Raw genomic sequence first — 72,089 nt, 5'->3', positions numbered from 1 at the left:
TACAAAAGTGAAACCTTGCAAAATAGGTCTTCTGCTTAACTGAAGTACAACAAAATTGTTTTCAGCGTCATAACTTTGCTCAATTCCATTTTACAAGGCTTTAAAGATATGCAAATATATTTCCTAAATTTTGACAAAAAACAACATTGATTTGGCTCAAAATTCTATTCAAATAACAGGAATTGCATTTTCAGAACTAAAGGCAGAGAAAACCCAACTAGTAACTGAATATTAATGTAAAATGTTGTAATGTCAAAATTTCAATAGGTATATACCTGTCATTTAGGCAAATTTTAGGGCCCTCTTGAGGGAGGAGTAGAGGTAGGTACTTCAAAATACCTTCCCAGGACATACTTTAGCCTATAGACCCATCCCTGAAAGTTTCATTTTCCTAACCTAAATCCTTTCCAAGATAGCAAGAAGTCAATTAACTATAATTCTACCGTAAATGTTATTGTATTCTTATCTATTCAAGTTTATTCTAAATAAAAAGAGAGGATAGATTAATTCCTCCCCTTATATCCCTTCCTATATTTATCTGAACGCAAATGTAGATTTAGACTAATTGGGAATTCAAATGTAATTTTCTCAGGCTTCTGGAATCCCCCAAACCAACATAGTGAGGGATATCACCCCTCCTTCCTAATAGTTGATGAGCAATAACACAAATTTTCAATTTATTTTTTACGTTTGACTCTTTCTCTCAACTCTGCTTTTTAAAACAGTACAAAACTTTAGCGTAATGAGCGGGGCGTTGATGAGGAACCAGCCCTTTTCATATACGAAGTAATTTCTGTTCGTTTTAAGTTTTAATGTCGCTCCTTATTTTAGCTAAAAAAAAACTTGTTTGTTTTTATTTAATTTCTGAACGTTTTTGAACCAATGTATGTTTTGATTTTGGCTCTCCGCAGAGGAATAATTAACACGAAATTTGCAAGTTTTTTTTTTTTTTGGCTGAATGGCTTTCTCATAGTTTTGATCGAACGATTTTGAGAAAAAAAGGAATGGGGGAGGAAGCCTAGTTGCCCAGCGATTTTTTGGTTACTTAAAAAGGCAACTAAAACTTTCAATTTTTTACGAATATTTTTATTAGTAAAAGATAAACGTAACTTATAAATTAGCTTACGTAACGAACTTTTGTAATGTCATGTTTTTATTACATATATGAGGGGTTCACATCTTCCTCATTACCTCGCTCTTTACACTAAAAATTAAATTTTGTCCCAATTCATTAAGAATGACCCCCGAATCACAAAAGCCGTAGAATAAATAGTTGAAATCACTAAAAATACTTTAGCGGAAATAGCGAGGTATTAGGAGGAGGTGAGCCCCTCATTTGCGTAGTAATTTCTGTTCGTTTTAAGTTTTAATGCTACTCCTTACTTCCAGTTGAAAAAACTTTTCATATTTATTTTTTCATTTTTTTTTATTAATAATGCTAGAAAATCCTGCGCTCCCTTCATGAAAATTTGTATCCCCAATGACAAGTTCCTTGATGGAAAGTTCCCCCAACATCTCCCTCTTGTCAACCTTTCCCCCAACTCAAAATCCCCCTCAAAAAGTCTGTACACTTGCCAATAACCATTACTATGGGGGACTGTGGGAGAGTAAGCCGTCCCCAAAGACATAGTTATAAGATTTTTCGACTACGCTAAATAAAATGGCTATCTCATAATTTTGATCTGTTGACTTTTGGAAAATAATTAGCGTGGGAGGGGGCCTAGGTGCCCTCCAATTTGTTTCGTCACTTAAAAGGGCACTAGAACTTTTCATTTCCGTTAGAATGAGCCCTCTCTCAACATACTAGGACAGCTGGGTCGATACAATCACCCCTGGGAAAAAAAATAAAAAAATAAACACTTATCCGTGATCTGCCTTCTGGCCAAAAATACAAAATTCCACATTTTTGTAGATAGGAGCTTGAAACTTCTACAATAGGGTTTTCTTAAACGCTGAATCTGATGGTTTGATTTTCGTTAAGATTCTATGACCTCTAAGGGGAGAAAATAGGGGGTTTCCCCCTATTTTCCAAAATCAGGCAAATTTTCTACGGCTCGTAACTTTTGATGAGTAAGCCTAAACTTGATGAAACTTATATATTTAAAATCAGCATTAAAATGTGCTTCTTTTGATGTAGCTATTGGTATCAATATTCCATTTTTAGGAGTATATATATATATATATATATATATATATATATATATATATATATATATATATATATATATATATATATATATATATATATATATATATATATATATATATATATATATATATATATTATATATATATATATATATATATATATATATATATATATATATATATATATATATATGCATACGTATACTATAGTACTTAGTATAGTACTATATACTATAGTGCTTAGAAATGCTAATTCTAGGAGTGCATCCATTTCTGTTTGACCCTCCTCCTCCGTGGGGCGGTAAAGTTGGCTTTCTTACAGGTAGCTACATATGGAACGAAGTGTATTAGTTCATGAGCCCAGCAGGCAGCGAGCCGAGGTCTGTATTCTATATTTATTTAATCAACCTTTTTTGGTTTTATCACTTTGTTGAATAAATATTGAATACAGACCTCACCCCGCAGCCCCTAGGAATCAAGGACTAATACACTTCGGTCTATAGGTAATGTTACCTGTAAGTAAGCCCACTTTACACATTTTTGTCTCGTTGGAGGGGGATTTTTGAAAGCTAAAAAGTGGATGCGCTTCTCCAATCAAACAGTTCGTGGTAATGAACTGTAGTAAGAAGCGACCTGGCTCAATAGTAACAAAATCTCTCAAAAATGGAATTTTGATACCAATAGCTACATCAAAAGAAGCACGTTTTAATGCTGATTTTAAATATATAAGTTTCATCAAGTTTAGGCTTACCCATCAAAAGTTACTAGCCGTAGAAAATTTGCCTGATTTTGGAAAATAGGGGAAAACACCCCTTAGAGGTAATAGAATCTTAACGAAAATCACACCATCAGATTCAGCGTTTAAGAAAACCCTATTGTAGAAGTTTCAAGCTCCTATCTACAAAAATGTGGAATTTTGTATTTTTGGCCAGAAGGCAGATCACGGATGAGTGTTTATTTGTTTTTTTTTCCATGGGTGATTGTATCGACCCAGCTGTCCTAGAATGTTGAGAGAGGGCTCATTCTAACGGAAATGAAAAGTTCTAGTGCCCTTTTAAGTGACGAAACAAATTGGAGGGCTCCTAGGCCCCCTCCCACGCTAATTATTTTCCAAAAGTCAACAGATCAAAATTATGAGATAGCCATTTTATTTAGCGTACTCGAAAAATCTTATAAGTATGTCTTTGGGGACGGCTTACTCTCCCACAGTCCCCCACAGTAATGGTTATTGGGAAGTGTACAGACGTTTTAAGGGGGATTTTTAGTTGGGGGAGGGGTTGACAAGAGGGAGATGTTGGGGGAACTTTCCATCAGGGAATTTGTCATGGGGGACGAAAATTTCCATGAAGGGAGCGCAGGATTTTCTAGCATTATTAAAAAAAAACAATGAAAAAATAAATATGAAAAGTTTTTTCAACTGGAAGTAAGGAGTAGCATTAAAACTTAAAACGAACAGAAATTACTACGCATATGAGGGGCTCACCTCTTCCTAATACCTCGCTCTTTACGCTAAAGTATTTTTAGTGATTTCAACTATTTATTCTACGGCTTTCGTGATTCAGGGGTCATTCTTAATGAATTGGGACAAAATTTAATCTCTAGTGTAAAGAGCGAGGTAATGAGGAAGGGGTGAACCCCTCTTATATGTAATAAAAACATGAGATTACAAAAGTTCGTTACGTAAACTAATTTATAAGTTACGTTTATCTTTTACTAATAAAAACATTCGTAAAAAATTGAAAGTCTTAGTTGCCTTTTTAAGTAACCAAAAAATCGCAGGTCAACTAGGCTTCCTCCCCCGTTCCTTTTTTTCTCAAAATCATTCGATCAAAACTATGAAAAAGCCATTTAGCCAAAAAAAAAATATAAACTTACAAATTTCGTGTTAATTATTCCTCTGCGGAGAGCCAAAATCAAAACATACATTGGTTCAAAAACGTTCAGAAATTAAATAAAAACAAACAAGTTTTTTTAGCTGAAAATAAGGAGCGACATTAAAACTTAAAACGAACAGAAATTACTTCGTATATGAAAAGGGCTGGTTCCTCGTCAACGCCCCGCTCATTATGCTAAAGTTTTGTGCTGTTTTAAAAAGCAGAGTTGAAAGAAAGAGTCAAACGTAAATAAATAAATTGAAAATTTTTATTATTGCTCATCAACTATTAGGAAGGAGGGGTGATATCCCTCACTGTGTTGGTTTGGGGGATTCCAAAAGCCTGAGAAAATAACATTTCAATTCCCAATTAGTCTAAATCTACATGGGCGTTCAGATAAATATAGGAAGGGATATAAGGGGAGGAATTAATCTATCCTCTCTTTTTATTTAGAATAAACTTGAATAAATAAGAATACAATAACATTTATGGTAGAATCATAGTTAATTGACTTCTTGCTATCTTGAAAAGGGTTTAGGTTAGGAAAATGAAACTTTCAGGGATGGGTCTATAGGCTAAAGTATGTCCTGGGAAGGTATTTTGAAGTACCTACCTCTATTCCTTCTCCCTCAAGAGGGCCCTGAAATTTGCCTAAATGACAGGTATATACCTATTGAAATTTTGACATTACAACATTTTACATTAATATTCAGTTACTAATTGGGTTTTCTCTGCCTTTAGTTCTGAAAATGCAATTCCTGTTATTTGAATACAATTTTGAGCCAAATCAATGTTGCTTTTTTTCAAAATTTAGGAAATATATTTGCATATCTTTAAAGCCTTGTAAAATGGAATTGAGCAAAGTTATGAAGCTGAAAACAATTTTGTTGTACTTCAATTAAGCAGAAGACCTATTTTGCAAGGTTTCACTTTTGTAACACACATATTTTTAAAGGTCATTAAAGGTCAAGCCCCTCTAGAGGGAGAAGGAGTGAAGGTAGTTGCTTCAAAATACCTTCCCGGGACATACTTTAGTCTGTAGATTCATCCCTGAAAGTTTCATTTTCCTAACCTAAACCCTTTCTGAGATAGCAAGAAGTCAATTAACTGAAATTTTACCGAGGTGGGTACTTTGAAATATCTTCCCAGGATATACTTTAGCCTGTAGACCCATCCCTGAAAGTTTAATTTTCCTAACCTAAACCCTTTTTGTGATAGCAAGAGGTCAATTAACCAGAATTTTACCTCCATTTCTACCTTATTTTGATGCATTAGAAGAAACTTAACAAATCATCAGCTCAAAAATGCTTTTTGGGCTACGCCTCCCTCCTCCCATTAACTGAAAACACAAGTCTTCTCAGAAGTATGCCTAATTGTCTTATGTAACTAACAGACACTTACAAGAACTTTTAGTAATGCAATATTCCGGACTCCGAACAGTATACAAATTAAAAAATATAAGTCTTATAAAATATGTTGCTTCTCTGAGTTCTATTTTAGAACAAATCTCATTTCAACCTTGTTTTGTTTTCCAACGTTTACAAGTCGTGATTTCAACCCAGTGACAAGACAAATAAAACTTCTGTTTCCAACAGTTCTCCCTAGAGATTTCAACACCCACAATCACCCAAATAAGACATTGACATCTTGGAACAAGGCCTAATTGCAGGAATGCTACTAAAAACAAAGGAAATTTGGCAAATCAAGTAAAATGGCTGTTTTCCTTGAAAGCGAAGAAGGGTGAACCAGTGGCTGGTGTTTACCCCGCTCCCTCACACAGAAAATATCCTTTGCAATTACCCTCCTTTAGAAAATAGTCCCCGTTGAAACTACCCCTAGGAATATTGACCCCCACAGAATATGCTCTCCCTAAAAATACCCCCCTAGAAAATAACTCCGTGGAAAATTCTCCCTCACCGGTGGAAAACACCCCCTCCCGGAATATACCCTAGGTAAGTACCCCCCCCCCCCCCCGGGAAAATAAGGTTTTCGAAATTTGAAATTTTATTTGACTTATTCTTTTGTTTCCCAAGGGGAATGCATTTTGGTACTTGTGTCTTATATTACCACTCACTCAAGTTTACGCTGTGTAAAACTTGTAATTTTTCAAACTATAATTTTTCGTAGATTTATCAAACTATAAAACTTTTAAATCGTAAACTTGATTGAGTGGCGTATAGGGCACAAGTACCGTTAACGATGTGTAAAACTCAACAACAGATGGTTTCTTCGTTAGTTTTTTTCGTTACTTAAGAAACAATTTGGGCTATATATTTGCACATTCGGTGGAGAGGGTAAAGTATAGCGGATTTGCGTGTAAAATGGGTTTGGTACAATTATTTTGCACATTATGAAGTAAGAGTTGTTTTTTTATTCGAACTGTCCAAATACTTTACCCCAACCTCCTTATTTGCAAATGTATAGCCCAAATTATATATATTTCCTATCTATTCTATCACTTGTCTTTGTCTTGTCTCACGTAAAGCTAAAAGAAATGAACTAAGAAACCGGTATGTTCGCTCGATTTTTACATAGCGTAATTTTGAGTGAGTGGCTTATAAGTTTCATGAAGATCCGATGACTCCTTCGTAAGTTAAAAATACATCATTTTTTCTTATTTTTCAGAATTAACCACCCCCCCCCCCAATAGCTCGGATCCGTTCCAATTATGTAAATCACATATGTAAGACTTCTGCTGATTTTTCCCTCCAAGTTTCATCCTGATCCTTCCAATCTAAGCGTTTTCCATGATTTTAGGTTCCCCCACCCCAAACTTCCCCCAACATCACCAGATCCAGTGAGGATTTGAAATAAGAGCTTGGAGACATGATATCCTTCTAAATATCAAATTTCATTGAGATCCGATGACCCGTTCGTAAGTTACAAATACCTCATTTTTTCTAATTTTTCAGAATTAACCCCTCCCCCAACTACCCCAAAGAGAGCGGATCCGTTCCGGTTATGTCAATCATGTATCCAGGACTCGTGATTATTTTTTCCACCAAGTTTCATCCCAATCCCTCCACTCTAAGTTTTTTTCAAGTTTTAGGTGTCCCCGTCCCAACTCCTCCCCCCCCCAATGTCACCAGATCTGGTTGGGTTTAAAATAAGAGCTCTGAGCCACGATATCTTTCTAAACATCAAATTTCATTGAGATCCGATCACCTGTTCGTAAGTTAGAAATACCTCATTTTTTCTAATTTTTCAGAATTACCCCCCCCCCAACTACCCCAAAGAGAGCGGATCTGTTCCGATTATGTCAATCATGTATCTGGGACTTGTGCTTATTTTTCCCATCCAGTTTTATCCCGATCCCTCCACTCTAAGTGTTTTCCAAGATTTTAGGTTCCCCTCCCCCTCCAACCCCCCCCCTAATGTCATCAGATCCGGTCAGGATTTAAAATAAGAGCTCTGGGACACAAAATCATTCCAAACATCGAATTTCATTAAGATCCCATCACCCATTCATAAGTTAAAAATACTTCATTTTTTCTATTTTTTACGAATTAACCCCCCCCCCCAGATGGTCAAATTGGAAAAAAGACTATTTTTAATTTAAGCTGGTCCTGTCCCTGATACGGCCGCCAAATTCCATCGTCGTAGCTTACCTGGAAGTGCCTAAAGTAGGAAAACCGGGACCGACCGACAGACAGACAGACAGACCGACAGAATTGGCGATTGCTATATGTCACTTGGTTAATACCAAGCGCCATAAAAACCATCTTATACCAATAAACTTTTCCACTGAAAAATTTGGATGAACTTTTGTCCTGTTCATATTTGATATGGTAAATGAGTGAATCTTCTGCCCTCACTCTCTTTTACCTTATAATTCTAAAAAGTTTGTTTCAAAAGAATTGGTTATTCAAGTAAGAGAGCCATACTTTTATCGTTAAAGAGACGGGCAGTCTCATTTTACTTTTTAATAAAGTAGAATTGAGAGAAAGAGTCAAACTTTAGCGTAAAGAGCGGGGTGTTGAGAAGGGAACAGCCCCTTATATACACGGAATAATTTCTGTTCTTTTTAAGTTTTAATGTCGCTCCTTACTTTCAGTTAAAAACACTAGTTTTTTTTTATTTAATTGTATGATAAGATTGTCAAATAAAGCTGTTTCTATTTCAGTCAAATTTAGAGGGGTTGCGGGGTGAGGTCTGTATTCTATATTTATTCAAGTGATAAAACCAAAAAAAAGGTTGATTAAATAAATATAGAATACAGACCTCGGCTCACTGCCTGCAGGGCTCATGAACTAATACGCTTCGTTCATGAACTAATACTAATGACCTTTAAAAATATGTGTAAAGTATAGCGGATCTGCGTGTAAAATGGGTTTGGTACAATTATTTTGCATATTATGAAGTAAGAGTTGTTTTTTTTCTTCGAACTGTCCAAATACTTTACCCCAACCTCCTTATTTGCAAATGTATAGCCCAAATTATATATATTTCCTATCTATTCTATCACTTGTCTTTGTCTTGTCTCACGTAAAGCTAAAAGAAATGAACTAAGAAACCGGTATGTTTGCTCGATTTTTACATAGCGTAAATTTTGAGTGAGTGGCTTATAAGTTTCATGAAGATCCGATGACTCCTTCGTAATTTAAAAATACGCCATTTTTTCTTATTTTTCAGAATTAACCCCCCCCCCCCAATAGTTCAGATCCGTTCCAATTATGTAAATCACGTATGTAAGACTTCTGCTGATTTTTCCCTCCAAGTTTCATCCTGATCCTTCCAATCTAAGCGTTTTCCATGATTTTAGGTTCCCCCACCCCAAACTTCCCCCAACATCACCAGATCCAGTCAGGATTTGAAATAAGAGCTTGGAGACATGATATCCTTCTAAATATCAAATTTCATTGAGATCCGATGACCCGTTCGTAAGTTACAAATACCTCATTTTTTCTAATTTTTCAGAATTAACACCTCCCCCAACTACCCCAAAGAGAGTGGATCCGTTCCGGTTATGTCAATCATGTATCCAGGACTCGTGATTATTTTTTCAACCCAATTTCATCCCAATCCCTCCACTCTAAGTGTTTTTCAAGTTTTAGGTGTCCCCCTCCCAACTCCTCCCCCCAATGTCACCAGATCTGGTCGGGTTTAAAATAAGAGCTCTGAGCCACGATATCTTTCTAAATATCAAATTTCATTGAGATCTGATCACCTGTTCGTAAGTTAGAAATACCTCATTTTTTCTAATTTTTCAGAATTACCCCCCCCCCAACTACCCCAAAGAGAGCGGATCTGTTCCGATTATGTCAATCATGTATCTGGGACTTGTGCTTATTTTTCCCATCCAGTTTTATCCCGATCCCTCCACTCTAAGAGAGCCATACTTTTATCGTTAAAGAGACGGGCAGTCTCATTTTACTTTTTAATAAAGTAGAATTGAGAGAAAGAGTCAAACTTTAGCGTAAAGAGCGGGGTGTTGAGAAGGGAACAGCCCCTTATATACACGGAATAATTTCTGTTCGTTTTAAGTTTTAATGTCGCTCCTTACTTTCAGTTAAAAACACTAGTTTTTTTTTATTTAATTGTATGATAAGATTGTCAAATAAAGCTGTTTCTATTTCAGTCAAATTTAGAGGGTTTGCAGGGTGAGGTCTGTATTCTATATTTATTCAAGTGATAAAACCAAAAAAAGGTTGATTAAATAAATATAGAATACACACCTCGGCTCGCTGCCTGCAGGGCTCATGAACTAATACGCTTCGTTCCATATGTAGTTACCTGTAAGCAAGCCAACTTTACGCATTTTTAGTTCGCCCCACGGAGGAGGAGGGTCAAACAGAAATGAATGCACTCCTAGAATTAGCATTTCTAAGCACTATAGTATATAGTACTATACTAAGAACTATAGTATACGTATATGTATATATATATATATATATATATATATATATATATATATATATATATATATATATATATATATATCTTGTTCTTTTTCAAAAATTTTAGTTTAAAACATGTATTTTTTTCAAAAAAAGGCATTTGCCACCTCCCCCCTCCCAATTGATGCTCCAGTGAAGTCTTCCCTCTCTCCTTAGAGGATTCTTGAAAACACAGTCTAAAATTGTGGAAATGTTTGATTGTTTGGTCAAAGAGTTTCAAAGAGAAAGCTTGTAAGCAGATACAACAATTGTTTAATCGTCGCAAAAAAGTTATCCTAATGTAAGGCTTATAACTTTTCGAAGCACTTAATTATAAAAAAAAAAAGAGTTTTTATAAACGTATTTGTGCTTGCTCGACGGTTTGAAATTCTAAAACTTTATACGAAAATTCTTTACAAATATTTAGTTAAAGACTAAATTCGGTTTCAAGATTTTCATGCATATTCAATAGATGGTGAACCCTTAATTTTACAAAAGTACAATTTTTAAATAATTTCTAGATTCAAGGACTAGATTGTATTAGATACTTGCTATGGAAGGTATTTCGTAGGGGTGGGGGGAATGTAGCCAAACTCATAAATAACGCAAAACAAGCATTTTAACTTATGTCGGAAAATTTGGCTCTTTCTAAATGGAAAATTTCCTCATCCCAAGAAAAATCCCTCCATGGAAACTTCCTCAAATGTAGAATACCCCTCGCCAACGCCCAAGGAAAATTCTCCCCAGGTAATTTCTTTCAGACGAGTGGCTGAAAATTCTTCTTAGGACACTTTCATCAGAAAAAAGACTTCAGATTCTTGCACAATTCGTGCCATAAAACCTCCCCCCTCCGCAGGAAAAGTTTACCAGAAATCCCCCACCCTAGTGGAAAGCTCCACCAGCTGAAAACTTATTCATGGAGAATTCCTTCTGTGGGAAATCCCCCCCCCACACACAAAAAGATCCTTTGGGTTATTATTACCAGGTAAAAATTTCAGCCGGACAATTTATCATGACATCTCCATATGTAAAATTCGCCGGTAGAGAGGAAGTAAGACAGCCAAAAAGAATTTGGTATAGGAATTCAGGCAAATTCCCCCGGTATAAAATTCCTCCTGGAAGGTTCAGCCCCAGAAAATTCCCTCCCCTTGAAAAATTTTCCCTGTGAAAAAACTACATTAGAAAATGCACCCCCCCCCCCCTAAAAAATGTATACTTCCCAATGACAAATACCAGGCTGAGCATGCACCAAATCAATGGCAGTAATTCCTGTGACATCAACTGAAGTAGAGCTAATTGTGAAGGCCTTGAAAGGCACATCAGCATCTAGATTTGACCGGATACACACGAAAGCCCTGAAAGCAGTCCTCCCTTCTATCTTAGAGCCATTAACTTATTTGATAAACCTGTCTCTAAGAAGTGGTGTTTTTCCTTCGATACTAAAAAAATCAAGAATAATCCTTCTGCATAAAGGTGGCCCTCATGACGATCCATCAAACTTCCGACCCATATCTATATTATCTGTTTCTTCAAAAGTTTTTGAAAAACCCTTACAAAGACTACTTTACCAGTTTCTCGAAAAAAAAGGATTTTTTAATAGTCGTCAGTTCGGCTTCAGACCTGGTCATTCAACCGAAGATGCTCTGGCATCCTTAAGCTTATTCATCAACAGAGCACTTGAATCAGGTCTTCTGCCAGCTGCTATATTGATTGACGTCAAGAAAGCATTTGACAGCATGGATCATACAATCTTACAGGGAAAGCTGTCCTCCCTTCTATCCTAGAGCCATTAACTTATTTGATAAACCTGTCTCTATGAAGTGGTGTTTTTCCTTCGATACTAAAAAAAGCAAGAATAATCCCTCTGCATAAAGGTGGTCCTTGTGACGATCCATCAAACTTCCGACCCATATCCATATTATCTATTTTTTCAAAAGTTTTTGAAAAACCCTTACAAAGACTACTTTACCAGTTTCTCGAAAAAAAAAAGATTTTTTAATAGTCTTCAGTTCGGCTTCAGACCTGGTCATTCAACCGAAGATGCTCTGGCATCCTTAAGTTTATTCATCAACAGAGCACTTGACTCAGGTCTTCTGCCAGCTGCTATATTGATTGACATCAAGAAAGCATTTGACAGCATGGATCATACAATCTTACTGGGAAAGCTGCAACATATTGGAGCGAGAGGGATAGCCCTTCAGTGGTTTGAAGCTTACCTTCAAAATAGGTGCATCTACATTGGTGATGACCCAAGAAACGACACTACTGTTAAATTTGGTGTGTCCCAAGGATCAATCCTCGGTCCTCTTTTGTTTTTAGTCCATGTAAATGACCTAACTCGTATTCTTAATCCGAATCATGACGACCAAAAATGCTGTAACCTATGCTTTGATCAAACATCTGAGGACATTACTAACGAGCAAGATGAACTTATAGCATTCGCTGACGACACTACAATTACCTGCTGCGGACTTGATATGCCTTCACTCCAGCGGAAGCTTGAAAACATCATAGAAGAGACCTATCTGTGGATGGATGCAAACAAACTTGTCATCACTGTAGAAAAATCTTGCATCCTACTATTTTCTAGGGTAGGAACCCTTCACCCAGAAATAACAGGAATTGTGACGTCTCGTGGAAAGATTCAACGACCAGTAAATGGATGTGCAAAATATTTAGGAGTAATAGTAGATGAAAACCTTTCTTTCCTTCCTCACATCCAGGCTGTAGAATTAAAGCTTTCAAGGAATCTGGGTATCATGAAGAAACTGAAGCAAACATTCCCGCGTAAAACCCTTACCCTTCTCTACAATGCACTCATTAGACCCCACTTACAGTATTGCGCAATGGTATGGCAATCAACATTCAAATCCCATCTGAAAAAACTGGATTCCATCCGCAAGAATGCCTTGAAGATCATCAAACACACAGAAGATTATCTCTCGCTGGAATCGCTGTTTGTGCTTTCCTCCTGTGCAAACTGGATTCCATCCACAAGAATGTCTTGAAGATCATCAAACACACCGAATATTATCTCTCGCTGAAATCGCTGTTTGTGCTTTACTGCTTGGTTTTTACTTTCAGATTCCTCTCCGGCTTACTTCCACCACCTTTTAGGAATCTATTCCGTTTGGTATCCGAACAGCGTCTTCCAATTACAAGACTATCTGCACAGATCCATATTCGAAATACGCCACCAGTGAGGTCGGATTTTTCGCCTGACATTGTCTGTGCTAAGGCTTACAATACCCTACCACTTGAACTGAGAGGTAGGAGCTCCCTTGGTTCTTTCAAAAAAAGATTAAAAAATTATCTTGTTTTGAATTAGTTTAATTTGAATAAAGAATCTAATTAGAAAAGTGATTTTAGCTATTATTGAGTTTTTTTGTGGGGGTTGGAGTGATTTGCTCCTGGATGAAGAGGTGGGGACTTGTAAGGATGTTTTTTTTGGTAGGGACCATGGTTGTATCGGGAAGTGGAGGGAGAGCCATAGTGCGTATTTATTTTTGAGGTGATATGGGACTCAGCATGCAGTTTTTGCATAGAGATGAGAGATTAAGTATGTTATGACTGTTATAATTTTTTTTAATATACCCGAATGAACTGAACTGAACTGAACGGTATCGATCATTGAGCGTCATCAGTAGGGTTTTAAGCCATAATAACCTTCCTTTTAATTAAAATCTCATAATATTTCAATAACGCAGTTTTTTTCAGTTGAAAGTAAAGAGTGATATTAACATTTGAAAGATAAAGTAATCACTCTTAATATAAGAACTGCCGTGTCTCTCAATTCCTATATCCTTATGCAAAAGTAGAACTACCAACATATAGAAAAAAAGTGTAATTTTCATATCTATGCTTCGAAAACGAGTGCCCTTTGTTAACAAAAATTGCTGCAATAACCGGGTTTTAAAGTGAGGTCAAAAATACTTACCAACTGGTGATTTTTGTTGCATCATAAAGTTTTCAGAAAAGTTCAATTTGAACTTTAAAGTGAAGAGTAGAATGGGGAGGATGACCTCCCCATTCATAAAATTTTTGCAGCCCTTCTCACTGTTCTGATCACTCTTCCAAGAGCAAGAATGCAAGACCTCTCAACTCTTGCATTCATGAAACTGGGTGGTTTACTTGAACATCCTTCGCTGTTTCACCACCCTCCTTTGAACCAAGTCCTGGTATGTTCTGTTCGAAGAATTCGCAGTAGTAATTTGCATGGACAACTGGTTTAATACGCACAAGATTCTATATCTTTTATCTTTTCTTCTGGCAATCTCACGACCAAAATGATCGGCTTCGGAACCTTGAGATTCTAAACTACCCTTACTTCTTAGACGACTTTTCCCTTCACTCCCTGGAATGTTCTTTGGTGCAGCTTAGACAACTTTGCAATGATCATCTTCAAAATACTCTTTGTACCATACTCTTTTACAGACATTCTGGTGGAATTTCAGCCGTTTGACCTTTGAGGAAGGCACTGCTCAATATGTTTTATAGGTTTTGAAGCATGCCTAGAAATTGAGAAAACGTGATGATTGCAACGGAATGATCACGTATGGATTTTGACGTTTTACTTTGACCAATTTTTTGACTAGGCGTAGAGGCAAGTACACTTCCTGGTCATTACTGCCCTCTCATTAAAACTGTAGATAGCAGCTACTTCTTGAATAAGAGTGTCCTGGCAAACTTTCTCCACCTGTGCAATTTTGAACAGAATGCTCTGCATATTGTAGCTCATTATGGAGTTTCTTTTTAAGGAATGCATGAATCTGAACATATTATTAACTTTTTAATATCAGCAAACGCCTGAAATGCTTTATAAAGAATAGCTGCCAAAGTCCTTGCGATGTCATATCCACTCTTACGACCTTCTTTATCGGAGGAAATTGTACAGTAAACTTTGCTGATGAAATAAATACTCATTTACCTTAGCTGCAAATATTAGCTCAATGGTTCTGTGCCTCTTTTTCGGAGAAAATATCAGATTGGCCCAGCGGTCAGTTTTTCAACGCTGGATACTTTCTAGTATCTTGAAGTACATACAAGTAACTGTCGAGCCTACTTTCCGGCATTTTCAATCCTTCCCTGTGACCCTGTCCACTTACCATTTTAGCTGTAATTAAAATTAGTATCCCTCATTCGGTTCAGCAGGGGCATATACTATTATGACTGGCACCCTGAATTTTTTAGTCATAAAATGAGCGATTAATGTTCTATTATCAATACCATACCATCCTAAACAATACTTAGCAGCCTACTTATTCATCATGAGCCCTACTCCATCATTCCTGCCTGAGCAAATAAATTCAATAAAAACTAATTTCATGAACCCGAGAACAGAAATAAAAAATAATGAGTTTTATATACCCGCTTTTGAGAGTGAACGAGACTTAGGGGTGATGGTTCATAGGAGGTTTAAGTTCCATGAGCACACTATGCAATACGTTGCTAAGGCCAACAGAGCCCTGGGACTAATCAAGCGAACCATATCATTGCGCCATCCTCTGATAATAAGGAAATTATACAATGCTCTTGTAAGACCACATTTGGGCTTTGGAAATTGTGTCAACCACTATTATGTCTTTTCTTACAAATCATCTTAAAAATATCTACAAAATTTATATTTAAAATATTACGTCTTTTCATATACATTTATTATTCTTGTGCAAAATATTTTTTTTATTATTCATAGGTGCAATTACCTTTAGACATGCATTACAACTATAGAAAAGACAAAAGGGAAAACCCAAAAAGTTAGTGACTCACATTTTTCTTTAAAAAAATTGATACATCTCCTTTTCATTTTTCAAATTACCCAGGCCCTGTTTATTGTTTAAGACTACCTTGTATTTTAGATATGGTTAATTCTTGTCTCTTTTTCTTTATTTAGTATAAGCTTTAATGTTTTTTTTCGTATTTTGAATTTCTATTTGCCTTATGAAGATTTCCTAAGAGAAAGATCAGTCCAACTGCATACTTTGTATCTGTAGTATTTTTCTTCTTCTCGTCAGGATTGCACAAATTTTCGCATTTAACTATCAGATATTCTCAATCATATACCAGATTCCTCATATTGTAAATAAACTCAATTTAGTAAAATATTCGAAAGTTTCATCAGCCGATTTTCATTGAAAAAATACATTTCAAAAATATTTCTTTGCCTGGATAGATGGATAATAGATTTTTGTTATTTATTTTGTTTGGGGTTTTCTCGCGCTGGGGTGGCATCTTCTGTTATCTCCTACCTTATATGTTTTTTTTTATTAGTAGATGTTTTGTTTTTTCTGTGCATTTGTACTGTCCCAGCCTTACGAAATCTGCTCTCTGTTGGGGCATAGTATTGCTTTTTTTTTGTATTTTTAAGTTGAATTTAATAAAATTTTCTCTCTCTCTAACCCTCTTTAGACCCCTCCCCTCGAAGTAGATCACAAGTTTATCAGGGTAAACAAGTAAGTATAACAATTTTAATTTTAACATAATTCCTTGCTCTTGCTGTTTGTAAAACCTCGGAAAGACAGAAGAGCACCTTAAGGATAGAAGCATTTTCTGTCATTAATTCTGTTATAAATTAGCAGGAATATTTAAGTTGTAGTTCTGAATTCTTGAAAGGAAATGTTAGCAGCCGGAGCAATTGTGTCTAAAGTTTCAAGAGTCGGTGGTAAACTGGTTTGTCGACTTCACAACTTTTGCTAATTGGTGTACCTATTATTTGTTTCCGGTGCATTTGATGCCAATTTGGTTTCAGTGGTAAGATATGTAGGGGACTTTTTATTTTTAGATCCTTACAGATTAACAACTTCAGCGTTTAATCCAGACGAGGAAACAAAGCCAAAGTGTTGCTCTCGCAACACTTTTGCTCGGCGAAGCCAAAGAAACATTGCCGCAATGCCTCACGTTGCGCATGCAACATAGATCTAGTATTCATTCCCTTTTGTATTTATTACCGTTGTAAAGGTATTTGCTAGTTAATGGCACCGCGCTGGCTGAATATTGGCGTTAGCTAAACCTCATTATGAATAGGTCTTACCGTGTTAAACAGTGAATATTTTATCGTTAATGGTGTGGTTTATAGCTGTGGTAAATATATATATGCCTAAACCGTGAATATCTTGGGTTTCAAATTAGAAGTTATTTCCAAAGATCAATGAACTTGAATTTATTTTACTTCAGTGAATTACTCGAAACTAGGGAATTGTCCTGACTCCGACCGACACATGTAGTTTTCAAATTATCTGCAGACCAACTCAGATTTGAGAAACTTTAGTTACGTCACTGCATAATGGCCTAAACAAAGACTATCAATTCTTTAGATACATCAAAGGAATAATGAAAAAGATGTATTAAACTAAGTAAGAGGACACAGTAAAAATAAATTTCAAAAGTCGAATATAATGCCGACTAAGACGAACTGGGATGGAATTTCAAATAAGATTCAGAAGCACACATTATGAACTCACATAAACTTATAGTAACTAAATTTCAAATCGCTTACAAACAATACACCCTTAAAAAACAACAAACTAGAGACGCTATTTAGGGAGGGGGGGGGCATTAACGATTGTCGGAAATTTTTTATTTCAGAAGGATGCAATTCAGTCATAAATCTTTTAAATCACTAGCGACAAAACTATTACATCTTTTTTTTAAAATATCATTTAACTGGATCACACAATTAAGACAATAAGGGATGCCTGATTTTTTGTGTGGTAAGTCTCGTGTGTACCTACAGTTATGGTGTATGGCAGGAATGTAGGCCGAAGTAGTGGAAGGATGAGGTGGCAACAAACCTAGTTCAAAAGGCTTATGATTTTTCAAAAATTCCAATAATTCACTTGTTTTGCTGTTGTCAGGAGAGCGATACCCCCAATTTCCCAATGGCTACGCTAATGGATTACCACTGCCAGTCGAGGCCATTTACATCGAGCACAGAAATTTTTTGGGGCGCAAAATTTCAAATAAATCATCTCGCGCTTATAATTATTTTGCAATTTAGAAATTTATTTTCAGTTAAACAAAGTAGATGGCATAGTTGACACTAGGCTAAGTATAAGCAAATTAAATGTGAAATTTTCAGTTTTTTCATATGTTCATTGCCATTTCTTGAAAATTAAAGTAAGTACACCAAATTTAAGCTATTTCAAATTGAAGATCAAGTAAAAAGTAAGTAGATCAAATTAAAGAATTTGAAACCAATATTTTGGATTAGATAATTAGTGATTTTGCAGATTCTAAAAAATACGAAGTCAGATTTAAATAAACAAAAATGTTGTTAATAAATTAACATTTTGTTGAAATTGAAGTTAAAAATTGTTGGACAGTAGGGAGGGGGAAGGGTGCTAACCAAGATTTTTTCCTGGCACAAGGGAGGTTGGAGCCATCACAGCCCCAAAGAAAAAAACTGCAGACACGCGTGATGACAGACTAAAAGGTGAATATAATAGTTTTCATAGGTATATACAGCCACGATTTTAGAGGGCTAGGTCAGAGGAACAGAGAGAGTCAAAAAAGATCTAATGATCCCCAGTGGCTCATATGGCTTGAACCAGGGGCTGCATTTGCTATGGGCAGGGTGTATGTGTGTGTGTGTGGGGGGGGGATTGCCCCTCCCATGTTTTTGTCCCCTTCCCCCCCCCCCAAGTTAATTTACTTTCTCCCAAAATCTTGTCAAAACAGATAAATCTGGATAATTCAAGCATCAACAGACCAGTTTGCACATATTCACCTTTATAGTATTATAAAGTACCATTTATAGTTCTAAATAGTTCTAAGGCACCAAATGTCTTATTTTTCAGTTTTTTCTGTCACTCTCACTTGATATTGGAAAGTTGGCTCCAACTTTACCCCCCCCCCAGGGATTTTGACAAAATTACGCCACGACCTTTATGCCTAACATCACCCATAATTGTTTTCTCGCAATGATTGTCTCATACAAAATTTACAACAATTGAACATAGCTTATGTCAAAAAACAAAACAAACTATTACAACTAGCAAAATATCAAGTATTGGATAGCATTTCGGATACATTTTCGACAGTCCGTGATGAAGACGCCTGTTCCTTCAAGATTTTTCATCCCCCCCTTACTATTTTGGAATACAGTATAGCCTACCTTTTCGGGGATATTTTTATTGAAAAATTTCTTTAGTATTTTCATTAAATATAACAACGAAGAATTTACGACCCCACACGGATGACAAAATACATTTGTCCTACGCCCCTAAATTTCTATTAAATAAAACCACTGATTAGAGTCTTCAAGGACAACTTGGGTGGTTTTACTCTCTGACCCCGGTAACAAAAAAAAAAAAAAAAAAAAAAAAAAAAAAAACTCTTTCCGGTTATAAAATTGCTTCAAAAGGCAAAAAGGCATCTTCCTTTTCCATAAATGGCAAAGTAAAAAAAAGAGGACTGATCAGCCTCAGGATTTTACAAGAGGTGTATAAATGGAAGAGTATAATTTCTGAACAAATATGCTCTCTCATAGGACAAAACAAACCGGTCAAACCGATAGATATTATGCTTCACATTCTTTCTTGAGATTTTCAAAGTAGATCAAAGTGTTTATTTTGTTTTCAAGAGTCATGTTGGACCGATATCGTGGAATTTTTGTGGCTCAAGGAATGTCGTAGACCGATCTCGTTTTCGAGAGATTAACAACACTAGCAGATTAGTTCCCCGTTTTATCAACAATTGCAAATTTTAACGTTTTATGAAAGCAGAGAATGAATAATCTTCCTATGTCAAAACAACATACCGTAAGCAGACACACACACATATTTTATCAAGGGGGAGGAAAATAAAGTAATTTTGTTTAATAATCTTAATGGGAATTTCTAAAATATTCAGAAAAATTTAGTATTTCAGGGAGAAGGTCCAATCCTTCTCACTCGCATGCATGTATTCCTGATTATCTCTGTAAATTATACTCTTTTGATGATGCTGACACAGATCCTTGAAATTCTTTAGTTTAAGAAAATAAAAATTATGTGAAATTTGTTATTTTTAACGTCACTATTTTAGTAATGTTTATTCTTAGCATTTAATATTATTTTTTACGTACGCTGTTGGAAAACTCATTACTCAGAAGAAAATTCTATTTTCTTTCTGGAAAGAGTCATTTCTGGAAAGAGAAAGATCACATAACAAAAATGGTCCAAAAGGGGCAACTGAGAAAATTTGAATTTTTGTTTGATTAACTAATTAACCGACATGACGGTGCAGTTCCGGAATAAGATTAAACTAAAATTTTCCCCAAAACAAATTCCTGGTACGGGCCTGAATAGTTAGAATGAAAAGAAGTTTAAAAAAAAGCAAACGACCTAACCACAATAACGGTGATAGTAAGAAAAATAGAACTTGTGGGACAATTAAACTAATTACGACGACAGAAAATTGAGCCTACTTTTGTACTGTTTTATTTGCTTCAACCCTTTTTCCAATTCCTTTGGAAGCAATGAAATCCCCTTCACAAAATCGGATAGTCGTGACAATCGATAGTCGACGCCTAATCGAGACAAAAAATTTATAAGAAATATGGAGAATTCAACACCATATAATCCCTCACACGGTTGTTTAAGGAATATTTCAACTTGTTGCTGAAGTCCTTTAATCTCGTGTACTATGGCCAGAATTTTCTCCCTTATATCTGATTTAGTCACTGGGACAGAGAGGTTTTCATACTCATCACAAATTTTGTTAATAGTTGCCAAAACAGTTCAAAAAAGGGACAAGATTGATGCACTTGTTTTGCCTACATTACTTTCATTTTGCATTTTAAATTCATTGTAATAACTTTTAATCAACGAAATAGCGTCATCTATTGGTATTTGAAGTTCGTATTTGGGTTTGCTTTCTTCCAAGAATCTTTGCATATGTTTCACAAATACATCAGCTTGATCTAAGCCCATATTACTATGTTTTGCCTTTAGAAGTAGTTGCTTGCACTTCTTCAGGTCTGAATTACCTTCTGGAAGATCTTTTTCAATCATTGAAAACACTTTTGCCGGTGTCATTATATCAGACTTGGGTAGAGCAAAGTCAAATATCTTTACGGCAAAGTCCTCCGTTGAAAGGCTTTCAATGAATAAATCCGAGCTTTAATCAAAAGCATATGATCATCAGAGAAAAGCACAACATCCTTTCCTCTTTGTTTCATAAGGAGACAACATTTCAGGATTTCGTCATCATTGAGCTTGGACTCAAATAAACTATTGGCCTGTTCTGCATCTTGAGGTGTCTCAATAACCAGTCCTGTCCCCTTGTTTTCCAACACCTGTATATATTTTCTAGCCTTCCGGGCAAAAACTTCAAGTTCGGGATCTGAAAAGTGATGAAGCTCCGTAAGAACAATCTGTGGTATTAAAAAAGTCATCTTCACTACAGTCCTCTCAGCCATTTCTCGAAGTTTCCAAAGACCTTGAAGATGATGCTTCAGGAGTATATTTGTGTCAAAAACAATGTCAAGTGCCAGAAGATCCATCTGAAATAAAGATAATTATAATAAATTTTCTGGATACAAAATGTTTATGACAGAAACTATACAATTTAGTCTGGTTATGAAAAATGGGTCTAGGCATATACCCCTCTCCAGGGAAAAAATTCCCTCCACACACAAACTGAGCAGCCAAAAATTAAGTACAAAATAAGTACTTCAAAATGCCAATCAGATCTCCTAAGAAGTAACAAAAGGACCAGATATGAAAAACAATTTTAGGACATGGACTGGTTGGTCTCCAATCACTTTCGACTTATAAGAAAAGGGCTAGAACTCTCAAGTTTTGATTGAATGAGCATCCTCCAAAGTTCTACAGCCATGAGGCAGAGATGAGGAAGAGACAGTCACCCTCCTATACGGCATAAATTTAGCTCGTTTTGGGGTTTAATGCTAAACTTCCCTCCTCCAAAGCAAAAGTTCTAGAGTTAGCCCATGGTGTTACATGTCAAATCCCCTCGTCTCTCCCTTACAACTAATTCCGTAATGATCAAAATTAAATAAAACTTACAATAAGTTCCCAAGGGATGATCGTATCAAACCAAGGGTCTTAGAAGATTAAAATATTGATTCTTTCTTTGACTCTTTTCCCCAAAAGATATACGAATGAAACTATGGGATAGCCATTTGGTTCATCATAATTGAAAGTGCCAATAGAAATACCTCTGGGGATGACAAGACCCCCAACAGCCCTTAGGGAGATAGCTGTTAGTTTTGGCAATTTGCCCATTGCTTACAGATAGTATTTGTTATTGGAAAACATACAGACATTTTCTTAAGACTTCTAGTGCTTTCTTGATAAGCCGGAGGTAATTGGAGGCAAACAAACCCTTTTCCTAAAACTTTTTTTATATCTAGTCCTTTCGTTACACCTTAAGACATAAGATCGATATTCAGAGGTACCTATTTTTTGCTTTCTTTTTGGCTAATCAATTTTGCGTGTGGGGGAATTTTCTGGGAGAGGGGGTATTTTACACGGGAGGAGGTAGGTAAAAACTAACTCCTATAAAAAACCACATTATTCGCTACTCGTTAAGTTGTTAAGACAAAAGTTTACATAATTTTAAACAAACAGAACAAAGTAGGTTACTCAACTAGTAGCCAAGTTCTTGAGTTGACCTATGAAGATAAGATTTAATTACATTTATTTATTAAGTAGTCAGCCTTAAGGACAGATGAATCAATTTCTTTCAAGAGGGGCCGTACTAGTTTGCTGATATGCCAAACAGCAGTAATGACAATGATATTAACAACAGTAATGACAACGACATCCTGCCGACTTCCCAGCCAGTCACCCTGTCACGACACGGAGTTGGAAACACATCAAAGTGTAACCTAAATGGAAGTTGATTCGACTAATTATCTACACCCCTCTTTTTAAAACCCCATTTTTCTTAGTCCTTTCTATAACCGTCCAGGATAAAGTTTTTAATAGCCATTCGGCTCGTTCAAATTGAACTAAAGGCTGTCTGTCATGGGAAAGATGCACACATTATCATCACTTCCCAAGCAAAGTTTACCGAGGGTAAATGGTCCATCTCTTCAGGGTGATCCAACAACGGTAAAGGTTACAACCTTTACTGTTGTTGGAACACCTTGAAGAGGTACTCAATTTACGCTCGGTCTAACTATGTTTTTACGTTTCCTCTTCACTTTCTTATAAATAACAGTTGTAACCTTTACTGTTGTTGAAACAACTTGAAGAGGTACTCCATTTACGCTCGGTCTAACTGTGTTTTTTTGTTTCCTCTTAACTTTCTTAAAAATAACAGTTATAATTTTTACTGCTGTTGGAGCAACCATGAAGAGATGCTCTAATTACGCTCGGTCAAACTGTGTTTTTTCGTTTTATCTTCACTTTCTTCAAAATAACAGCTGAAACCTTTACTGTTGTTGGAACATCCTGAAGAGATGTTCTATTTACGCTCGGTCTAACTGTGTTTTTTCGTTTCCTCTTCACTTTCTTAAAAATAACAGTTGTAACCTTTACTGTTGTTGAAACAACCTGAAGAGGTACTCCATTTACGCTCGGTCTAAGTGTGTTTTTTTGTTTCCTTTCCATTTTCTTAAAAAATAATAGTTGTAATTTTTACTGTTGGTGGATTATAAGAAACTTTTCATTGTCCTACCCTATATTCCAAAATTGATGGAAAAACTGAAAAGAATCCTTAAAAAACATCAACTTAATGTCACCTTTAAAAATTCAAATACGATACAGAGCTTTTTCAAAAGCAGCAATGATATAACCAGCCCCATTCTGGTTAGTAGTGTTAATAGAATTCCCTGTTCTTGTGGCCGTTTTATAGTGGAAGAACCTAACAGCAAATAGGGGAGAGGTTATCGCAACATAGGTCCTTTATTCGACAAGGGCTTGGGGCTACGCCAAAGGCCTTGGCTCAACGTTTATACAACAATCCACACCATTTCATTTTTTTTGGCAAGACCTCTATTATTGCCGCCGTTAAAGGTCTCAAGCAAATTTTTAGGGAGGCAGTTGAGATAAAAAGCAAATACACCGAAAGGTAACTCTCAATAGAGACACAGGATAAACTTTTTCAAGTCCCATTTATGATGAAATTATTAATTCTGATTGTATTCACAGACATTCACAAAATTATGTTGTGCAATCAAATAGAATCTCTGATAATAATCTAGCAAGAAGGCGATTAGCCTCTAAGAGTGCTGCACATAATATGAAATTGGGAAATGCCATATAGACTTGTTTTTTTTTCTGTTACCCTTTCACCGTTACTAAAAAAGGGTTATCCTATTTTAGTTTAGTTTTTTGTTTTAAGGTTTGTTTTTTTTTATATTTTTATCAGTTTTATTTGCACTGAGGACGGTCAAACGGAGGTCTTGACCGAAATATTTGCGTAACTTTTCAACTTTTCACTGGTTGTTTATTGTCCTTTCTTCGTGATTTTATGCTTTAGGCTATATTAAAATTCCTGCTAAATCCGCCAAACGGAGGTGAAACATAATTTTAAAGATTAGGCTTTAAAAGAGAACGTTAAAAACACGACTCAATCCAAGCTTCTTTGGAGGGGGGGGGCATTTATTAGTTAAAACGAAAAGCCTGTTCCATTATCCCTTGTACAGCATTTTGGCAAGTCTTGCACTCTACGTAATGTGTTCTATTGAACTTTCTAAGCAACTACTACCATTGACAACTCCTCACAAAACCAAACCGTCTGAGGCCAACACGGTCACGCACGATCCTCCTCCATCCCAATCTAATTACAGCCTCTTTCTTTACACCCTCCCAAGAAGTTCCATTTCCCCTAAATCTTTCCTACGACATCACATCACCCAATCCCATTTGAAGACAACCTGATTTTCATTTAGTCCTAGATGGTAGGCCGACAAGGACAATCTTTGGCAATCTGTCATCCTTCCTCCACAGAACATGTCCTAGCGATCTCAGCCTTTCTCTCACTATAGCCCTAGAAAGCAGATTCACATTTTGTTTACAGCTATGAGAGACGGGTTGTCAGATGGCAATATTAAAAACGAGCCAGAGACAACCCAGTTCTGTATGGGAACCTGGAGAAATCTGGGGGAAAAACATGAAAAGTGTCGGATGATTTGACCTCAACCGCGCATTTGGCTCCCGGTCAAAGGCAGAGAATCAGAAGATGGATACCTGCACGACATGGACTATTGGTCAGCATGCAAAAAAGTTTTCTGAGCTCATCAGAAGGCTAAATTTTACTTGAAATTTCAGGTAAAAATTTCTGAAGGGGCAGCACCCCCCCCCCCGAGAAATTTCCAGGTGGTACTCATGACACCCATTCCACTTTTCCAAATTTTGTATTGGTAAGCAAATATTGGTAAGCAACGTAAAAAAAAACAGTAAAAAGGAGGTGTCATCCCGCATCACTCATTTTACCTGCCTAATCCGAGAATATTCCCCAGAATGAAGGTAGATTATAGATTAATTTCTACCCCCTTCCCCAAAGCTTCTTATCTGAAGGTTAATGGAGTTAAAATATCTTGCCTTAAAAGAACTTTTGAGGCTTTAGGCAAACTACCCACCCCCCACCAAAAAAGATCTACCAACCAAAGAGAGCCGGTAGATATACGAGTAGAGCCAGTAGATTACAACCTTGACATTGTTCTTGATTTGAGGAAGTCATATCTTCATCTCTTGGCTCAGATATTGGCTCGCCCAATGGTCAGTCAGTTCCAACTGATAGCAAAAAGTTGTCATTAAATAGGCAAATATCTGTTGTTTGAAAACCTGCAGTGATGTTTGACACGGTGAATAAAAAGTTATCAGCTACTCCAAGAAACTGGGGATTTCATACAGAGAGATTGCAAATAGCTTTGTTATAATGGGATCTCAGAAAGTAGAAGAATCCAAGATCAATTGGTTGGAGTCTCTGTGACATATGTGGAGGGAAGCTTAATATAATCACAAGGTCATTTTTTGCTACTTGGATGGCTTCAACTGAAAATCAAGATTTGTGATTATTCATAATAAGTAGCTGGAGCTTCTCTTTGGTTGGCTGCACGGTGGAGGCAAAGGGATGAAGAAATGCAATGAATACTGAAGTTGTAGTAGAGCCACTGTCCCTAACACAAGCAACAGTACTAAGTGAGGCCCCCAATTGAAGTCATCATTACTGCTGTCTTTATTCTTGGAAAGGCAAGTATTGGTGGAATTAAATTTCCAGGTGCTGAAAGTCAGGTAAAAATTGTCACAGCCTATCCTCGATCTGCTGAGGATGCTCTTCCAAACTTGACGAATTCCTTTTTCAGCAACAATCTTGAGTGGCATTTGTACAGTAGTCAAGGCACTCTCATCCATATTGCATATACTCTGGGGAGAGAAAGCATAGCTGGTCATAATATAAATCTTGGTTAAAACCTGGTCACACATCTTGGAGAAGAACATGCTGACATTGTAGTGGTTTAAACTGGTCCTCTTAGAGAGATTAGTTGCTTCAGGTTTTCTGAGTGAACGACCTTGATTTTGTGAAATAATCAATAATACCATTTCTTGCCACCTCTTCTCGTCATCCCAACTTGAATACATTAATCTATTTTTTCTTGCATATTCACATGCCAACTCATGGACTTCCAAGATGTCAAGACGCCAAGATATCTTAACAAGTCAAAGCAAAATAATATAGGCTATTTCATATCTGTTTATAATTGCCATACATAAGACCATGTCCCAATTACCAATACTTGGGGCAGTCCCAAGTATGGAATACAACATTGTCACAGAAACAAATTCAATCCTAATCTAAAATGATAAAAAGAACACTTCAGATCCATCAATTTCAAACAGTTTGTCGACCTATTTCAACAGTGACCGAAACTTTAAAAAGAAAATTTGATACCAAAAGTTACATAAAAAAATCGCATTTTAATGCTGTTTCTAAACATATGTTTCATCAAGTTTAATTTTGCTCATCAAAAGTTATGAGCCTGAGAAAAATTTGCCTTATTTTACAAAACAGGGGGGAGCACCCCTAAAAGTGATATAATCTTAACGAAAATCACACTATCAGATTCAGCGTATCAGAGAACCCTATTGTAGAAGTTTCAAGCTCCTATATACAAATATGTGGAATTTTGTACTTTTTGCCAGGAGACAGATCATGGATGTGTATTTGTTTTTTTTAGGGGTGATCATATTGACCCAATGGTCCTGGAATGCCGCGAGAGGGTTCATTCTAAAGGAAAAAGTAATTCTTGTGCCCTTTAAGTGACCAAACAATGACAGGGCACCTAGGCCCCCACCCATGTACATTTTACCCACAAAGTCACCGGATGAAAATTTCAAGATAGCCGTTCTGTTCAGCTTACAAGAGAGGATCTTTTTATAGAGGAATTTATCATGAGGGAAAAGAATTCCCGTGAAGGGGGCGCAGGATTTTTTAGTATTATTTAAAAAAAATGGAAAACGAATAAAAACAATTTTCCCCTGGCAGAACTTAGTAGCATTAAAACTAAAGACGAAAAAAAATATTACGTATATAAGGGGAATCGTCTCCTCCACAATACCTTGCTCTTTATGCCAAGATATTTTTAGTATTTTCAACTATTCATTCTACGGCCTAGATGATTCAGAGGTCATTCTTAAAGATTTGGGATAAAACCAAACTTTAGTCTAAAGAGCGAGGCATTGACGACGGGACGAACCCCTTCATACACGTAGTAAAAATACACAAGTATAGAAGTTCTTAACGTAAGTTAATTCGTAAGGTACGTATGTTTATTACTAACAAAAACATTCACACACACAAAAATCAAGTTGCATTTTTAAGTAGCCAAAAATTGGAGGGCAACTAGGCCTCTTCCCCACCCTTTTTTTATACAAATCGTCTATTCACAACTATGAGAGCCATTTAGCAAAAAAAAAAAATTTACAAATTTCGTTTTAGTCATTCATGTGCGGTGAGCTAAAATCAAAACATGCATTAATTCAAAAACGTTCAGAAATTAAATAAAAGTTTTTTTAACTGCAAGTAAGGAGCAACATTATAACTTAAAACGAACATAAGTCATTCCGTATATGAAAGAACTTCTCCCTTCTGCAACGCTTCGCTCTTTGCAATCCAAGTTTTTTTTATTGTTTTAAAAGGTAGAGTTGTGACAAAGAGTCAAACTTTAGCATAAGGAGCGAGGCGATTCGGAGGGGAGAACCCCTTTCATATACAGAATAATTTCTGTTCGTTTTAAGTTTCAATGTCGCTCCTTACTTGCACTTAAAAAAAAACTTGTTGTTCTTATTTAGTTTTTTCACAAGGAAGATAAGCAAATGGCCACTTCAAAACATATCTGTCATCCTTCATCCAAAGAACATGTCCTAGCGATCTCAGCCTTTCTCTCACTATAGCCCTAGAAAGCAGATTCACATTTTGTTTACAGCTATGAGAGACGGGTAGTCAAATGGCAATATTAAAAACGAGCCAGAGACAACCCAGTTCTGTATGGGAACCTGGAGAAATCTGGGGGAAAAACATGAAAAGTGTCGGATGATTTGACCTCAACCGCGCATTTGGCTCCCGGTCAAAGGCAGAGAATCAGAAGATGGATACCTGCACGACATGGACTATTGGTCAGCATGCAAAAAAGTTTTCTGAGTTCATCAGAAGGCTAAATTTTACTTGAAATTTCTGGTAAAAATTTCTGAAGGGGCAGCATCCCCCCCCCCCCGAGAAATTGCCTGGTGGTACTCATGATACCCATTCCAATTTTCCAAATTTCGTATTGGTAAGCAAATGAATGTAAAAAAAAAACAGTAAAAAAGGAGGTGTCATCCCGCATCACTCATTTTACCTGCCTAATCCGAGAATATTCCCCAGAATGAAGGTAGATTATAGATTAATTTCTACCCCCTCCCAAAGCTTCTTAATTTATCTGAAGGTTAATGGAGTTAAAATATCTTGCCTTAAAAAGAACTTTTGAGGCTTTAGGCAAACTACCCACCCCCCCACCAAAAAAGATCTACCAACCAAAGAGAGCCGGTAGATATACGAATCGAGCCAGTAGATTACAACCTTGACATTGTTCTTGATTTGAGGAAGTCATATCTTCATCTCTTGGCTCAGATATTGGCTCACCCAATGGTCAGTCAGTTCCAACTGATAGCAAAAAGTTGTCATTAAATAGGCAAATATCTGTTGTTTGAAAACCTGCAATGATGTTTGACACGGTGAATAAAAGGTTATCAGCTACTCCAAGAAACTGGGGATTTCATACAGAGAGATTGCAAATAGCTTTGTTATAATGGGATCTCAGAAAGTAGAAGAATCCAAGATCAATTGGTTGGAGTCTCTGTGACATATGTGGAGGGAAGCTTAATATAATCACATGGTCATTTTTTGCTACTTGGATGGCTTCAACTGAAAATCAAGATTTGTGATTATTCATAACAAGTAGCTGGAGCTACTTGTCAATTCCCTTGGGACTAATCGACTTATTAAGTACAAAGATTCAATTTTACTAATATTTTTCTTGGTGAGATATTATCTGCGTTAGATATGTCGGAGAAATTAGTTTGGAGTACAATATTGAACTTTTGAAATCATGTTAAAAAAGCTGGAAATAAGAGTGATGAGATAAGCTGTAAAGCTTGCAACTTTTTTATGAAGCATGATATAATTAAAGCTAAGGAGATACTGTGGTCTTTGGCTGACACCAATTGACACCAATAGTGTCAATTAAAAAAAGTACCAAAGACAATATTAACGAAATGTTAAAGGTACTTGAATTTCGTGAGCAATGTAATGTTGAGTTGCCAGTCTTTGTGATAGTCAAACCTGATGAAGCCCCTACCTGTCCTGTTGAGACAGCAGCAGTAATCGCCAGAAAAGTTACAGAGGTTTGAAATAAGCTTGACAATTTCATGAATAAGGATCTCCCACCCCCTTGATTGTTCCTACAGGTACTGAAACAAAGCCCTCATGAGTAATGGTACTCAAGAATTAGCCCTCTGACCTAACAAAGTCAGATTTGAGGACACTTTTTGCAAAAAAAAAAAAATATATGGCACAGAGTGCTCTAAAATTGTCAAAGTTCAGGACAGAAAAGATTGCAAGTCGTTACAGCTAGCAAGGCAAATGCAGAAACCTTTCCAGGATCTTTCGGAACAGCAATAGATCTCTTTCTCTAATAATCAGGAACCTATTTCACCTCGGTATTGCTCAATTTGTTCCTAACAATATAAATGATGAACTTTGTGCACTGATTCCACAATGTGTCAGTTCAAAACAGATTGACAACACCCACTTGATTTGATTAAAGTTTGAAACCAAAGTTGACCTTAAGAATGCCATAAAAATCCTCCAAAGTAGCTGAATATCTCACCCTCCCAGTGAGATGTTTCAAGTGTCAAGCTTATGGGCATCAATCCAGCAGCTATAAAAAAGCTATTTGCAGAGTTTGCAGTGACCATGGTCATTCAAGGTCCAAAACATCGCCTTGCCAAGGGCTCAAGAAATGTACATTGTGCAAATCACAGGATCATCCAACTTATAGCTTCAAATGTCCAGTTCTCCTTTAAGGACTTTTAAGTAAAGTTAAGTCAGCATAATGGCATGAGCCTTAAGTCTCTTATTATGGAATATCAATGACAAAATGGTTGACAAAGGCCTAGCCCTCTCTGAACTTTTAAGTAGACCTATATATGAAATAATGTTTCTTAAGGGAGGATCTAAATTCTAGTTTAGTGACATCTTGCTATCTCGCAAAGGGGTTAGGTTACGAAAATGAAACTTTCAGGGATGGGTCTACAGGCTCAAGTATATCTCACAAGGTATTTTGAAGTGCCCTGAAATTTACCTACATGACAGGTCCCAGACCTATTGAAATTTTGACGAAACATTTTACCTTAATTTTCAGTTACCAGTTGCTTTTTCTCTACCTTTAGTTCTGAAAATGCAATTCCTGTTATTTGAGAAGAATTCTGAGCCATATCAATGGATTTTTTTTTTTTATTTAGGAAACGTATTTACATATCTTTAAAACCAAAGTTGTGAAGCTGAAAACAACTTTGTTGTACTTCTTTCAAGCAGAAGATCTATTTTGAAAGGTTTCACTTTTATAACACGCATATTTTTAGAGGTCATCAAAGGTCAGGACCCTCTAGAGGGAGAGGGAGTGGAGGTAGGTACTTCTAAATACCTTCCCAGGACAAACTTTAGCCTGTAGACCCATCCCTGAAAGATTCATTTTCCTAACCAAACCCCTTTCCGAGATAACAAGAAGTCACTAAACTAGAATTTTATCTTTTTTTTGTTCCAAGATGTGAGGGTTTTAATTTCACAAAATTTTGCTCAATTGCATCCTACTGGTTTTTTACCCTTCATAGAATAAGAAGTGAGAATTGTTTTCTTAACATGATTCTCTCTCTTCAACTAGCTCTCTAGGGAAATACCAAAATATTTTGGGTAAAATTCTAGTTTAGTGACTACTTGCTATCTCAGAAAGGGGTTAGGTTAGGAAAACGAAACTTTCAGGGATGGGTCTACAGGCTAAAGTTTGTCCTAGGATAGTATTTTGAAGTACCAATTCCAGTTATTTGAGTAGAATTTTGAGCCATATCAGCGTTTTTTTTCAAAATTTAGGAAATGTATTTTCATATCTTTAAGACCTTGTAAATTGAGATTGAGCAGTTTTGAAGCTGAAAACAATTTTGTTGTACTTCATTCAAGCACAAGATCTATTTTCCAAGGTTTCGATTTTATAACGCACATAATTTTAAAGGTCATCAAAGGTCAGGACCCTCTAGAGGGAGTGGAGGTAGGTACTTCAAAATACCTTCCCGGGACATGGTCTACAACCGATTTTTTTTTAGTTTCTTTCAACCAAGCGTGACACAGGAAAAAAAACAAGTGATGGAATACAGTGGAAATATATAATTGGGCTATATAATTTCAAAGCAGGGGGAGGGGTAAAGTATTTGGACAGTGTTATGTTAGAAAACAATTCTTTTTTTTTTACTTTATAATATACAGAATAATTGTACCTTAACACACCTGGCATGCAGACCTGCTACACTTTACTATCCCCCCCCCAAAGTATAAATATATAGCCCAAATTTGTCTCTAAAGTATCATATTTTCATCTTGTTTTGTGATATTTCATTAGAATTAATAAATTTCATTCAATACAGATCACAAACTCAATGAAAACCAGTTCTAATTAGCTTCTATACACATAGGCACCATAATGAACAAGTACCAAGAAAGGTTTTGACAATATTTTATTCAACCATGTCTTGGACTTCAAGCCCACTAAATATGCATATATCACAGGTTCATATTGCAGATATTTTAAGGATAGCCAGACACAAGCGTTTCGCTTATATTAAAATAGGCCTACTATTAACATCTGAACCTAGTCTACTCAGTAAAGATGTTGGGACTTTTCCATTGTTGTTCTTTGTTTAAATTTTAACATATTTTAATTTATTTTTATATTTATTTATTTTGCTGAAGACAGCTTAGATATATTATTTATCCTAAATATTCATTTAGTTTTGTCGAAATTCGCTGTTAAAAAAATACAAGAAAAAAGGTAAAATTCTAGTTAATTGACTTCTCGGAAAAGGTTTAGGTTAGGAAAAAGAAACTTTCAGGCACGGGTCTACAGGCTAAAGTATGTCCCAGGAAGACATTTTAAAGTACCCACCTCCACTCCTCCCTCTAGAGGGGGCCCTGAAATTTGCCTACATGACAGGTCTATACTTATTGAAATTTGAGTCAACATCATTTGGTTTTGATATACAGTCAATGTATATAAGCATATATGAATCACATTTTTGTCAGAGGAACCCAAACAAAATAAAAATGTAGGCAAATATAAAACCTAATCATATTAGTTAAATCCGTGTTTTATCAAGTTTCATTATCTTCCCTCAATTCTTTACGTTAGCTTACTTCACAAAAAGACTGAATTGAACTGACATAGTGTTCCATGGAGGCTATTTTACTAAAGATGGTAAAATTCTAGTTAATGACTTCTTGCTAAAAGCAGTTAGGTTAGGAAAATGAAACTTTTGGGGATGGGTCTACAGGCTATAGTATATCCTGGGAAGGTATTTTGAAGTACCCACCTCCACTCCCTCCCCCTCTATAGGGCCCTGAAATTCGCCTAAATGACATTTCAATACCTATTGAAATTTTGACAAAACAACATTTTATCTTAATTTTCTGTGACCAGTTACTTTTAATCTGCCTTTAATTCTGACAATGCAATTCCTGTTATTTGAATAGAACAGCCTAAGCAATAGCTTATCAATGTTTTTCTAAATTTAGGAAATGTATTTGAAAATATTTCATTTTTAAGAGCTCAAAAAGTGCTTAAATATGAATTTTTGGTCAATGTTGGTATTACCTGAACAATTGTTTTGTGTCATGAAACTATTGTTAATAGATGCATTTTGACTTTTTGAACATCTTTTCTCTTGCAAAACTACCGCAAACTCATTGTTATGGAGTTATTCCAGCCCAAATATTCTTGTATTTATACATATAGAATTGCAATCATTTCCATTTTTGTTGATTGTATATTTGAAATTGCAAATCTATAATAGTTTAGAAACAAATTTGGGCTATATATTTGCACATTAGGGGAGTTGGAGTAAAACAGCATTATTAAATATGTAAACTAACCATTGCTGTATTTAATATATGCTATACTTTACCCCCCCCCCCCCCCTAATGTGCAAATATATAATAACTCCATAATGGTGAGTTTGCAGTAGCTTTGCAAGAGAGAAGAGATGTTCAAAAAGCCAAAATGCATATATTAACAACAGTTTCATGACCCAAAACAATTATTCAGGTAATACCAACATTCACTGAATCAAACAGTTTGTGGTAATGAACTGTAGTAAGGAGCGACCTGGCTCAATAGTAACCAAAACTCTAAAAAATGGAATTTGATACCAAGTTACATCAAAAGAATTGCATCTTAATGCTGATTTTAAATATACAAGTTTCATCAAGATCAGTTATACCCATCAAAAGTTACACGAGCCTGAGAAAATTTACCTTATTTTAGAAAATAGGGGGAAACATCCCCTAAAAGTCATGTAATCTTAACGAAAATCACACCATCAGATTCAGCGTATCAGAGAACCGTATTGTAGAAGTTTCAAGCTCCCATCTACAAAAGTGTGGAATTTTGCATTTTTGCCAGATGACAGATCACGGATGTGTTTACCCGTGTATTTGATGCCAATTTGGTTTCAGTGGTAAGATATGTAGGGGACTTTTTATTTTAAGATCCTTACAGATTAACAACTTCAGCGTTTAATCCAGGCGAGGAAACAAAGCCGAAGTGTTGCTCTCGCAACACTTTTGCTCGGCGAAGCCAAAGAAACGTTGCCGCAACGCCTCACGTTGCCCATGCAACATAGATCTAGTAATCATTCCCTTTTGTATTTATTACCATTGTAAAGGTATTTGCTTTCTGTAAGGTGCAAATGACCCTTAGGTCTTCACAAGGTATACTTGTTAGCCCTACTTCTACTCCCATTGAAAGCAATGTATGTTCGTTTTGCACTCAAATTACTATTTGACTATATTTACTCTACTCTCGCGTGTTAGGTTTATTGCATTCTTTACTTCTTTTGGGAATATTGATAAACTATTCCAAAATATATCATTTTCTTCATTGTATTTATTGGTCATACTTTCTCCGCGGTTGCTTAATTTCTAATGTGGGTTAATTTTTAACGGGGGGGGGGGGGTAGAATAAATCAAGCGAATAGTCAAGGTTAAAGGCTAAACACACAAGATTAAAATAAAATTTGACAAAATTTTGTCCCAAAATAGTTAATGGCACCGCGCTGGCTGAATATTGGCGTTAGCTAAACCTCATTATGAATAGGTCTTACCGTGTTAAACAGTTAATATTTTATCGTTAATGGTGTGGTTTATAGCTGTGGTAAATATATATATGCCTAAACCGTGAATATCTTGGGTTTCAAATTAGAAGTTATTTCCAAAGATCAATGAACTTGAATTTATTTTACTCCTGTGAATTACTCGAAACTAGGGAATTGTCCTGACTCCGACCGACACATGTAGTTTTCAAATTATCTGCAGACCATCTCAGATTTGAGAAACTTTAGTTACGTCACTGCATAAGGGCCTAAAACACAGATTATCAATTCTTGAGATACATCAAAGGAAGAATGAAAAAGATATATTAAACAAAGTAAGAGGACACAGCAAAACTAAATTTCAAAAGTCGAATATAATGCCGACTAAGAACTAGGATGGAATTTCAAATAAAATTCAGAAGCACATATTATGAACTCACATAAACTTATAGGAACTACATTTCAAATCGCTTAAAAACAATACACCCTTAAAAAATAACAAACTAGAGACGCTATTTAGGGATGGGGGACATCAACGATTGTCGGACATTTTTCATTTCAGCAGGATGCAATTCAGTCTGAAATATTTTAAATCACTAGCGACAAAACTATTACATCCTTTTTTTAAATATCATTTAACTGGATCACAAAATTAAGACAACAAAGGATGCCTGATTTTTGTGTGTAGTCTCATACAGTTGTGATGTATGGCAGGAAAGTAGGCCGAAGTTGCTGAAGGATGAGCTGACAACAAACCTAGTTCAAAAGGCTTATGATTTTTCCAAAATTCCAATAATTCACTTGTTTTGCTGTTTTCAGGAGAGAGATACCCCCATTGTCCAACGGCTATGCTAATGGCTTACCACTGCCAGTCGAGGCCACTTACATCGAGCACAGAAATTTTTTGGGGTGCAAAATTTCAAATAATTATTTTGCGATTTTGAAATTTATTTTCAGCTATACAAAGTAGATGGCATAGTTGACAGTAGGCTAAGCATAAGCAAATTAAATCTGAAATTTTTAGTTTTTTCATATGTTCATCGCCATTTCTTGAAAATTGAAGTAAGTATTCCAAATTTAAGCTATTTCAAATTGAAGATCAAGTAAAAAGTAAGCAGATCAAATTAAAGAATTGGAGCCATCCCAGCCCCACCCCCACCCCCAAAAAAAAATACAGACAAGCGTGATGACGGACTAAATGGTGAATATAATAGTTTTCATAGGTATATTACAGCCACGGTTTTAGAGGGCTAGGTTAGGACTAGGTAACAAATACTATCTTTAAGCAATGGACAAATTGCAAAAACTAACAGCCCTTTCCCTAAGGGCTGTGGGGGGTCTTGTCATCCCCAGAGGTATTTCTATTGGTCCTTTCAATTATGATGAACCAAATAGCTATCCCAGAGTTTCATTAGTATATCTTTTGGGGAAAGAAAGGCAAAGAAAGAATCAATCTCACAATCTTCAAGACCCTTGGTTTGATCATTTTGTATCCTAAAACTTTAATATAATTATCTTTATTTCAGATGGATCTTCCGCCAGATCGGATGATTGAGAGAGCGGTTAATCTTTCAACGGTAGATGCTAAAAACAACGAAAAACCATTTGTTATTGTTGTTGACTGTGATATGTTGTCTCTTTATCATTTAACGCTAATTCAACTTCAAAATATGATCGAGAGGAATTTGATGAAGGCGATTATATTCATACCGTGGCATGTTCTTGAAGAGCTTGATATCCACAAAGACTCGCCCATTATCCGAAACGTTATAAATTATATAATGGAGGTACCGGAAAACAAGAAGACGGGGATGGTTTTTCAGAAAGCCGAAGAGGCAGAAAAATCCAAGAGTTTATTAGAGTCACATTTCGATGAAACCCTGTATGAAAACCCCAGTGTTTATAAAACCCTGAAGTGTTGTCTTCATTGGAAACAAAGAGGATATGATGTTGCTCTTTTTACTAATGATAATGAGCTCTTTATAGATACAAATTTTATAGTTTCTGTCGTAAATATTTTGTATCCTAAAAATTTAATATAATTATCTTTATTTCAGATGGATCTTCCGCCAGATCGGATGATTGAGAAAATGGTTAATCTTTCAACGATAGATGCTAAAAACAACGAAAAACCATTTGTTATTGTTGTTACCAGGTCAATGTTGGATAATCATCAATATAATATAATTCCACTTCAAAGTATGATTGAGAGGAAATTGATTAAGGCGATTCTATTCATACCGTGGCATGTTCTTGATGAGGTTGAAGATCAGGGAAAAGAAAATCCCTTTACCCGAAAAATTATAAATTATATAATGGAGGTGCTCGAAAACAAGAAGACAGGGATGTTTTTTCAGACAGCCGAAGAGGCAGAAAAATCCAAGAGTTTATTTGCGTCACATTTCGATGAAACCCTGTATAAAAACCCCAGTGTTTATAAAACCCTGATCTGTTGTCTTCATTGGAAACAAGGAGGATATGATGTCGCTCTTTTCACAGATAATAATGAGCTCTTGAATAAAGCTCAAATTTTTTCGTTGAAAGCCTTTTCAAGGATAGATAATATGGGCCAAAAAATATTTGATCTAGTAATGACACCGACAAGACTGTCTTCATTTAACATGCAAAATAAAACAGAAGAGAAAACAAGTGCATCATTTTTGTCCCTTTTTGAAACAGTTATGAAAACTATTTTCAAAATTTGTGGTTCTTATTCTGAAACTGTTGGACTTAAATATGGGAATGAAAAACTCTCTCCCAGTGCCTATATCAGAAATAAGGAAGAAAATTTCGTCCATAGCACTTAAGACTGAAGAACTTACTAAGATCGTTACTAAATTAGAAATATATGATGAATTAAGTGCTGCTGAGTTCTTAATATTTCTTATAAATTTTTCAGTTTTATTTTTTCATGAAAAAATGTCTATTTTTCAGTTTTTACAGTCACTTACACTTGATACTGGAAAGTTGGCTCCAGATCCCCCCCCCCTCGAGGATTTAGCTTTGCCCCTCTCCCGAAGGATTTTGACAAAATTACGCCACAAGCTTAAACATCACAAAACAGTGTTTTCTCGTAATAATTGGCTTATACAAAATTTACAACAATTAAACATTGCTTATGTCAAAAAACAAAACAAACTATTACAACTAGCAAAATATCAAGTCTTGGATAGCTCTTCGGATACATTTTCGACAGTCAGTGATGAAGACATCCTAGATTTTTCATCCCCCTCCCATCAATATTTTAGAATACAGTAGTAGCCTACCTTTTGTGGCGATGTATTTATTGAAAAATCTATTTTTAGTGTTTTCATTAAAAATAACAACGAAGAATTTACCACCCAACAGATATGACAAAATACATTTGTCCCACGCCCCTAAATTTCCATAGACCACTGATTAGTCTTCAAGGACAACTTGAGCGGTTTTACCCTCTTACCCCTGTAAAACAAGAATTATATTAACTACACTCTTTCAAGTTATAAAATTGCTTAAAAAGGCATCAATACTGCATCGAGATGCCATTCTAATTGAAACCAGATTTCATTGAGGACAAAACAACACTTTCAAATTCTTCTCCCCATCTACCAATAGTTGACGTCCCATCGAGCAATAGTTCTCATCATATTTAACAAAATCAAACAAACACTGTAGAGACAGTTTCTCAGCACCTTCAGGATTCATTCCTACAAATAATCAATGCAAAAAGAAATATTAACAACTCAGCAGCATTGAATTCATCATATATTTCTAATTTAGTAATGATCTTAGGAAATTCTTCAGTCTTAAGTGCTATGGACGGAATTTTCTCCCGTTTCTGATATAGGCACTAGGAGAGTTTTTCATTCCCATATTTAAGTCCAACAGTTTCAGAATAAGAACCACAAATTTTGAAAATAGTTTTAATAACTGTTTCAAAAAGGGATAAAAATGATACACTTGTTTTCTCTTCTGTTTTATTTTCCATATTAAATGAAGACAGTCTTGTCGGTGTCATTACTAGATCAAATATTTTTTGGCCCATTATCACATATCCTTGAAAGGGGTTTCAACGAAAAAATTTGAGCTTTATTCAAGAGCTCATTATCATTAGTAAAAAGAGCGACATCATATCCTCTGTTTCCAATGAAGACAACAGTTCAGGGTTTTATAAACACTGGGGTTTTTATACAGGGTTTCATCAAAATGTGACGCAAATAAACTCTTGGATTTTTCTGCCTCTTCGGCTGTCTGAAAAAACATCCCTGTCTTCTTGTTTTCCAGCACCTCCATTATGTAATTTATAATTTTTCGGGTAAAGGGATTTTCTTTTCCGTGATCTTCAACCTCATCAAGAACATGCCACGGTATGAATATAATCGCCTTAATCAATTTCCTCTCAATCATACTTTGAAGTGGAATTATATTATAACGATGATTATACAACATTGAACAGGTAACAACAATAACAAATGGTTTTTCGTTGTTTTTAGCATCTACCGTTGAAAGATTAACCGCTCTCAATCATCCAATCTGGCGGAAGATCCATCTGAAATAAAGATAATTATATTAAATTTTTAGGATACAAAATGTTTACGACGGAAACAATACAATTTAGTTTGGTTATGAAAAATGGGTCTAGACATATACCCCTCCACTGGCAAAAAATTCCCTCCACACAAAAAACGGAGCAGCCAAAAATAAAGTACAAAATAGGTACTTCAAAATGTTAATCAGATCTCCTAAGGGGCAACAAAGGGACTCGATATGAAAAACAGTTTTAGGACATGGACTGGTTGGTCTCCAATCACTTTTGACGAATAAGAAAATTCAAATATACAATCAACAAAAATAGAAATTATAGCAATTCTATATGTATAAATACAAGAATATTTGGGCTGGAATAACTCCATAATGGTGAGTTTGTGGTAGTTTTGCAAGAGAAAAGATGTCCAAAAAGTCAAAATGAATCTATTAAAAATAGTTTCATGACCCAAAACAATTGTTCAGTTAATACCAACATGGACCAAAAATTCATATTTAAGCACTTTTTGAGATCTTAAAAATGACAAACTTTCAAATACATTTCCTAAATTTAGAAAAACATTGATAGGCTATTGCTTTGGCTATTCTATGCAAATAACAGGAATTACATTGTCAGAATTAAAGGCAGAGTCAAAGTAACTGGTAACAGAAAATTAAGGTAAAAATGTTTTGTCAAAATTTCAATAGGTATTGATGTCATAGACAAATTTCAGGGCCCTATAGAGGGGGAGGTAGTGGAGGTGGGTACTTCAAAATACCTTCCCAAGATAAACTTTAGCCTGTAGACCCATCCCCAAAAGTTTCATTTTCCTAACCTAACTGCTTTTTAGCAACAAGTCATTAGCTAGAATTTTATCATCTTTAGTAAAATAGCCTCCATGTAACACTAATTCAGTTCAATTCAGTCTTTTTGTCAAGTAAGCTAACTTAAAGAATTGAAGGAAGATAATGAATCTTGATAAAACACAGATTTAACTAATATGATTAGGTTTTCTATTTGCCTGCATTTCTATTTTGTTTGGGTTCCTGTGACAAAAATGCGATTCATATAGACTTAATACACTGACTGTAATCTCAAAACCAAATGATGTTGACTCACAGAATATTTCTTAATTTTTAAAATTATTTTTTTAAGTTATGTTAAAAATTCTGAATTAGAATAAATCATTTACCATATGTTAATCTGCAAGTAACTCATATTATTTTGTAAATGCTATGTCTGGTTTGGTTTGATTTTTGGTAAAATTCTAGTTAATTGAATTCCTGCTATCTCAGAAGGAGTTTAGGTTAGGAAAATGAAACTTTCAGGGATGAATCTACAGACTAAAGTATGTTCCAGGAAGGTATTTTGAAGCAACTACCTCCACTCTTTCTCCCTCTAGAGGGCCCTCACCTTTGATGACCTTTAAAAATGTGTGTTATAAAAGTGAAACCTTACAAAATAGATCTTCTGCTTAATTTAACTAAACAAAATTGTTTTCAGCTTTGTACCTGCTCAATTCCATTTTATAAGTTTTTAAAGATATACAAATACATTTCCTAAATTTTGAAGAAAAAAAACATTGATATGGCTCAAAATTCTACTCCAATAACAGGAATTGCATTTTCAGAACTAAAGGCAGAGATAAAGCAACTAGTAAATGAAAATTAAGGTAAAATATTGTTTTGTCAAAATTTCAATAGGTATAGACCTGTCATATAGACATATTTCTGGGCCCTCTAGAGGGAGGAGTGGAGGTGGGCAATTCAAAATATCTTCCTGGGACATACTTTAGCAGGTAGACCCATCCCTGAAAGTTTCATTTACCTAATCTAAACCCTTTCCGAGATAGCGACAAGTCAATTAACTAGAATTTTACCTTTTTTCTTGTTTTTTTTTTTTAAACAGTCAGATTTCAACAAAACTAAACGAATATTTTGGATCCATATCTAAGCTGTCTTCAGCAAAATAAATAAATTTAAAATTAAATTTACATTAAAATATGTTAAAATTTAAACAAAGAACAATAATGGAAAAGTCCCAACATCTTTACTGAGTAGACTAGGTTCAGATGTTTATAGTAGGCCTATTTTAATTTAAGCGAAAAGCTTGTCTAGGCTATCCTTAAAATATCGGCAACATGCACCTATGATACATACATATTTAGTGGGCTTGAAGTCCAAGACAAATGGGTGAATAAAAATGTTGCCAAAACCTTTCTTAGTACTGGTTCATTATGGTGTCTATGTGTATAGAAGCTAATTAGAACTGGTTTTCATTGAGTTTGTGATCTGTATTGAATGAAATTTATTAATTCTAATGAAATATCACAAAACAAGATGAAAATATGATACTTTAGAGACAAATTTGGGCTATATGTTGGTACTTCAGGAGGGAGGTAGTAAAGTATAGCAGGTCTGCATGCCAAGTGTGTTAAGGTACAATTATTCTGTATATTATAAAGTAAAAAAAATAGAATTGTTTTCTAACATCACACTGTCCAAATGCTTTATCCCTCCCCCTGCTTTGAAATTAGCTCAATTGTATATTCCCAGTGTATTCCATCACTTGTCTTTTTATAACTAAATATATCGTTATATATCGATTTATATATATATCGTTTTATAACTTTTTATAACGTTATAACTATGTTTTTACGTTTCCTCTTCACTTTCTTATAAATAACATTTGTAACCTTTACTGTTATTGAAACAACTTGAAGAGGTACTCCATTTACGCTCGGTCTAACTGTGTTTTTTGTTTCCTCTTAATTTTCTTAAAAATAACAGTTATAATTTTTACTGCTGTTGGAGCAACCACGAAGAGATGCTCTATTTACGCTCGGTCTAACTGTTTTTTCGTTTTATCTTCACTTTCTTCAAAATAACAGTTGAAGCCTTTACTGTTGTTGGAACATCCTGAAGAGATGTTCTATTTACGCTCGGTCTAACTGTGTTTTTTCGTTTCCTCTTCACTTTCTTAAAAATAACAGTTGTAACCTTTACTGTTGTTGAAACAACCTGAAGAGGTACTCCATTTACGCTCGGTCTACGTGTGTTTTTTTGTTTCCTTTCCATTTTCTTAAAAATAATAGTAGTAATTTTTACTGTTGGTGGATTATAAGGAGCTTTTCATTGTTCTACCCTATATTCAAAAATTGATGGAAAAACTGAAAAGAATCCTTAAAAAACATCAACTTAATGTCACCTTTAAAATTTCAAATACGATACAGAGCTTTTTCAAAAGCAGCAAAGATATAATCAGCCCCATTCTGAGTAGTGTTTATAGAATTCCCTGTTCTTTTGGCCGTTTTTATAGTGGAAGAACCTAACAGCAAATAGGGGAGAGGTTATCGGAACATAGGTCCTTAATCGACAAGGGCTTGGGACTACGCTAAAGGCCTTGACTCAACATTTGTACGACAATCCACACCATTTCATTTTATTTGGCAAGACCTCTATTATTGCCACCGTTAAAGGTCTCATGCAAATTTCCAGGGAGGCAGTAGAGATAAAAAGCACATACACCGAAAGGTAACTCTCAATAATGACACTGGATAAACTTAAGTCCCATTTATGATGAAATTATTAATTGTGATTGTTTTCACATTCACAAAATAATGCTGTGCAATCAAATAGAATCTCTGATAATTATCTAACTGGAAGGCGATTAGCCTCTAAGAGTGCTTTACGTAAGATGAAATTGAGAAATGCCATTTAAACTTGTTATTTTTTCTGTTACCCTTTCGGCGTTACTAAGAAAGGGTCATCCTATCTTAGTTTAGTGTTTTGTTTTAAAGTTTGTTTTTTTTATATTTTTATCAGTTTTATTTGCACTGAGGACGGTCAAACAGAAGTCTTGACCAAAATATTTGCGCAACTTTTCAACTTTTCAATGGCTGTTTATTGTCCTTTCTTCGCGATTTTATGCTTTAGGCTATATTAAAATTCCTGCTAGATCCGCCAAACGGAAGTGAAACATTTTAAAGATTTGACTTTAAAAGAGGACGTTAAAAACACGACTCAATCCAAGTTTCTTGGGGGGGGGGACATTTATTAGTTGAAACGAAAAGCCTCTTCCATTATCGCTTGTACAGCATTTTGGTAAGTCTTTCACTCTACGTAATGTGTTCTTTTGAATTTTCTAAGCAACTACTACCATTGACAACTCCTCGCAAAACCAAACCGTCTGAGGCCAACACGGTTACGCACGATCCTCCTTCATCCCAATCTAATTACAGATTCTTTCTTTACACCCTCCCAAGAAGTTCCATTTGCCCTAAATCTTTCCTACGACCTCACATCACCCAATCCCATTTGAAGACATCCTGATTTTCATTTAGCCCTAGATGGTAGGCAGACAAGGACAATATTTGGGAATCTGTCATCCTTCATCTACAGAATATGTCCTAGCGATCTCAGCTTTTCTCTCACTATAGCCCTAGAGAGCAGATCCACATTTTGAGTACAGCTATGAGACGGCTAGTCAAATAGCAATAATAAAAACGAGCCAGAGACAACCCAGTTCTGTATGAGAACCTGGAGAAATCTGGGGGGAAAACATGAGAAGTGTCGGATGATTTGACCCCAACTGCGCATTTCACTCCCGGTCAAAGGCAGAGAATCAGGAGATGGATACCTGCACGACATGGAGTATTGGTCGACATGCAAAAAATTTTCCAAGCTCATCAGAAGGCTTAATTTTACCTGAAATTTCTGGTAAAAATTTCTGAAGGGGCAGCACTCCCCCCCCCAAGAAATTGCCTAGTAGTACTCATGATACCCATTCCGATTTTCTAACTTTTGTATTGATAAGCAAATGAATTTAAAAAAAAAAACAGTAAAAAGGAGGTGTCATCCCGCATCGCTCATTTTACCGGCCTAATCCGAGAATGTTCCCCAGAATGAAGGTAGATTATAGAGATTAATTTCTACCCCCTCCCCCAAAGCTTCTTCTTAGATATATCTGAAGGTTCATGGAGTTCGAATATTTTTCCTTAAAAAGAACTTTTGAGGCTTTAGGCACACTCGCCCCCCCCCCACCAAAAATAGATCTACCAACCAAAGAGATCCGGTAGATATACAAGGCGTGTTTTTTAATTAAGGTCCGTTTGAACCATAGTACACAACGAAAGATAATTTCAAAAAATGCAATTTATTTTTAGAAAGTCCATACTTTACGTTATTTTTCGACATAGTTACCAAGTTCTTCGAATCACTTACCACACCTCTCAACTAATTTTAAAGTAGCCTTTACAAGAACTTACCCCCGGCTCCAATAGCAAAGAGATCACGGCTGTTTTCGCGTTATCGTCATCTTTTTAACGGTTTCCACTGAGGTGGCAACCGGTTGAACTGGAGACGAAACATTAATTTCGCATACCCCACCCGAATCGAGGCAACACAACATGGGATAGAAACACACAGAATTATGGAGTTATTCTAGCCCAAATATTCTTGTATTTATACATATAGAACTGCAATCACTTCCATTTTTGTTGATTGTATATTTGAAATTTCAAATCTATATTAGTTTAGAAACAAATTTGGGCTTTGTGTTAACACATTAAGGGGGTGGGGGTAAAACATAGCATATATTAAATATGTAAACTAACCATTGCTTTATTTAATATATGCTATACTTTACCCCCCCCCCCCTAATGTGCAAATATATAATAACTCCATAATGGTGAGTTCACAGAAGGCTAGTTTTGCAAGAGAGAAGAGATGTTCAAAGAGTCAAAATGCATCTATTAACAATAGTTTCATGACCAAAACAACTGTTCAGGTAACACCAACATTCACTGAATTTTCCAATAGAAGTGACTAGGCCTATTGTCTTGAATCTGATCACGCTATCAGATTCAGCGTATCAGAGAACCCTACTGTAGAAGTTTCAAGCTCCTATATACAAATATGTGGAATTTTATACTTTTTGCCAGAAGACAGATCATGGATGTGTATTTGTTTTTTTCAGGGGTGATCATATTGACCCAATGGTCCTGAAATGTCGCAAGAGGGTTCATTCTAACGGAAATTGTAAGTTCTTGTGCCCTTTAAATGACCAAAAAATGGGAGGGCACCTAGGCCCCCTCCCATTCCCATTTCCCCCCCCCCCAAAGTCACGGGAAAGGATTCACGTGAAGGGGGTGCAAGATTTTTTAGCATTATTTAAAAAAATTGGAAAATGAATAAAAACAATTTTCCCCTGGCAGAACTTAGTAGCATTAAAACTAAAAACGAAAACAAAATATTACGTATATAAGGGGATTCGTCTCCTCCACAATACCTTGCTCTTTAGGCCAAGATATTTTTAGTATTTTCAACTATTTATTCTACAGCCTTGGTGATTCAGAGGTCATTCTTAAAGATTTGGGATAAAAATCAAACTTATAGTCTAAAGAGCGAGGCATTGACGACAGGGCGAACCCCCTCATACACGTAGTAAAAATATACAAATATAGAAGTTCTTAACGTAAGTTAATTCGTAAGATACGTATGTTTATTACTAACAAAAACATTGATACAAAAAAAAATGAAGTTGCATTTTTAAGTAGCCAAAAATTGGAGGGCAACTAGGCCTCTTCCCCACCCTTTTTTTTATACAAATCGTCTATTCACAACTATGAGAGCCATTTAGCAAAAAAAAATATGCAAATTACATTGTAGTCATTCATGTGTGGTGAGCCAAAATCAAAACATACATTAATTCAAAAACATTCCGAAATTAAATAAGTTTTTTTTAACTGCATGTAAGGAGCAACGTTAAAACTTAAAACGAACATAAATTATTCCGTATATGAAAGAACATCTCCCCTCTGCAACGCCTCGCTCTTTGCAATCAAAGTTTTTTTTTATTGTTTTAAAAAGTAGAGTTGTGACAAAGAGTCTAACTTTAGCATAAGGAGCGAGGCGATTCGGAGGGGAGAACCCCTTTCATATACAGAATAATTTCTGTTCGTTTTAAGTTTCAACGTCGCTCCTTACTTGCATTTAAAAAAAAAACTTGTTGTTTTTATTTAGTTTTTTTCACAAGGAAGATAAGAAAATGGCCACTTCAAAACAAAGAAGTTCACAAAATACTTTTGAGAGTGTACCTAAAATTGAGGGCCCATCCACTACGACGAAATGGTGACTTTGAAACTTTTGCAGATGTCATCTATTGCTAAGGTGTTGTTGTCCAATTTCTTTGAGATTGTTTTGCAAGATGACAAGGTTGCTTTTTAGGACTGTCCCAAGTATGGCTATTCTCTTCTAAATTTAAGCCTAATACAAAAGCTAAAACTGTTAGCTATTTAAACTTCTCACGTTTTCCTATATAATTTTCTTTTAGGCTAGAAAAGATAGGCTCAGAAAAGATTGGAAACTAGTCACTTTTACAATTTTTGATATGATGCCCAGTTTTTGATAAGATATTTGAGGATCAATTCCCTTGAGACTAATCGACTTATTAAGTACAAAGATTCAATTTTACTAATATTTTTCTTGGTGAGATATACAAATATAGAAGTTCTTAACGTAAGTTAATTCGTAAGGCACGTATGTTTATTACTAACAAAAACATTGATACAAAAAAAAATCAAGTTGCATTTTTAAGTAGCCAAAAATTCGAGGGCAACTAGGCCTCTTCCCCACCCTTTTTTTTATACAAATCGTCTATTCACAACTATGAGAGCCATTTAGCAAAAAAAATATGCAAATTACATTGTAGTCATTCATGTGTGGTGAGCCAAAATCAAAACATACATTAATTCAAAAACGTTCCGAAATTAAATAAGTTTTTTTAACTGCATGTAAGGAGCAACATTAAAACTTAAAACGAACATAAATTATTCCGTATATGAAAGAACATCTCCCCTCTGAGCTATGTCTCCCACCCCCTTGATTGTTCCTACAGCTCATGAGTAATGGTACTCAAGAATTTGCCCTCTGACCTAACAGTCAGATTTGAGGACACTTTTTGCAAAAAAAAATTGTCAAAGTTCAGGACAGAAGAGATAATTGGCAAATCGTTATAATTGGCAAATCGTTATTTGAAGTGCCCTGAAATTTACCTACATGACAGGTCCCAGACCTATTGAAATTGTGAAGGTCCCAGACCTATTGAAATTTTGACAAAACATTTTACCTTAATTTTCAGTTACCAGTTGCTTTTTCTCTACCTTTAGTTCTGAAAATGCAATTCCTGTTATTTGAGAAGAATTCTGAGCCATATCATTGGATTTTTTTTTTAAATTTAGGAAATGTATTTACATATCTTTAAAACCCAAGTTATGAAGCTGAAAACAACTTTGTTGTACTTCATTCAAGCAGAAGATCTGTTTTGAAAGGTTTCACTTTTATAACACATATATTTTTCGAGGTCATCAAAGGTCAGGACCCTCTAGAGGGTGAGGGAGTGGAGGTAGGTACGTCAAAATACCTTCCCAGGACAAACTTTAGCCTGCAGACCCATCCCTGAAAGTTTCGTTTTCCTAACCAAACCCCTTTCCGATATAGCAAAGAAGTCATTAAACTAGAATTTTACTTTTCTTGTTTCAAGATATGAGGGTTTTAATTTCACAAAATTTTGCTGAATTGGATCCTGCTGGTTTTTACTTTCCATAGAATAAGAAGTGACAATTGTTTTCTTAACATGATTCTTTCTGTCCAATTAGCTCTAGGGAAATACTAAAATATTTTGGGTATAAGTCTAGTTTAGTGACTACTTGCTATCTCAGAAAGGAGTTAGGTTAGGGAAACAAAACTTTCAGGGATGTGTCTACAGGCTAAACTATGTCCTAAGTATTTTGAAGTACCAATTCCTGTTATTTGAGTAGAATTTTGAACCATATCAACGTTTTTTTTCAAAATTTAATATTTGCATATACCAAGACCTTGTAAATTGGAATTGAGCAAAGTTTTGAAGCTGAAAACAATTTTGTTGTACTTCATTCAAGCACAAGATCTATTTTCCAAGGTTTCGATTTTATAACACATTTTTAAAGGTCATCCAAGGTCAGGACCCTCTAGAGGGAGAGGGAGTGGAGGTAGGTACTTCAAAATACCTTCCGGGACATAGTCTACAACCAATTTTTTTTAGTTTTTTCCAACCTAGCGTGACACAGGAAAAAGACAAGTGATGGAATACACTGGAAATATATAATTCAGCAAATTTCAAAGCAGGGGGAGGGGTAAAGCATTTGGACAGTGTGATGTTAGAAAACAATTCTTTTTTTTTACTTTATAATATACAGAATATTTGTACCTTAACACACCTGGCATGCAGACCTGCTATAATTTACAACCCCCCCCCCCTGAAGTACAAACATATAGCCCAAATTTGTCGCTTAGTATCATATTTTCATCTTGTTTTGTGATATTTCATTAGAATTAATAAATTTCATTCAAAACGGATCACAAACTCAATGAAGACCAGTTCTAATTAGCTTCTATACACATAGGCACCATAATGAACAAGTACCAAGAAAGGTTTTGGCAATATATTATTCACCCATTTGTCTTGGACTTCAAGCCCACTAAATATGTATATATCATGGGTGCATGTTATCATAGGTATGACAAATATGTGGAATTTTATACTTTTTGCCAGAAGACAGATCATGGATGTGTATTTGTTTTTTTCAGGGGTGATCATTGACCCAATGGTCCTGGAATGCCGCGAGAGGGTTCATTCTAACGAAAAATGTAATTCTTGTGCCCTTTAAGTGACCAAAAAATGACAGGGCACCTAGGCCCCCACCCATGTACATTTTACCCCCAAAGTCACCGGATTAAAATTTCAAGATAGACGTTCTGCTCAGCTTACATGAGAGGATCTTTTTATAGAGGAATTTATCACGAGGGAAAAGAATTCGCGTGAAGGGGGCGCAAGATTTTTTAGCATTATTTAAAAAAAAATTGAAAATGAATAAAAACAATTTTCCCCTGGCAGAACTTACTAGCAGTAAAACTAAAAACGAAAACAAAATATTACGTATACAAGGGGATTCGTCTCCTCCACAATACCTTGCTCTTTAGGCCAAGATATTTTTAGTATTTTCAACTATTTATTCTACAGCCTTGGTGATTCAGAGGTCATTCTTAAAGATTTGGGATAAAAATCAAACTTATAGTCTAAAGAGCGAGGCATTGACGACAGGGCGAACCCGCTCATACACGTAGTAAAAATATACAAATATAGAAGTTCTTAACTTAAGTTAATTCATAACGCACGTATGTTTATTACTAACAATAACATTGATACAAAAAAAAATCAAGTTGCATTTTTAAGTAGCCAAAAATTCGAGGGCAACTAGGCCTCTTCCCCACCCTTTTTTTTATACAAATCGTCTATTCACAACTATGAGAGCCATTTAGCAAAAAAAAATATGCAAATTACATTGTAGTCATTCATGTGTGGTGAGCCAAAATCAAAACATACATTAATTCAAAAACGTTCCGAAATTAAATAAAAGTTTTTTTTAACTGCATGTAAGGAGCAACAATAAAACTTAAAACGAACATAAATTATTCCGTATGTGAAAGAACATCTCCCCTCTGCAACGCCTCGCTCTTTGCAATCAAAGTTTTTTTTATTAACTTTATAACACACATATTTTTAGAGGTCATCAAAGATCAGGACCCTCTAAAGGGAGAGGGAGTGGAGGTAGGTATGTCAAAATACCTTCCCAGGACAAACTTTAGCCTGTAGACCCATCCCTGAAAGTTTCGTTTTCCTAACCAAACCCCTTTCCGAAATAGCAAGAAGTCATTAAACTAGAATTTTACTTTTCTTGTTCCAAGTGTTTTAATTTCACAAAATTTTGCTCAATCGGATCCTGCTGGTTTTACTTTCCATAGAATAAGAAGTGAGAATTGTTTTCTTAACATGATTCTTTCTGTTCAATTAGCTCTCTAAATACCAAAATATTTTGGGTAAAAGTCTAGTTTAGTGACGACTTACTATCTCAGAAAGGAGTTAGGTTAGGGAAACAAAACTTTCAGGGATGTGTCTACAGGTTAAACTATGTCAAAAGTATTTTGAAGTACCAATTCCTGTTATTTGAGTAGAATTTTGAACCATATCAACGTTTTTTTTTCAAAATTTAATATTTGCATATACCAAGACCTTGTAAATTGGAATTGAGCGAAGTTTTGAAGCTGAAAACAATTTTGTTGTACTTCATTCAAGCACAAGATCTATTTTCCAAGGTTTCGATTTTATAACACATATTTTTAAAGGTCATCAAAGGTCAGGACCCTCTAGAGAGAGTGGAGGTAGGTACTTTAAAATACCTTCCGGGACATAGTCTACAACCAATTTTTTTTTTAGTTTTTTCCAACCTACCGTGACACAGGACAATGACAAGTGATGGAATACACTGGAAATATATAATTCAGCTAATTTCAAAGCAGGGGGAGGGGTAAAGCATTTGGACAGTGTGATGTTAGAAAACAATTCTATTTTTTTTTTTTTTTTGCTTTATAATATACAGAATATTTGTACCTTAACACACCTGGCATGCAGACCTGCTATAATTTACAAACCCCCCCCCTGAAGTACAAACATATAGCCCAAATTTGTCTCTTAGTATCATATTTTCATCTTGTTTTGTGATATTTCATTAGAATTAATAAATTTCATTCAAAACAGATCACAAACTCAATGAAAACCAGTTCTAATTGGCTTCTATACACATGGGCACCATAATGAACAAGTACCAAGAAAGGTTTTGGCAATATATTATTCACCCATTTGTCTTGGACTTCAAGCCCACTAAATATGTATATACCATAGGTGCATATTGCCGATATTTTAAGGATAGCCAGACACAAGCGTTTCGCTTAAATTAGAATAGGTCTACTATAAATATCAGAACCTCTACTCAGTAAAGATGTTGGGACTTTTCCATTATTGTTCTTTGTTTAAATTTTAACATATTTTAATGTAAATTTAATTTTATATTTATTTATTTTGCTAAAGACAGCTTAGATATAGATCCAAAATATTCATTGAGTTTTGTTGAAATCTCACTGTTTAAAAAAAAACAAGAAAAAAGGTAAAATTCTAGTTAATTGACTTTTCACTATCTTGGAAAGGGTTTAGATTAGGAAAATAAAATTTTCGGGGATGGGTCTACAGGGTAAAGAAGGTCCCAGGAAGATATTTTAAAGTACCCACCTCCACTCCTCCCTCTAGAGGGCCCTGAAATTTGCCTATATGACAGGTCTATACCTATTGAAATTTTGACAAAACAAAATTTTACCTTAATTTAAATTTACTAGTTGCTTTTTCTCTGGCTTTAGTTCTGAAAATGCAATTCCTGTTATTGGAGTAGAATTTTGAGCCATATGAATGTTTTTTTTTTCAAAATTTAGGAAATCTTTAAAACCTTATAAAATAGAGTTGAGCAGGTACAAAGCTGAAAACAATTTTGTTGTAGTTCAATGAAGCAGAAGTTCTATTTTGCAAGGTTTCACTTTAATAACACACACTTTTAAAGGTCATCAAATGTGAGGGCCCTCTAGAGGGAGAAGAGTGGAGGTGGTTGTTTCAAAATACCTTCCTAGGACATACTTTAGTCTGTAGATTCATCCCTGAAAGTTTCATTTTCCTAACCTAAACCCTTTCTGAGATAACAAGAATTCAATTAACTAGAATTTTACCAAAAATAAAACCAAACCAGACATGACATTTACAAAATAATATGAATGACTTGCAGATTAACATGTGGTAAATAATTTATTCTAATTCAGAATTTTTGACATAACTTAAAAAAATAATTTTAAAAACGAAGAAATATTCTGTGAGTTAACACCATTTGGCTTTGATATACAGTCAATGTATATTAAATATATGATCATATCAATGTATGAATCACATTTTTGTCAGAGGAACCCAAACAAAATAAAAATGTAGGCAAATAGAAAACCTAATCATATTAGTTGAATCCATGTTTTATCAAGATTCATTATCTTCCTCAATTCTTTAAGTTAGCTTACTTGACAATAAGACTGAATTGAACTGAATTAGTGTTCCATGGAGGCTATTTTACTAAAAATGGTAAAATTCTAGCTAATGACTTCTTGCTAAAAGCAGTTAGGTAAGGACAATGAAGCTTTTGGGGGTGGGTCTAAGCTAAAGTATATCTTGGGAAGGTATTTTGAAGTACCCACCTCCACTCCCTCCCCCTATATAGGGCCCTGAAATTTGCCTACATGACATTTTGATACCTATTGAAATTTTGACAAAACAACATTTTACCTTAATTTTCTGTTATCAGTTACTTTTACTCTGCCTTTATTTTTGACAATGCAATTCCTGTTATTTGAGTAGAACAGCCTAAGCAATAGCCTATCAATGTTTTTCTAAATTTAGGAAATGTATTTGAAAGTTTGTCATTTTTAAGAGCTCAAAGTGCTTAAATATGGATTTTTGGTCATGAAACTATTGTTAATAGATGCATTTTGACTTTTTGAACATCTTTTCTCTTGCAAAACTACCACAAACTCACCATTATGGAGTTATTCCAGCCCAAATATTCTTGTATTTATACATATAGAATTGCAATCATTTCCATTTTTGTTGATTGTATATTTGAAATTGCAAATCTATAACAGTTTAGAAACAAATTTGGGCTATGTATTTGCTCATTAGGGGTGGGGGTGGGGTAAAACATAGCATATATTAAATATGTAAACTAACCATTGCAGTATTTAATATATGCTATGCTTTACCCCATTGTTCAGGTAACACCAATATTCACCAAATTTTCCAATAGAAGTGAATTGGCCTATTTCATTTGTAAAAAGTATAAAGAAAGGTATTGAGTGGTATTTTCACTTTATTGGTAAGTCAATAATATGGACAGTCATATATTTACTGAATTATACCCAATAAAAGTCTTCAGCTTCACAACATTGCTGAATCTCAATTTACAAGGATTCAAGGATCTTTTAATACATTTCTTAAATTTATAGAAAAAAAATTAATATGGCTTAAAATTCTACTCAAATAACAGGATTTGCATTTTCAGAACTAAAACTAAAGAAAATGAAAGTGATGAGTAAAAATTAAGACAGAATGCTGTTTTGTCAAAATTTCAATAGGTTTAGACCTGTCAAGTAGCCTAGACAGATTCCCATAGCTTAGAAATTGGAAGAAGGTCAAAACAGGAACTTCAAACCTTCTAAAAGAATAATTTTGGTCCTGGATTCATTGGGTTAGCCCACTGCAAGTTTTGTGTTCCTAATTAATCCCTTCTCCAGATAGCAAAAAGTAGCCTAACTAGAATTTTACCCAAATTTAAATAGCCTTAAAAATCAAATGGTTGTTTATATTTGATGTAATTTTGCACTAGGCTATTAATATCGATCCTATAAATCCTCAAATTAATGGGATTGTAGCCTAATAGCTTGGTATCATCTTACAAGGTTGTGTTTAGGCCTTGGAATCAGTCCTGAAAATTTTAATTACCAAACTCAGTAAAATTCTAATTAATTGACTTCTTACAATCTTGGAAAGGGTTTAGGTTAGGAAAATGAAACTTTCAGGGATGGGTCTACAGGCTAAAGTATGTCCCAGAAGGTATTTTAAAGTTTCTAACTACTCATTCTCCCTCTAGAGGGCCCTGAAATTTGCCTACATGACAGATCTATACTTATTGAAATTTTGACAAAACAACATTTTACCTTAATTTGCAGTTACTAGTTGCTTTTTCTCTGCCTTTAGTTCTGAAAATGCAATTCCTGTTACTTGAGTAGAATTTTGAGCCATATCAATGTTTTTTTTTAAAAATTTAGGAAATGTATTGGTAAAATTCTAATCCATTGACTTTTTGCTATGCACCTTCCCAGGACATACTTAAGTCTGTAGACCCATCCCTGGAAGTTTCATTTTCCTAACCTAAACACTTTCTTAGATAGCAAGAGGTCAAGTAACTAGAATTTTACCCCAAACTCGAACTAGGCTACTGCCCCTAAAATCAAGAAGCCCCTAAATAAAATTTTATCCAATATAAGTAGGCCCAAGTTAAGACACCTGTCGTCAAGAACATCTTCTAAGCCCTAGAAACGAGGAGAGAAGATACACAAGCATAGAACTTGTTAACATCCTCAAGTTAATGGGAATTATATGTCCTAGTTTCATTCCTGAAAGCCTGCCACATTCTCTTTTAGCGTTAGACCAACCCTGAAGATATTTGTCAACTCCAAATACAATGGTGAAAAGCCAAGGCTTAAGCATCTAGTATGCTTCTAAACTAGTTGAAATTTTGGAGAAGTTCAAACTCGACATTTAACTAAGTGTGATGATGAATGACGAGAAAATATTTCGAAAGATAAATGGAGTTTAATTTATTAAAACTTTTATAGGAGACGAAAATAAAGACTATAACCACGATTAGGATTAATATATACAAAATCATTACCTTCATTCTTTCAGAAGTTTTATCCGCTGACGCTGCTACAAAAGTGATGAAAGAGAGATAACAAAATTAAGAATTATTTATGAAACAAAATTAAAAAAATAATAATTTTATTTTTGAAAAAACCACCATTTAAAGATTTTTGGAATCATTTTTAATATTTATACTAATTTTAATAAATCTAAAATAATGATTATTATTAACGACCATAGAATAATGATGACAGAGTCAAAGACAGATATTGGAACAGTTGTTTCACCTTGCTATTCCGCAGCAGTAAATTACGAGCCAATTAACGTAAAAAATTGATTTTGATAGTTTCCTCGAAAAAATTTTGTCAATTAATAATCAGTCACAGATTTCATATAAACAGTTATGATAAGCCTACTTATTAAATACAAACCACTAAAAAAAAAAGCCTGACTAGCTGTTAAGAACCCCAGTCACATTGGTTTACGTGAGTTTTTAAAAGAACTTACAAAATTTCCTCGCATTTTTGTGATAATTTCACTTGATCAGTCATAGACTACTCCCTGATGCTAGCTGGCCCTAATAAACCATCTGATGAGAATAAGCTGGGTACAAAATGATAAAGCTGTTTCGATATAAAGGAAGGATTTTGTTCTTATATAAGCTCTTTCCTTTTTTCCTATTTTGCTTGTTTGGCCTCATAGTGCATTCAGGTAGACCTTTCACGTGTTTTCCCAATCAGAACCGAGAATGCAGACCCAGAACCGAGGTGCAGGGTGGTGACCTTGAGGTGTGACGTGACGTACCTCGAGGAAATTACAGCCTAGTGAACGACCTGGCATTACACCATATTTTGAATTGTGGATAATCCTTCTGATTTTATTTGTTTGGTGGGCTGTTCAGATAGGATAACTTCTTTCTAGCTATATTATTGATCATGGGCTACCTCCCCTTTGTAGTATATTATTTTCGGCCATGAATATATAATGGATTGGAGGTAATAGGCTTGAAATTGTTCAAGACAACAGACATTGTTCTGTATATAAAAGGTGTTGTCCCCTTCGCAACGCCTCGCTTTTTACGCTAGTTTGACTCTTTCTCACAGCTCTACTTTTTAAAACGATAAAAAAAACTTTAGTATAAAGAGCGAGGTGTTGCGGAGGGAAGAAACCCTCTCACATACGGAATAATTTTCGCTCGTTTTAAGTTTTAATGTCGCTCCTTACTTGCAGTTAAAAAAACATTTTTTTAAAATTTAATTTCTGAATGTTTTTGTATTAATGCATGTTTTGATTTTGGCTCACCGCACATGAATAATTAAAACAAAATTTGTATATTAACTTTTTTGCTAAATGGCTTTCTCATAGTCTTGATCGGATAATTTTAAAAAAATGGTGGGGGAGGAGGTCTAGTCGCTCTCCAATTTTCGGTTACTTAAAAATGCAACTAGATTTTTTTTTATTTTTTGTACGAGCGTTTTCGTTAGCAATAAACATACGTACCTTACGAATTAACTTACGCAACGAACTTCTATATTTGTGTATTTTTATTATGTATATGAGGGGATTTGCCCCCTCGTCAATACCTCGTTCTTGATACTAAAGCTTGAATTTTATACCGAATCTTTAAGAATGATCCGTCAATAACAAAGGCCGTAGAATAAATAGTTGAAATTACTAAAAATAGTTTAGCGTAAAGAGCGAAGTATTCTGGAGGAGAAAACCTTCTTTTATACGTATTATTTTATGTTCGTTTTAAGTTTTAATGCTACTCATCTCTTCCAGGTGAATAAATTTGTTATTTATTTGATCATTGTTTCATTTAAATAATGCTAGAAAATCCTGCGCTCTCTTCATGGAAATTTTCTTCCCTCATGATAAATTCCTCTATAGAAAGATCTTCCCAGGTAACCCCCGACCCACTTCCACCCCAACGTGAAAAAGTCCCCCTGAAAAGGTCTGTACACTTCATAATAACCATTACTATATGTAAACAATGGTCAAAGTCTGTAACTCGCAGCCCCTTCGCCGGGGACAGTGGGGGATTAAGTCTTCCCCAAAGTCATAGTTCTCAGGCTCGTAACTATTGATGGGTAAGACTAAACTTGATGAAACTTATGTATTTAAAATCAGTATTCTTTTGATGTGACTATTGGTATCAAAATTCCGTTTTTTAGACTTTCGGTTACTATTGAGCCGGGTCGCTCCTTACTACAGTTCGTTACCACGAACTGTTTGAAAACCTAAAAATGGTGTTATGAAAATAACGACATAATTATTTATCAAAATTTAAGCGTGAATCAGGGCAGAAAATGAATATAGTCACTGATATACAGCTGATATTATCCTGATAAAAAAAAACAATGTTTAGAACTACTAAAATCATTAGAAAAAGCTTGTTGAATAAACAATTACTAAAATTGAAATCTAGCAAAGATATGCTGTCATTGGCTTTTTCGTAAAAAAGGCAAACTTTTCGAAACGTTTTGTGAAAATTTCTTTTCTTGAGTTCCTTCAAATTTAGCTTTTATTGCTATAAAGACTAAAAAAAACAGTTTAACTATACAGGGAAAATAATAATATCAAAATCAATTAAGCAAAGTGCCACATAATAAATTAATAAAACTATAGATCAATGGCTAGAGGTGGCAACTCTGACCGTACACCATTCATTTCAGCTTTTTTGGTACGTCAGTGTTCCGGAAGTGCAAACCTTACTTGACTAACAGAGCACCTGTAAAGATTTAAGTATACAGAAAAGCTTACCCAGACAACAGAAACAAGAATCACAACAACAAAATCTAAAGAAAAAGGGCAACAACTTCTTAAAAATTTTTTAAATGAGCGTAGGTGTCAATCCCAACCACATACCGTTCAATTTGGCCTTTAAGGTGGGGGGAAGGGGTCTACAATTCAGGAGTGACAAAGTGTGCTTGATGCCCATATTTATCATCAAGCAACTGAATTTGTCTTCGGTACCATTTTTTATTCAATGTTGATGTGTTGCGTTTGTTGCAGGTGCTTACATAAGAGTGGATACTTTGGGACACTGCTCCTCTCCAAAGTCTTATGTTTTTGGTCACCTAACCCTTAACCTAACCCTTACTTTGTATAGGTTTTGTATAATTTGCCTGTTTTTTAAAGCACCCCTTCCCCGCGAAATTGCTGCCTATTTTGGGAAATGTTTTGGATGTGCCTGATTTCCATTCGTTATATACTGGTTAAGGAAATGTGGTTAAGGAACTGGTTAAGGAAATGTTTAGAAAATCAAAAATGTTAAGAAGTCAGCTTGGTATCAAACAGTTCGTGGTAACAAACAATAGTAAGGAGCGACCCGGCTGAATAGTAACTGAAACTCCAAAAAACGGAATTTTGATGGCAATAGTTACATAAAAAATCATATTTTTATTACATCATATCGAGTTTAATCTTACCCATCAAAAATGACGAGCCGGAGAAAATTTACTTTATTTTAGAAAATAGGGGGAATACCCCCTAGGAGTCATGGTTTTTTTTCCAAAGTCACTGGATCAAAATTTTGAGATAGCCACTTTGTTCAGCATAGTCGAAAAACCCAATAACTATGACTTTAGGGACGACTTAATCCCCCACATTCCCTGAGGGAGGAGCTGCAAGTTAAAAACTTTGACCACTGTTTACATATAGTAATGACTATCGGGAAGTGTACAGCCATTTTCAGGGGGACTTTTTGCGTTGAGGGGTGGAGGGGGGTCAGGGAAGGGGTTAAAGTGGGAGGATCTTTCCAAGGGGTAATTTATCATCAGGGACGATAATTTCTGTGAAGGGGGCGCAAGATTTTCTAGTGTTGCTCCGCATTTTTGCTCTATTTCCTCTAATTGCTTAGAAATCTTAGAAAATGTCTAGGTCTTTTTCACAAGTCTACTCTATGAAGGCTATTGCTTTTAGAACAAAATCGGTACTATCATGAGCAGAAGACAGTAACCTGTAGGATGATTCGAACCATTTTTCGATGTATTTTCCTGTTTTCTAACAGTCCCATAGAATATTTTCAGCTACCTGAAATTTTTACAAGTCGGTTGCCAGAAAGAATCATTTCAGATCGTATCGTTCCTATCATATCGTATCATTTTTCCAGGGCTGATTGTATCGACCCAGTGGTCCTAGAATCTTGCGAGAGGGCTCATTCTAACGGAAATGAAAAGTTCTAGTGGCCTTTTTAAGTGACCAAAAAATCGGAGGGCACCTAGGCTTTCGTCCCACGCTAATTATTTTCCCAAAGTCACCGGATCAAAATTCTGAGATAGCCATTTTATTCAGAGTAGTCGAAAATCCTTATAACTATGTCTTTTGGGACGATTTACTCCCCCACAGTCTCCGTTGGAGGGGCTACAAGTTACAAACACTGACCAGTGCTTACATATAGTAATGGTTATTGGGAAGTGTACATACGTTTTCAGGGGTGTTTTCATTTGGTTGGGGGAAGTGGTTGAGAAGAGGGGGATATATTGGGAGAACTTTTCATGGAGGAATTTGTCATGGGGAAGAAAATTTCCATGAAGGGAGGGCAGGGTTTTCTAGCATTATTTTAAAAAAACAATGAAAAAATAAATATGACAAAGTTTTTTCAACTGAAAGTAAGGAGCAGCATTAATACTTAAAAGGAACAGAAATTATTACGCATAAGAGGGGCTCACCTCCTCCTAATACCTTGCTCTTTACGCTAAAGTATTTTTAGAAATTTCAACTATTTATTCTACGGCTTTTGTGATTCAGGGGTCATTCTTAAGAAACTGGGACAAAGTTTAAGCTTTCGCGTGAAGAGCGAGGTTCTGACGAGGCGGTGAACCCCTTCATATCTGTATATATAAAAATAAATTGTTTGTGTGTTGACTGACGTCATGCAGTTTGTCGACTGCCGTCATTATAAGAATTGAGCATCATGCTCAGCAATCCCTCGGTCTTTACGCTAAAGTTTGACTCTTTGTCACAGTTCTACTTTTTAAAACAATTAAAAACTTTAGTGTAAAGAGTGAGGGATTGCGGAGGGGACGACCCATTTCATATACGGAGTAATTTCTGTTCGTTTTAAGTTTCAATGTCGCTCCTTACTTTCAGTTAAAAAAACTAGTTTTTTTATTTATAGATTTTAAAGTGCACTCTACGCATGCCGTCACAGCTTTATATACAGGGGCATTTTGTACCTGAGAATGATAGTGCCCTTTTGCTCATTTTCTCTTCTCCCTTGGTCGGTAACCAAGCTTTGCAAGACGCAGCCAAATATATTACTATTTCTCGGCTGAAGCATCTCGCCAAAGGAAGCTGTCTATCAAAACCATTCACAAGACTCGATAAATGGGGCTATTTGAAGTTTTGACAATCGACGGTCTCTAGAGAATTAAAAGACAGAAGGCTAACCTAACTTCAGTTTTGAAGCTCAATGTTTTCAAGTTCACTTAATCACGGCCATAATGAATGCTTTAATCTTGCTTTTTCTTTGAATTTTTTTTTTTTTTAAATTAGTTGCCTAAGAAAATTTGCCTACTATATGATATTCTCCACAATTTATCTCTTCCTATTTTAGAATACGGATAATATATTCCAAAATCCCTTCTTTTCTTCCTTTTTCTTACCTCCCCTTTGTATTTTCAATTCGATAAGTGGTGAAAATTTTCTGTGGGATAATTGTTTTTTGAGGGATAATTTACCATGGTGGAATAGTTTGTGGAAGGGGGTAACAGAAGGTTAAAACAACGAAGAATTAATTCTTACTAAAGAATGAATTACTAAATTAATTTTACTAAATGAATATTCTGGCCTTATGTCAAACAGTCTTCATGAGCAAAGTAATAGTATTGTCTATTTTATGTATTTTATTTGATGTATTATATTTTATGTATTATGTACTAGTAATTTTATGTGTTATATATCTATATTATGCATCTATTTTATGTATTAGTAATATTATTATCTATATTATATATAATTTTGCGTACTTTCAAGTCAACTCAAGGAAGACTTGATCAACACCGCTAGTGAATCTCTGATCTAGTTGTTTATACAATCACATGGTAATTATGACCTGCTCTTAGTTAACGTTTCATGTTAATTATTTAAATATCAGTGATTTTTTTTATTATATCTGCCAAAGCAAAAGCCCTAACAAATTTGACTCGCTTATATCATTCAGTCTGTTTTACGTCCGTGAACGTGTCACAGTATTCTATGTTCTACTAGGTAAGAGCTTTTCATAACTTTAAATTTACTTAACAAGTATATAGCCCTACTACCGGAAGGCAAGTTAAAACTTCCTATTTCACATGTAATAACTGAGTTCGAAATTTTAGGGGGATAGTGGTATAAATTTACAAAAATGAACGGAGGAGAAAATTAAGGCATCAAAATTTAAGGAGGAAGAAGTATAAAGGCTTACTATTGCCAGGCGGTGAAAGTTTATCATTTCACTAACATTACCTGAGTTTGAAGTAAGTTTTTTTTGCGAGGGGAAAGTGGCACATTTAGTCTTTAGAATTTAAGAGGGGAGCAAATTCGTGGTCTTTTCAATAAAAATGCCAATGAAAAGGTGTTTTCAAAAATAAATCGGGGGAATGTTCAGCAGAAGTATATTGGCCTACCGAGAACTAGTATTTGCCCCAACCCTCTGTGGCTGACTGGTCTTCAATTACTTTCTGCTAATAAAACAAGAGCTAAGAGCTCATATGTCACTTGTGACGAAGCAAGAAGAGCCAAGAGCTCATATGGTATGAGCTCTAAGAATTCTGAGAATCAATAGATTGATTTAAAAGGAAAATCAGAGGCTTAATGCCGGTCAGGATTTAAAATAAGCGCTCTGAGTCACGATGTCCTTCTAACTATCAAAATTCATTAAGATCCGATCACCCACTCGTAAGTTATAAATACCTCATTTTTTCTAATTTTTCCTCTTCCTTTAGCCCCCCAGATGGTCGAATTTGGGAAAACGACTTTATCAAGTCAATTTGTGCAGCTCCCTAACACGCCTACCAATTTTCATCGTCCTAGTATGTCCAGAAACACCAAACTCGCCAAATCACTGAACCCCTCCCTCCAACTCCCTCAAAGAGAGCGAATCCAGTACGGTTACGTCAATCACGTATCAAGGAAAGTTGTTTATTCTATCCACCAAGCTTCATCTTGATTCCTCCACTCGAAGCGTTTCCCAAGATTTCCCACCTCCAACTGCCCCAAATGTCAAAAGATCCAGCCGGGATTTGAAATAATAACTTTGAGACATGAATTCCTTCTAAATATCAAATTTCATTAAGAATCGGTCACCCGTTCTTAAGTTAAAAGTTCCTCAATTTTTCTAATTTTTCCAAATTAGCACCCTCCAGCTCCTCTAAAGAGAACGGATCCGTTCCAATTATGTCAATCACGTATCTAGAACTTGTGCTTATTCTTCTCATCAAGTTTCATCTTGATCTCTTTTTTGTCTACAACTTGTCTCTTTTTCAAAAGTATCAACGTAGCATTTCCAGAAAGCAAAAGAAAAAAAATCTTGAAAGGTACTGTGGTACTTTCTAAATTTGCCTATTTTTAAACTGTTCATGTACTTGGTCTTCCAGGGAGACACCTCCCTGAGCACAGAATGCTCAATATCATAACTGAATAAATTTCTATACTAATAGCCAAGGGTATTGCGCTATTCATTTATTCATAATTTTGAATGGATTTTGACCATACAAGACTTAATTTGTTGTACTAAAGTTCTAATACACGTGATTTATTGAAATATTATTCATGATTTTTTCTTAATTAATTTCTTTATGGATTTGGCAATTTATATTAATAAATAGCATTGATATCAACTGTTCACATAAAGCCGAACTAAAATCATAGGTAGTGAAATAGCGGTCTAAGTAAAAATACAGGATTAGTCAAATTATTACCCCAGATAATGTAAAATCAAATTTTGATATATTTCCCACATTTAAATAGCAGCTCAATTTCAAATTTGAAAGTATTGAAAAGTAAAGTTAAAATTATTAACTTGTCCGTTGGGTATTGTCTGAAAAGGAATATCCACAACATCTGAACAAATCTTGGGTTCGTTGCCATAGATATATTAAATTAATTAAAAATTGGCAGGGATGCTAACTGAAAGTTTTATGTTTAGAAGAATATTCCAACTTGTTTCTGCTCATATTTGGCTTTTCTTTGAGAAACACATTTGTGGATTTTTTTTTTCAATTAATTAATGCTTTTAACTTGCCTTTTCTTTTAAAAACTTATTTTGTGGAATGTTTTTAATTAATTGTCTAAAATAAACAGTCTGCTATATGATATTATACACCATATATTAAATTTGTATTTAAGAATACGGATAAAATATTCCAATATTCATTCTTTTCTTCCTTTTTCTCACCTTCCTTTCAGCTTCTCAATTCAATAAATGTTGAAAATTTCCCATGGGAATAACTGTTTTTCGAGGGAAATTTACCATGGAGGAACAGTCTGTGGATGGGGATAACAAAAGGTAAAATCAACAAAGAATTTTTTACGACAGTGAAATTTTACTTAATGAATGTTCTGGCCTTATATCTAATAGCTTTTATGAGCAAAGCAAATATTATGGTCTATTATTGAATTCCATTTACGTCCCAGTTAAATAAAGGAAAACTTAATCGAAACCGCTAATGAACCCTTGATCTAATTGTCTATGCAATCACATGGTAATTATGACCTGCTTTTAGTTACGGATAGCTGTTAATTATTTAAATCAATTATTTTTATCTACAGAAAAAATAAGCCTTACAAATTTGACTCACTTATATCGTTCAGTCTTTCTTACTCCCGTGAACGTGTCACAGCATTCTCTGTTCTATTAGGTAAGAGCTTTTAATAACTTTAAATTTACTTAACAAGTATATAGTCCTACTACCGGAAGGCAGTTAAAACTTCCTATTTCACATATAATAACTGAGTTCGAAATTTTAGGGGTATAGTGGTATAAATTCACAAAAATGAAAGGAGGAGAAAATTAATTCACCAAAATTTAGGGAGGAAGAAGCATAAAGTTCTTCTTTTTGCCAGGCAGTGAAAGTTTATCATTTCACTTATATTACCTTAGTTGAAGTAAGTTTTTTTTTTTTGAGGTGAAAGTGGCGTCAAGTCACTAAAATTTAAGGGGGTAGAATCGTGGAGTTTTCAATAAAAATACGAAGGAAAAGGTGTTTTCAAAACCTATCGGGGGATTGTGCAGCAGAAGTAAATAGGCCTACCGATAACCAGCATTTACCCCCCCCCCCCCATTGCAGGTTGCTTTCGAATCACTTTCGACCAACAAAAGCAATTTCTGACGTAATGAGCACCTTCATAAGTTTCTGTGACCACAAAGCGGAGATGCAGATGATAAACAGACAGTCCCCCTATATAGAATTAATTCTGCTCTTTTTGGGGTTTAATTTTGCTCATTACTCTTATAATAACAGCATGGATGAGATATTCCTAGAAATCAATAGAGATTAAATATAAATTTTACATCTTTGATGTATTTGTAAGTTTTTTAAGCCCTCCCTGAAAAATTACCTCCTGCCACAAACAAAGTCTTGAATAGGAATTCAGGAGATTGTACATCAATTTTTTACCTCCACTATCCTCTCACCTTTTCTCTTAGAACTAATTCTATATTTATCAAAAGACTCAATGAGATTTGGGTATCTTGGCTTTAAAATACACCCTTTGAAGTATCTCCCTAGCTGAAGTATTACTTAATTTCTGACGTTATGAGCACTCTCCAAAGTTTCTGTACCCATGAGGTGAAGGTGGAGAGGATGAAGGGGTAGTACCCCTCCCATTTGGAATTAAATTGGCCCATTTTAAATTTAATGTTACTTTTTACTTTCATAATGACAATGTAAAGCAAAAACAATCACAGAAATCAAGAGATTAAATATAAATTTCACATTTTAAGGGGGTTTTTCGAAAGTTTCTGTATCCCCCTCCAAAAATAATATCCCCCCACCTTTGCGATTACATTTTAATTTATACTTCAACTCTCCCCTCGTCTCTCCCTTAGAACTAATTCTATATTTATCTGAAAACTCAATTAGAGTTGGGATGTTTTGGCATTAAAATACACCCTTTGAGGCAATCTCTTTCTTTCTCTCTCTACTTATAAAAAACTGGTAAATTTCATTTACAAGTTTAAAGATCTTATACACAAATGTTTGGAATTGTAAAACAACAGAAAATTTACCCAAGCAAATTTTCCTCCTATACTCCGTATAGGTGGGACTGCCCCTTTCTATCTCCGCCTCAGGGTCACAGAAGCTTTGGAGGATGTTCATTTGATCAAAAATGGAAAGTTCTGGCTCTGTCTTATAAGCTGAAAGTAATTGTAAGCCAATCGGTTTAGAAGGGGTAGGAGTATTCATCTAGGTATGGTTTAAACTTCTAGCCCCATCTTATGGAGTCAGCAAAGCAATGAATTTGGCTGTTTGCGCTTTCTTTCGAAAGAAAACTCGGACTTTTAGAATTAATCCCTAAATGAACACTACTTTTTAAAGTTTCGTTGTTAAAAAAAATGTCTATTTAAAAATTTCGAAGCGAAGGTAATATCAGTACTATAAATATCCTGAGTTTGTGAAATAAGAATTGTATTCTGTGTTTTTTTTCACATAACCAAGAGGCAAAAGAGACCACTAGGGGGGGGGGGGGCTACAAAAACATAAACAAAACCTTAAAATAATCATGAAATTAACAATCTAAACTCTTTCTCATTTATTTTAATGTGTCTCCTTCTGGAGATCCGCTATTTTTGACCTTTGCCATTTAGTGTGCTCTTAAAGAATTTGGACCTTAGTTTACAACGCTGGGTATTGACGAGGTAACCCTCCTCATATACAGAATAATTTATCTCGATTTTAATGTTGCTCCTTAGTTTCAGCTGAAAAAATAATTATATATTCAATCCTGATCGATTTATTATTAATGCGGGAATATCCACCCGAAAAATTTTTCTCTTCATAAAAATTTTCTACTGCTTAAAATTTCCACTTCCTGATTGAAACACCCTCCCCCTCCATGAAATTTCCTGCGGATGGTTTCACCTGAAAAGTTTTCCTTAGCATACTTTATTTGTGGGGCAAAAATGATTATTAATTTATTATGTTTTACTTATATTTTTTACATTTACAGGAGATGAAACATCTTAGGTTTGCTTCTTTTTTCTAATCCCCTTGTTTGATTTGATCCCTGTATGGTTTGTTTTTCACAAATTATAACCAAAAGTCCAAGTTTTATCTAATGGATAATGTTTCCTTTTTAGGATTACGTGAATTGTAAAGTTTGTCAAGATGAATTCAAGATTCGAGAGATGGAGTATTTATATGAGGAAGACATTTTCTGATCCTGTATTAAGAAACAAATTTTTACGAGCAAAGATGGCAGAGCGAAAAGTATCTGCTGAGACACAAAAACAAGAAGAATTAAGAATTCAATGTAAAAAAGAACAAGAGGTGTTTAATGACAGAGTTCTGGTGAGCGAAGAATGTAAAGATAAACTGTCTGTAGGTTTTATTCATGAGCAGCCACAAGGGTTGCAAAATCACATTAAGGAGGAAGGAGAGCTTGAATTCAAATTTGAACGGCAGAGGAGATATCCAGCATCTGAAAGTAGAGAACAGATAGGAGAGGAAACAGAACTGTTGAAAGACTTGACATGCAAGCAGAAAACGAAACTTTTAAAGTACGTAAAGTTATTTCAAATTTCTGTAACTTCTAACTTACTAAACAAGATGAAAAAACAACGATATTCTCCCCTCTAAATTTTCAAAAATACATTTTTACTGCCTTCCAATTTTTTCATTTTCGTAAATTGACGCCCCTGATTTGATTGCTCAGGGTATACACGGAATGCTTACTTTATTTCAGCTTTCTCTTTCTACGCTGGCTACTTCGACAGGTTAGTTGTTTCCTTTGCCTAAGGATGGCTTAGTGGAAGTCTCTGTAGATATATCTCCTTTTTTGAATCTGCGAAAAAGGAGCCTTGTTACTATAAAAATGCCTAAAACTAAAAAAATGTTCAATTTTCCGTTCTTAATGGGCAACGTTTTATGATTATCATCTGCTCAAAATTTACTGTAGAGATTTTATTATTTACAGTTGAAAATATCCTGGTTTTCCGTTACGAATAGAGATACCGTTTTGATGTCCTTAGTACTTTAATCCTTATTACTCTATTTTATTCAGAGCCGTTTTTTTCAGTTTTTGTTTTTAGGAAGATGAGGAAAAGGAAAAAAGAGAAGAAAAGGAAACAGACACAATAAAATGTGTCAAGAAGCGAGGCTGAATCTCTTCTACTGTTTTCTGTCAAAGAGCTCCCCTAGAAAATATTGAAACTATTCATGTTTATCCGTGTTGATTTTAACATTATTGCTTATTCGCATTGTCTTGTTTGTACATTATTTAGTTCAATAAATAAATGAAGGACGTGTTCTCGTTTCAAATGATATATCATCTTCACTAACAATAGTTTGCATAAAAGCTATTTTCCATGAAACTGGTGCTGGAAAGTTCTGGGGTACCGTATAGGACTTTTTATTCAAAATAAAATTTATTAACCCTTCACAATGAGTTTCACCAAATCCCTGGGTTCGAAAATTTCTCTCCGTTGCATGTTTTGAATATTGTAATCTATTAAGAATTTTTTTTTCGTCTTGCAATACATAATAGTGCTAACCTTAAACGTTCACCTAATGGCATTACAGAATTTATGATATTATAAAATAAATGATTCATAAAATTTAGTTTAGTTCTGTTTGTTATACTAGAGCTTTAACTTTATTCGAGAACTTATTCGGAAAGTACTGAAAAACACTATCCCTGTTCAGTTTTGTTCAGTTCATCCTGTTCATTTTGCTCAGTCAAAACCTCAGTTGGAGAAAAAAACTGTTGCTTGAAAGAAGTCTATTTTCAGTCTTTTTATAATATTATAAAAATTAAATTAAATATATTTATTTTATATTATTAACGAATTGACTAATTTCTTTAAATAAGTAATTTAATGCAATCTCTTTTAAAGTGTAATTATTGTACAATGCGTTCAATAAACTAATTGCAATTGACTTTTGTAATGTTGGCAATTGTAGGTATTGAATTTTGTTGTAGAGCACCAATTGAAACCTATAGCATTAATTTTTTATTATTTTGCTTATAAGAAAAAATAATTTTTTCATCTGAAAGTAAGGAGCAACATTAAAACTTAAAATCCGTCACCCAAAAGTACTTTAGGGCTTTTAAAAAAGCTTCTTACTGTTCTAATTAAACTTTACTTGTGTTTCAGAAGTTATTCTTAGAGCATTGGGAAAACAAATCAAACTTTACCGTAAAGAGTCTGGAATCGAGGAGGGAGGAATTACTCTTACGCGTAATGATTTTAATGTCACTGCTTGATTTCAGTTGAAAAAAGCTTGTTTTTGTTGAATTTTGGATCGTTATTTAAATAGTTGTTTTAAATACGGTTCCTCCCATCCTCCATGCATAATTAGACCTAGTGAAATTGAAATTTAAGCGATACAGGATTTATGTGAACGAAATATTTCAGAAGCCCTATCCGTGTGTATAACTACGGTACAACGAAGAACGGTAAAAATAAAGGAAACAAAAAGACGCACCTCAACGAGGATGTAGTTTATCCTCTTCATAAACTGGTTGCTATTTAATTTCTTGCTTAAAGTTCTCTTTGTTTTTGTATTTTTGATTTTTGGACTGTTTTTGTAATTCAGTTTCTTATGCTTGGAATTTTTATGATCTTCTTAAATTTTTGGATGAACTTTGCTACAAATGTGTCATGAAAAAAACATTCTGATTTTTATTATTTCCAAAGTTATTGTCAAATCTGTCTGTATTTATAAAGTGCCCTTTTTAGGTTGGGGAAGATATCAAACCACTGTAAAACGGCACTTTTCGTCATTGCGCGGCGCAAAGGGACAACTACAATTTTATTTAGATTTTAAGATTAAGCCTTCTGCAGATTTTTTTTTGCGGAAGAGGGGACAAACATCTACTTTTTCTTCCTTCTTCTCCAATAGGATAGTCAAAATTCAAGCAGTACAAGTGGATATCGAAATGAAAAAATCTATTTACCTACATAAGGATTTGAAGACTGTTTTAAGTGAAATTGAATGAATTTCTCAAGCATAAAAAATAACTACTAAACAGCCAAAAGCAGATGCCAAATTTCCGCCAAAATCGGTTGTGTAATTATTGAAACTAAACTAAGTGACGATAAAAGAAAAAAAAATACCTTACAATCAACAAACAGGTCAAGTTAATTGAAAAAGCGACATCATTCACAACTATTTATTTTAGATGCAGAGGGGAACCTATCATGTAGATAGTCTAAATATATATATGTCTACTATATATGTCAGTAGTATGTCTAGTTACAGCTGTCACCACAGTAGCGATTGCAGTGCTAGTAAGAAGTTAGAAACTACCTCTAGTTAAGGTTCTAGTTAGTTCTGCTGATTTTATTCATAATTAAATTTAAAAAAAAGTTTTTTTTTAACTGAAAGTAAGGAGCGACATTAAAACTTAAAACGAACAGAAATTACTCCGTACATGTTAATAGCTTTTCCTCCTCAACTCCCGTCTCTTTACGCTAAAGTTTGACTCTTTCTCTTAACTATACTTTTTAAACCAGTAAAAAGCTTTAGCGTAAAGAGCAGGGTGTTGAGGAGAAAAGCCAATTTCATGTACGGAGTAATTTCTGTTCGTTATAAGTTTTAATGTCGCTCCTTACTTTCAGTTAAAAAAACTTGTTTTTTTCTTTAATTTCTGAACGTTTTTGAGTTAATGTATATTTTGATTTTGTTTCTCCTCAAATAAATAATTAAAACGAAATTTGCATCCTAAAGTAACTTTATTAATTTCAGCTATTTATTTTATGGCTTTTGTGATTCAGGGATCATTCTTAAGGAATTGGGACAAAATTTAAGCTTTAGCGTAAAGAGCGAGGTATTGACGAGATGGTGAACCCCCTCATATACGTAATAAAAACATATGAACATAGAAGTTCGTTACGTAAGCTAATTCGTAAGTTATGTATATTTTTACTGGCAAAAACTTTCGTAAAAAATTAAAAGTTCTAGTTGCCTTTTTAAATAACAAAAAAAATGGAGGGTAACTATGCCTACTTCCGCTCTCTTTTTTTCTCAAAATCGTCCGATCAAAACTATGAGAAAGCCATTTAGCCATACAAATAAATTAATGTGCAAATTTCGTTTTAGTTATTCATATGCGGAGAGCCAAAATCAAAACATGCCTTAATTTAAAAACGTTCAGAAATTAATTTAAAAAAAAAAGTTGTTTTAACTGAAAGGTAGGAGCGATATTAAAACCTAAAACGAACAGAAATTACTCCGTGTATGGAAGTGGCTGTTCCCTCCTCAACGCCCCGCTCTTTACGCTAAAGTTTTTTATTGTTTTAAAAAGTAGGGTTGAGAGAAAGAGTCAAACTTTAGCGTAAAGAGCGGGGCTTTGAGGAGGGAACAGCCCCTTTTATATACGGAGTAATTTCTGTTCGTTTTAAGTTTTAATATCGCTCTTTACTTTCAGTTAAAAAATCTTGTTTTTTTATTTAATTCCATAATGTGTTCTTCCCTGTCATGGTTGTATACTTTGACTTTTTTATGAGTCATCAATACAATGGTACTTAAAGACAATTGTGACATTTGTAACCTAATCTTTGTCTTGTACAGGCTAATTGTAAATTCTCTGCTCCAAAGAGAGCATCCATTGTTTTGATGGCCAGTTTTTGTGTCTTCAGTAAACATCTAGCGTTTACAATTTTACACATATTGGGAAGGCTCACCGGTTAGTTAATTTTAGCTAGTTTTGTAGATATATCTTGTGGGAGACCCCCCCCCCCTATTTTCAGAACATATCCCCTGCGGCTGATTGGTCTCCAATCACGCACGACTTTTAAAATAGGACTAACTCTTAAAAAAAGACTTAACTCATTTACAGGTCTAAAGCTCTTGTGCATAAATGTTTGGAACTGTAAAACAATAGAAAATTTGCCTATGACAAATTTTTCTCCTATACTCCGCATAGGCGGGACTGTCCCGTTCTCACCTAACCTCCGTTTTGGGATTGCAAAAGCTTTGGAGGATGCTCATTTGATCAAAAATGAAAAGTTCTGGTCCTTTCTTATAAGCTGAAAGTGATTGACAACCAATCAGCCGCTGGAGAGGTGGGGGTATTTTTGGCAGGATGGTCTAATTGTTTTTTATTGTTTTAAAAAGTAGAACTTAGACAAAGAGTCAAACTATAGCGAAAAGAGCGAGGCTTTGAGGACGGTACAACAGCTCTCATGTACGGAATAATTTCTATTCTTTTTCAGTTTTAATGTTGCTCCCTACTTGCAGTTAAAAAAAGATTTTTTTATTTAATAGCTTTAGAAAACAACAACAACAACTTTCTTTCAACTGAAAGTATGGGGCAATACTAATGCAACTCATCAATACCCCGCTTTTAACACTAAAATTAAATAAAAAAAAACAAGTTTTTTTAACTGAAAGTAAGGAGCGACAATAAAACTTAAAACCCACAGAAATTACTTCGTATGTGAAAGAGGCTGCTTCCTCATCAACGCCCCGCTCTTTACGCTAAAGTTTGACTCTTTCTCTCAATTCTTCTTTTTAAAACAGTAAAAAACTTTAGCGTAAAGAGCGGGGCGTTGATGAGGAAGCAGCCTCTTTCATATACGAAGTAATTTCTGTGCGTTTAGTTTTAATGTCGCTCCTTACTTTCAGTTAAAAAAACTTGTTTTTTTTATTTAATTTCTTAACGTTTTTGAATCAATGCATGTTTTGATTTTGGCTCTCTGCAGAGGAATAATCAAAACGAAATTTGCATATTTTTGTTTTGGCTAAATGGCTTTCTCATAATTTTGATCGAATGATTTTGAGAAAAAAAGAGCGGGGGACGAAGCCTAGTTGCCCCCCGATTTTTTGGTTAATTAAAAAGGCAACTAGAACTTTTAATTTTTTACGAATCTTTTTATTGGTAAAAGATTTACGTAACTTATAAATTAGCTTACATAAAGAACTTTTGTATTCTCATGTTTTTATTACATATATGAGGGGATTCGCCCCGTCGTCAGTACCTCGCTCTTTACACTAAAGCTTAAATTTTATCCCAATTCGTTAAGAATGACCCCCTGAATCACAAAAGCCGTAGAATAAGTAGTTGAAACTATTGAAAATGCTTTAGCGTAAAGAGCGAGGTATTAGAAGGAGGTGATCCCCTCATATGGGTAATAATTTCTGTTTTTTTTTAAGTTTTATTGCTGTTCCTAACTTCCAGCTGAAAAAGCTTTTTCACTTTTATTTTTGAAATGTTTTTTTTTTAATAATGCTAGTAAATCCTGCTCTCCCTTCATGGAAATTTTCTTCTCCCATTACAAATTCTCGAAGGAAAGTTCCCCCAGCATATCCCCCTTTTCTCA

The 72,089-nt window shown here is 34.9% G+C and overlaps 1 protein-coding gene across 11 annotated transcripts; it reads right to left on the bottom strand.

Annotated features, from left to right (window-relative positions):
• Window positions 1–17,038: 17,038 nt before the first annotated feature.
• LOC136030011 (transcriptional protein SWT1-like) lies at window positions 17,039–66,679 on the bottom strand. 11 transcript variants are annotated; one of them, XR_010618163.1, is made up of 3 exons: window positions 66,499–66,679; window positions 39,232–39,265; window positions 35,045–35,748 (listed from the first exon to the last, which is right to left on the bottom strand). XR_010618163.1 is itself a non-coding variant. In XM_065708629.1 (2 exons), the coding sequence occupies exons 1-2, from the start codon at window positions 54,654–54,656 to the stop codon at window positions 20,946–20,948; spliced, it is 438 nt and encodes a 145-aa protein (XP_065564701.1). In that variant the 5' UTR covers window positions 54,657–54,704; the 3' UTR covers window positions 17,039–20,945. The 11 variants fall into 11 exon arrangements, 1 of the variants encoding a protein (XP_065564701.1); XR_010618159.1 differs by having other exon boundaries at window positions 35,045–35,819; window positions 39,217–39,265; window positions 66,499–66,675; XR_010618164.1 differs by lacking the exon at window positions 66,499–66,679 and adding an exon at window positions 54,651–54,696 and having other exon boundaries at window positions 35,045–35,727; window positions 39,217–39,265.
• Window positions 66,680–72,089: the final 5,410 nt, after the last annotated feature.

The sequence above is a fragment of the Artemia franciscana genome, chromosome 8, assembly GCF_032884065.1.
Source record: "Artemia franciscana chromosome 8, ASM3288406v1, whole genome shotgun sequence".
NCBI lineage: Eukaryota > Metazoa > Arthropoda > Branchiopoda > Anostraca > Artemiidae > Artemia > Artemia franciscana.
This window is presented reverse-complemented; position numbering and strand designations above follow the sequence as displayed.